Source organism: Leptosomus discolor, chromosome 3 (genome assembly GCF_034619465.1).
Source record: "Leptosomus discolor isolate bLepDis1 chromosome 3, bLepDis1.hap2, whole genome shotgun sequence".
NCBI lineage: Eukaryota > Metazoa > Chordata > Aves > Leptosomiformes > Leptosomidae > Leptosomus > Leptosomus discolor.
Genome location: NC_141393.1, coordinates 252628 through 324274, shown reverse-complemented (window position 1 = coordinate 324274; position 71647 = coordinate 252628).

Genomic DNA, 71647 nt, shown 5'->3' with positions numbered 1-71647 from the left:
GGGCATTTCAACAGAGAAGCCCCACTCGATGACCAGCATCCTTCCGTCAGCGGGAACCCAGTTCCGCCCTGTACGGCGCTGGGGGCACTGGCAGGGAAGGTGTGATGAGGCGGCAGTGCTCAGCCGTGGGGGGAAGCCCTTACGGCAGGGGAGGGATGCCCGTTTGGGAAGACTCTCACGGCAAACAAACGGCATTTGCGGGGTTTTCCCTTCCGCCCTTCCAGCCAGCCCCAAACGCAAAGGACGTGCCGTCCCCGCGTCCCCGCAGCGCCCGTCCGCAGCAGAGCGCGGGGCCGGCCCGGGCTGCGGCGCCACGGCGAGGGCTGTGCGGGGCTGAGGGCTCCGCCATCCCCGCGGCTCTTCCCAGGCAAGGGCTGCAAGGTCTCCTAGGGTGGAAACGTCTGAAAGAGTCCCGTGGGAACAAAAAAGGGGGCGCTCCCGAAGCCAGCGGTGCTCAGAACACCGTTACAGCCCGGCCTTGCGTTTTTCCTAGGCAACGGCTTGGAACAACTGGATCTCCTGTGAGCTCTGTGGACCAGATTGGAGGGGCATTTTGTGGTTTGTTCAAATAGCCCAGCAGCCCAAATTGTTACGTTCCCTGATGGTGAGAAGGCTGACACTGAACAAAATTTAAATCAAGCAGTTTGTCCGACTGCACTTTCCCAAAACCCAGCCATGAAGCGGTACTGCTCTCTTCTCTCCTTTTTGCACTCTCCCTTCATTGTATCACACGCCAGACGTTAATTTCTTCCCTGAAAAATGCTTGTAAGTGGTGATGGAAGTGGTGGCCCAGTGCCCAGGGGGGTTTATTTGGGTTGGTGGCAGGGGAGTGGAGTCAGCCTGCTGAAGCTCTGACCAGTCCGTCATGTTTGATGAAAAAATCAGTCTGGGGCAAGGGGGGGAGACCTTCTTGTGAAAAGGTGGGGAGTCATTCTTCAATGACTTTCCATTTCTACTGAAAACTCAGATCTTCACTGGTTTTGTTTCATTTTCCATTCCCTCCATTCTTTTTTTAATATCCCTTTTCCAGTCAAGATGGCTGGAAATGAACTGGGAGGCATAGTGAAGGGAGACCTGAACTGCAGGTGGAAAGGGCTTGGAACTAAAAACAGATTCTGGAAAAGAGAAAAATCTCTCCAAATGCTCAATTTTATTTGACAAGAAGGGCAGAAAAAAATGTTGAAGTATATATATTTTTGGTAGGTTGACCCTGCCTGGATGCCTGGTGCCCACCGAAGCCGCTCTGTCACTGCCCTCCTCAGCTGGACGGGGGGGGGGGGGGAATATAACGAAGGGCTGGTGGGTTGAGATAAGGGCAGGGAGATCATTCAGCAATTACCATCACGAGCAAAACAGGCCCCACTTGGGGAAATTAGCTTAAGTTATTACCAATCAAACCAGAGTAGGGTAATGAGAAATAAACCCAAATCTTAAACCACCTTCCCCCTACCCCTCCCTTCTTCTCAACTTCACTCCCGATGTCCCTCCCTCCTCCCCACAGCGGCTCAGGGGGACGTGGAATGGTGGTTGTGGTCAGTTCATCACACATTGTCTTTGCCACTCCTTCCTCCTCAGGGGAAGGACTCCTCACACTCCTCACACTCCTCACACTCCTCACACTCTTCCTCTGCTCCAGTGTAGGCTTCCCACAGGGTCACAGCCCCTTTTGGGCATCCACCTGCTCCAGCGTGGGGTCCTCCACAGGCTGCAGGTGGGTATCGGCTCCACCGTGGCCCTCCACGGGCTGCAGGGGAATCTCTGCTCCGGCGCCTGAAGCACCTCCTGCCCCTCCTTCTGCACTGACCTGGGGGTCTGCAGGGCTGTTGCTCTCACGTGTTCTCACTCTTCTCTCCAGCTGCTGTTGGACAGTTTTGGGTTTTTTCCCCTTCTTAACCACGTTACCCCAGAGGCACCACCACCATCGCTGATGGGCTCTGCCTTGGCCAGCGGCAGGTCCGTCTTGGAGCTGGTGGCGTTGGCTCCATTGGACATGGTGGGAGTCTCTCACAGGAGCCAACCCTGTAGCCCTTCTGCTACCAAAACCTTGCCACGCAAACCCAGGACAATTTAACCTTTATTTGTGTGTTTGTTTTGCAGAATTATGTATTTATCTTGCAGAAAACCAGGGTGTATTTCTGAGCAGCCATAGCGGCTTATGACTTATGTTCAAGGCAAACACAAGACGAATGAGGTACCTCCAGACAGCTGAATACCAGCCAAGCAGGGTTCACTGCCATGTGGTCCAGTGATAAATAATCACCACTATTCAGTACAGAGGGAGTAAATATATTAAAATCAGGAAAAATAAATAAATCATGAAGGGGACACCTGAACAGGCAAAACCGCGCAACATTGCGGCTCATAAACTGGACTGTGAGGTTTAGGAAAACGTGGAGGACAAGTCTGCAATAAGTAATAGTTTCTCTGATGCATGTAATATATCAGATCTCGCTTGATGTGCTGTATGATGCAAGGTATGCTTTGTATGCCATTAATTATGTCAGCAACTGAAAGCTTAAAATAACATTTGTGTCATGATAGATGCTGGTTCCTGGGAGGCGAGGCTCCTCTGCGAGAGCCGCACGTGTTCCCCTCCTCTAGCGCCTGGCATCTGGGCAGGCCCCAGCAGGACAACCCACCGTCCTGAGGGGACAAAACGGTGTCACTGGTACCACTGAGGTCAGAGGCACTAATTCCCACCCAGCGGTCCTGAATTTAGCCCCTCGCCAAGTACTCCTGCAGAGCCGTGGCAGCCCTGCCCATGCCCCGGGAGGAGGACTGCCTGCGCCACGCTGGGGCAGCGTGCCACGGGGATGTGCCACGGAGATGAGCCACAGGGTTGTGCCACAGGGATGTGCCACGGAGATGTGCCACAGAGATGCACCACAGGGATGTGCCACGGGATGTGCCATGGGGATGTGCCATGGGGATGTGCCACAGGATGTGCCATGGGGATGTGCCAGGGGCGCCGCTCCAGCTGCTGCCCACGGCCAGCTTTCTCCCCCTGCGATGCCTCACAGCCCTGACAATGCAACCTGGCCCCAGGACCGGCCAGGCAGGCCCCCGCCCGGTGAGCCCCCAGGCTGTCCCTTGCCCCCTGCAGACCTTGGCAGGTTCAGGCTCCCGCTTGCCCATCTTCCACGCCCAGCTGTGGGAGCGCAGCTCTGCAGGTCGGGATTGACGAGTTGAAGGTGACGCCTTGGAGCACCAGCCTGCACCTCCCTGCGGATTTCCAGGCACAGCTGCACCCCGTGCTCCCCATTGCCATGACTTCTGCAGTGTCCAACCCCTCTGAGCCTTCTCCTGGGGGCGGCTGGAGGGCACCTCTGTGCTGAGGGGGGCGGCAAGAGCTGCCTGTGTGTCCTCCGCGGCCGCTCTGCAGAGCTGCGTGGGCAAGGTAACAAACGATGTTCGTGTTCAGCACATCCTGTGGCAGTGCAAAACAAAATGTTGCTTCAGCAGATGTTATGAAAACCCCTGAAACGTTTTGTATTTATGGTATTTCAACTTTTTAACCTTGTTTGCAATTAAAAAGAGCTCAAAGCATATAGTTAGCCAGAGTAATCTGAATACGTGGAAGGCTCACATGCATTATTGGTGTGGCGGCGTTGTAAAAGGGGCTTCTTCCTGAATGCATTGCTATGTAAATCTCAAGGAAGGGAATACAGACATTTCTGTCTTACAGGGTATTTTTTATCAAATTTTACATTTACATGAGCAGCTTCGTGAGACTATTTTCAAAACCATTGATTGGGATTCCAAACCTGCCATGTTTTTCCTCAGAGGACAGAAGTGATGTTCTTGTCTCATATGGTACAGCACTGGGGCTGCTGTAGCCACAATGCTCTAAGGATGTAAGCAAGGGAGATTTATATCAGGAACAGGATCTTTCATCTTACCACCTGATGCAGCTGGAAGAAAGCAGACAGTATTTCACAAACAAAAGCTCTTCAGATCTGAAATTTCACCTACCGTATCGGTGGTTCTGCTAAAAAACATAAACCTCTATCTATAGATTTTACCTTACTTGTGTATGTAGATTATCAGGGCTGTAAGTTTATTATTTCTGCAACATGGAAAGATAATCACATTTTCCCCTGTGAGAGATACAGCAGAAGACACAAACAGGCACTGGGTCCAACCAAAAGTCCATGTAACCATTTATCCAGCATAAGCTATGTCAGAAAGCAATGTTCTTCCAGATTCCCAATCCTAAAAATCTGTGCACATCACTGTACTATATCATGAAAAAAAAACCAAAGCCTAACGCTGGGAATAACAGAACATAGGCCTGGAAAATGTGTGCTGACTTTGCAGACAAAATCCTGACCCCAGAAAATCTGTCAGTCTGGTTTATAAATGCAGAAAATGCACCGAAATTAGTGCAAAGTATGGGCCATGCAGGAATAAGACCTAAAAGCAAGGGTGACAGGCTTGCACGCTGGCTGACGGTACTTAACTGGGAAAGAGATTAAAGCGTGCCATTTCTTGTGCTCCCTGGTACCCTAAGGAGAGCAGTGTCCCCTCCCTCGGCAGCCGTGCGTGGGGCACATCCCCTAGCAGTGTGCGAGGCATCAGTCAGTTGTGTTTGGGTGTCAGATGGGGACAGGGGTCCCTGAGCCAACCCCCTCCCCAGCCCCGGTGAAGCCCCGAGCAGGGTGACTGGAGCAGCTCAGGCCAGTGCCCTGACGCACTGGGGGCAGAGCCCGGGGGGGTTGCAGTCAGAGACACCCGTCTTTCTCCTCTTTCAGGCAGAGCTAATACACAAAAGGGACATGGACCCCTTTCCTCTCATCAGGACTGTTTCTTCTGCTACATTATTTATGAATTGTCGGAAATAATAATAACTGCAGGATTGTTCAGTGCATTACGTGTCATGAGTAATGCACGTTTGCTGTTTCCTCGGTACCTGCATCTTGCTTCGCTGGAAAGAGCCGTTTGTTGATGGCATTTAAAAGGAAAGGACTGTTCAGAAGAGGCACATTTAAGTCCTTTTGCTCAAGCACCTCCCATTGTTAGTGCACACAGCCCCATAAAGCCCATTTATACAGCAGTAACCCTTGGGTGGGGGATCCAAAAGGACAGAGAACTTCAGGAAGTTTTCTGTGGAGAGGGCAGGTCCCCCGGGGAGAAAGGAAGGTGCAGACTGCCGGCTCCCACGGCACCCGCGGCGTGTCTGAGGGGCTCGCCTTGTACATTTGCCCGCAGCCCCCTGATGTCAGTGCCCCTTCGCCCCGGAGCCCACGGTGTTTTCCAGAGCCAGCCGCGCACCGCACAGCCGCCGCGCCCGGGGGGAGGGGGGGCACAGGGACACGGGCTGAACAGCTCTCCAGCACCAGCCCCGTGCTAGGTTTGGAAACCCCCGATTTAAGTTCTGGTCACTGGCAGTTGTCACAAGAAATCAATGAAGTGGCGGCGCTCTCCGAGGGTCAGAGCCGGGAGCGTGAGCTCCGCTCCTGCGAAGAGGCGGCTGGTGGGCACCGATCGCGCGCGTTAGGGACGTGCCCGTGGCCGTTTACTCCACACTAATTTCCAGCGCACGGTGAAGTCCACGAAAAGCAAAGATTCCTTTGTGGAGGACAGCAAGCAGCAGCAGGAGCGGGCCCTCCCCACAGCTCCCTGCGCCTGACGGACCGTGCTTGCTGCCGAGGGAGCCGCTCCGGCTGTCTCATCCCGCCCGGCTCACACAGCCATCTGCTCGCTGTCACCCTGCCGCAGCTGTCCGACGTTGTTCACTTAAAGGTCTGCAAAATGCCACTGAAATCGTATTGTAAAACCGACCAAAGGATATTCTCACAAGGCACCGCCAGCTCTGTCAAACAGGACGGAGCTGAGCAAGGCTGAGCCGGGCACAAGTCAGAGCGGGGGAGTCAGCAAAACACGGGGCTTGAAGCAGCGTCCGAGGAGCAGCACAGCCGGGGCTTTCCCTGCTGCAGAAGCTCCAGGAGGTTTCCCAGTCGCAGCCCTGTACAAACACTGATAATTTGGTGCAACATTGGATTTTTGCGTGAATATTGGATTAGACTGAATTCTGTCAGTCTTATGGCTCCACTTAAAAGTATTGCAGCTCTGCATAGAATTGGGACTTCTAGTTTGAAAACACTCCCCTAGAGGCAGCTTCTTTGAGAATAGGTGGAAATCTGGGAATGTAGCAACTCCTCCTCTCTGCAAAAAAAAAAACTTTTAGTTTTTATGGAAGGTTTTAACAGAAATTACTTTCATGGGTTTTTTTTTTCTATGAGAAATTTCCATGGGAGAAAGCATAATTTCCGATTAGCTGTAGTTATTAACCCGTTTTGCAGCGGATCTAAACCTTAGAGATTGCCAGCCTGGGTCTGACTTCACACGTGTTTGTCTCCAGTGGTTTCTTGTGCCTGCTGCGCTGCCGGCAGGTCCGATGGAGACAGGGGGTGGCCGATCTACCCCGGGGAGGGCAGAAGGCTCCTCCCGGGTGGTGGATCACAGTGCAGCCCTGCCTGGACAGAAACCCAGCATCTCCCTGGCCCTCCGCACACAGCAGAGCCCAGCTCCCTTCTGACCAGAATCCTTGACCGGAGCACCCGCGCGGTGTGCTCCGCAGGGCGTAAGAAAAGCTTCCTTTCGTTCATTGCTGCATTCGGTTATTTCTAGCTTCTAACTTACCTGATCACACAAACTCTCATGTCATGGCACAAGGAAAACAGAACTAGCTGTCTTCCCTCTCAATATTTCACGTGTTCCTGTTGCACATGTTCTTATTGCTGTTTCTTGCAACGCTGACGCTCCCCATATTCCCCCCCCCCTCCGTGTTCATATATCCGTTCAGGTGTCGCATATGCCTGCATGGAGGGAGAGGTGGCAGCACTGCACAGGGCTCTGCAGGTAAGGCCAGACTTGGTTTATATCACACTGATATCCATTATCGCCCTCTCGTTCGCCTCCCCAAAATCTGATCTCTTCCTGCCGTGCAGTTGCATGGAGATCTTTAACGAGAGGATGAGAAAGGCGTCCCAGTGGTGGTCTCGATCTGACACTTGGAGACAGGAGCGGGGCGCCGGGGGTGGCTCCCCCCTCGCGGGGCGAGCTGTGCCTTTACCCCGGCCGGCTGGCACCGGTCGCGGTGCTGCCCGCCCGCTTGCCTGCGCCCCGCGGGTTCCTTCGCAGCCCTCCTCAGCCCAGCCCGCCGGAACAGCCCGGCAGCCCCTGCTCGTCCCAGCACGACCCTCCCCTGCCGCCGACCCCTCACAGCTCCGCTAAGGCGGGCAAGGGATCGGCCCGGGCACCCCCGTCCCGCTCCGCTCCCTGCGGTCCCTGCGGAGCAGCTGGCCCCGGCGGAGGGGTGCACGCCGCTGCAGCAGGGGAGCCTTTACCGGCTCAGGGGAACCGGCACCTCCCGTTATCACTTCTTTTGTCCTTTTTTGTCTCCCGCACCTTTCTTGCTGCTGCTGCAAACGCCGGACAGTGGCCGGGAACTCAGTGTTTTCCCCTGCAGTTACAGAGCAGCGGGACGTCCCAGCCGCAGATGCTGCTTTGTGGCCCCAGTCCCCCCAGCTCCTGTCATCCACTGGGCCCCAGCGAATCTTTTAAGCTTCTTACAGGTCCTCACCCTCCAGCTCAGTGTCGCTCCCCTGGAGAGGTTGTACCCGCTGAAGCCCCCCTTTGACTAGTTTTACATTTCAGGGATTTCACAAAGACAACTGGAGACTTTTGTAACAAAGAAAGAACAGAAAAGGACATACAGCTTACAGATGGAAGTAGGAACATGTGAATATAAAGGGCTTGGGATTTAACCATCAGTGAGAGAAATTAAATTTAAATTGAGACTATATTAATGAAGTCTCAGGCCTGGAATGAGTTCTTTTGCAATCAAATTCAGTTTTCTTGAAAAAGAGAGGCAAAATCAGATATATTTTATTTGTGCAACATCACTAATACTTAAACATTACAAAAATCTAAATCAAACCATCATGTAATAATAACAGCTTTTAAATCTTGTAACAGTGCAAGAAACTCCCTGTAATGTAAGAAATGGGATATTTGACTTTGTTTCGCCATTTTCAGCAGCAGTGTGCGTTGATCGAGGTGGGACCATGGGTAACCAGAGGCCCATGGCTTGCAGACGGGCAGGCGTCAGGGAACTGCTGCGCCTTCAGCAGCCAGGGCAGCACAGCAGGATCCGCTGGAAGGAAAGACCGACAGCCTGACCCGGTGCCCACGCTGCTGGGGTCCCGCCGGCTGACCCTGCATGGCCGGGCCGGCTGGGCTGTGCCAGGAGCAGTGCCAGCAGCTTGCCCAGCGTGGGCGGGTGGTACCGCTGTCGGGGCTGTGACCCCTATTGCCGCTGCTTTTGCAGGGACTACAGCGAATTCCCATTCCCAACGTTTCAGGCTTCTGTGTTCAGCCGGTACGTCAGGCAAGGCACGCTGGTGCACACGGCTCACGTACCCAGCAGGCAGCGCTTTGAACCTGGCGCTGCCACAGCGGCTGCTCTGCACGGCTCTGCTGTCGACGCTGGGCCCCCTCCTCATCCTGAGGAGCGGTGATGTCTCACTGTATTATCTTGTCGGCACTTCAGAGGTTATTAGCTTGTTTGAAGTCACAAGGTCACCTACGCAGAGTGCAATTTGTTTTCATAAATACTGTTCATTATGCAAATTCATTATTTACAGATGCCATTAGGCTAAAGTAGATGCAAGGAACAGAGCAATAGGAACCGTGCTTTTGACATCAGGAAAAAATATTTGACAGGAGATGAATTAGGGCTTGGCCAAATGAGCAAAAAGTAATTTGGAGAATGGGAATAGAGAACCTTTCCGGGGAAGAAGCGACAGAGAGCCCACGGCAGGAGCCAAGGCTGGAAGCGGGGTGCGGGGGGGAGCTGGGCTGGGCAGGGATGCCCGCAGCACCGTGGCTGCCGCTCCGGCCGCCCGCCAAGGGACCCCTCGGGAAGGCAGGTGCAGCCTCCGGCCCCCCCACCTGCTCACGGCAGCGGCTCGGCCAGATCTGCTGGAAGGGGTGCTGCTGGTGCCAGCAGGGCCAGAGCCTGGGGCAGCCGTCCCACTCCCACCATCCCTGAGGCAGACGTGGCATCTGCATCTTGCCGAGGGGTGACAGGAGTATCTGCCAGATCTCCCTGCACTCCTCTGGAGATGCACATTTCAGTACCCACATCTCTACAGAGGAAATGTATAAACCATTAAATTAATTTAATTTGAGGAAGCCTGTAGCTTCATGGTCTAGAAACTTAACCATGGTTTCCACTCCTTAAAGCAAACATGTTTACTCTTCTGGCTGTGCTTCTTATTTGTTTTTTTTTCTTTTTTTTTTGGCTTCTTATCTGCCTTCTGTGGGGGAACCAGAGTAAAACTTATTAATTCACTCAGCACAAAATCATCAGCTGGAGTCTTGCAAACAGGCTGGCAAATAGACCGTTTTTCCTTTGACTGCGGTTGCCCCTAGACACAACTGCGGGTCCCAGCCCCAGGGCAACCCCAGGGAAGCCTTAATCTGACGCACAATTCACATTAAGTCAGGACACTGCACGGCACGGTTTGGGGTAGCTTTTGCCGGCAGCGGTTAACACAGACTTGCACACTCTTTTAGTACATTGCACCATTTCAGTGGCTGCTTTATCCTGTGAGCTCTTTGATGGGCCATGGGAATGAAATTACTAATTTCTTGGTCTGCCACTGGTGTAAGAGCCAAGGTTTCAGCTGATGATGGACTGAATGAAGATAGCACCGTTACTTGACACGATGCTTTAACGCCCTGGTCCTGTCCCTGCCACCTTTCTTGAAATGGAGACCGACCCTCGATCTCACAGTCCTTCTGTCTCCCCCTCCCTTCAGATGCTGGCTGTCAAGCGAATGCTGTCACACCTGCTGGCAGGCATATTTAGGTGGCCCAGGCTGTCTGTTTGTCTAGTTCTGGGCCCAAGACACAGGGAATTAGCTACTGACTCTGCCAGGTTGGTGTCAGCCGATACATCCTTCAGGCACGTGCAAACAGTACCAGCAAGGTGCACCAGCTGCCGGTGCCGCTGCGGGTGTGCTGCCGGGCAGGGTCCGTCTCCCTCCACCAACACAACGGGCTAGTAAAGTTGCCATTCATGAACCAGAGTGAACAGGACGGAATTGTTGATAATTGCTTGTTATTAAATCCATAACTAACTCCAGAATATTTTTGTCTTGCTGGGTGCTAATGGTATGACTAGAAGCAATCCCTTTACCTGTGCTGGCAGTGCCCATGATAGTTCACTACAGGAGACTGCAGGCTTTTAATCTCCAAGGGAAAATAAAAAACCTCTGTTTGGATCAATGTTGGTGTTATTTCTGAAAACTTAGCAAACAAAGAAAAATATCTCTTCCCCCCAAAATCCTCAGCACCCATTACAGAAACATTTTCATCTTATCTCCTTTCAGTCTTCCCATGGAAGTGTTGATGTCGACATGTGTAACAACAGTGTGTGCTCAAAATCTTATTATAATCTCTTCTTTAGAATTCACTGGAGAAAAATACGAGTTTTCTCTGTGTGTGGAGGTGTGCATGAGCACTCAGCTGAAGAGCTAGGTAGCGATTCACTTGTTCACAAGTTTCCTCTTCCCCTACAAAGCGGAACAGGGCTGCGGCAAGGCAGCACCTCAGGCAGAGACGTTCCTTCATTGCCTTCAGAGGGTACCTCTGTTTCCAGCCAAACAAGCAGTCCCTGCTGTCCCTGCCTGTCTCTCAGCCAGCTCACGGAGAGGAGCACTGGACACAGGTCTGGGACGGCAGCGAGCCAGCCTTTGGCCAGGAGCCGTGCGGGGCCATGGCCCGGGATGTGCCGCGGGCTGCCGGGCTGGAGGCACCGCTTGCTCAGAGCCCGTGGGGCCTCAGCAGTGCACTCAGCAAGAGTGACCTTGCGGTGTGACTCGTGATCAAAGCAGCACACCGAGGAAGTGATACGGCTTGTCACGGTTTGTGAGCGCTAGCACAGCAGGGGCAGGTCTTTTCCAGGGAAGCTGTGAGTCTCAGAGGGAGGACAGAAGAAATTCATCCATGCTTTTGTTTCAAAAAAAATGTGCTCCCTGGTAAAAACAACAGCACAGAAACCAGGAGGTAGAGCTCACGGGGGAGCTTGCCTGGCCTTGGGACACAAGGATGGCAGACAGCCCCAGAGTCCTTTCTGTAATGAGTGGATACGGAAGTCCGGAGGGTATTTGCAAAGTCACAGGTAACCCTTGTGGAGGATAAACACGAGCTGGGATCACAGGAAGCCATGGGTTCATGATGTCCAGGGGATCCATCACTCCTGCATCTTGTAAGCTACTGCAGTGACCGGTGGGAGGCTCTGGCAGGGTCCCTGGGGCAAAAGCCTTCTCCCGCCCAGCTGGACGGATTGCAGCACTGCAGGAAGGACCTCCTCCATAACACGTGCAGCATGTGCAGCATCCCCCCGGTGCAGAAACAACAGCGTGGGCTTTGTCTCCTCTGTCTTCTGGAAGAGGTTCCAGCTAGTCTTATTGGACTCACTGCAGGAGCTGGAGCAGGTACCGGTTGCCTTGGTTGTGTGACCCAGAGTTAACCTCCAGCACTTTCACAACTCATGCCTGGTTGCCAATCCTGTTAATTTTACCTTAGCTTCCAGTCAGGCTCTTCCTTTGTTTTTTCAACTAGATTAAAAAGTTTCCAAGTACCAGACAATATCTCCCTGAAAACATGTATTTAAGTCAGCATTTTATTGTAGTTCAGGCAGTTTATTCTTGTCAGATAAGGATTTTTTTTTTCCCACCCCTCAAATTGTTTTGGAGATTCATTTGGAATATTTTTCTTTAAAATGCAGACAGCAGAACACTGTGCATCGGTCCAGTGTTAGTCCTACCAGAAGAAAATTGCCTCCTGCTTCCTCCCACTGCTCCCCTGGCACGTCCGAAGCCCATGGCCCCTGCACTTGCCACAGCACCACACCAGCACCAGCCGCTCACACTGCCATCCCCACACCCTGGCTCGGCACCAGCATGCCCCACGCCGGGAGGAGCCACAGGCTCTGAGCCTGGCTTGGTACCTTCGCCTAGATGGGCCAGCCCAGGGGAGATCCAGATCCCTCTCCGTGGCCGCAGCGTGGGAAGCACCGCTCGCCCGCCTGTAACCAGTCGTAGCTTTCTGCACAGGTGCTGGTTTTATACCAACACCCAGGTAACTTATGAACATACTGGTAGCCAGAACTTTTTTTTCCTGCCCGTGCGGTTTCATGGATAGGTGGTGGTCAGCACAGAGTGGAGCTCCCAGGAAGCTCCCTGGTCCCACCACCCCAATAGTGGAGGGGGCTTATCCTATGCCCCTGGAGGCTTTCCCCCCGGCTTCCCAGGCCGGGCTGGCTCCTCAGCTGCAGCTCCCCTCCGGGTCTCAGCGATGCTCTCCGCTGGCAGGGGATGGCGGCTGCCGGGGGCCATGCCCAGCCCCTGCTGAGGGTCCACAGCCCCACACCCTGGGGGCTCACAGGGCTCGCACTGCTCTCACTCCAGCAGTCCAGGTGGGCTCCAGGGCCGCCCCACTTTGCTCCCCTTCAGGAAAAACGCCTGGAAACAGAGCAGCTACCCATAAATCTCACTGAGGGCTGGAGCTGTGCTGTACAATGGCCGTGAAACCTCCATGGCCTGAGAGGATCATTGCTGGGGTTTAATGTTACAAGGAAATGTGCTTTCCACGTTCACTCGGTTTTCACCTGTAATTATAACTTCAGGCTTGACAGATAAATCACTCTCTATCGCTGGAGAAGAAAACATCTCCCATTCATTTTGGTATATTGTAAGTGCAGGCAAGATACGTGTGATTTAAAAAACTCAATTTTGTCTATGAGCTTTAAAACTATAGTGGCACCATTGGGTTTTATTTAGCAACACTGCAGTCAGAACAGAGTGGAGGTAGGAGTTATCTCTTCCTCCATCAGTAAGCATGTAGACCAGGAGCATACCTCCCTTTTAACCCCACTCAGTTTTATTTTAGGCATCCAAAAATACCAAACCAGAAATGCAGCTGTATATAAAGGTGATCTGAAAACAAGAGCCGGTTATTCTTTGCCTGGTTACTGGCAGTGTTACTCAACAATTGGTGGCAATATCTGGCAAGGCTGGACCGAGAGGAATTTCCCATAACCTTCCTTGCAGATGTAGGAGGTGGCAGCATGTGAACTCTTACATCCTTTTTCTAACTTTGAAATTGCCTGGAAAGGTTTGGGTTTAATGAAACTGTTGGAAGTGGAAGTCACACCAGAAATTATGAAATGTTGCTTTTGCTCCTTCCTGGCATTACTGACCTGGCCTGAGCAACCCAGAAGAGGAACTGTGAGTTCACGACACCCACATGGTGACCAGGAGCTGCACAGCTCTCTTTCCCTGCCGGGACTGCTGGAAGGCACAGCACCAGCACCTCACTCTGCCCACGGCTTCTGGGCTGGTACAGGGTGCCGCTGGTTAACAGAGCCTAATTAACAACAGGCTCTGTTAATTACACATCTAAAGTAACACATGGTATTTCTGCCTTAACATTTGTGATGTTCAGCACTTTTCTATGAAAGATCTGGCCTATGTGGGGCACAGGTGTGGTTTCGTATGTTCAGCTGAAGCAATGTAGTAGTATCAACCTCCATCAAAATTGTTTTCAGACATGTAGTAGAAAAAATCTCCATGATGCTTAAATGCTGCAACCCAGCACATCACCCTTAGCCTGGATCATAAACAAAGCAGACCTTTTCCCGAGCGCAGATTCCAGCCTAGCAAAAGCTGCAACCACAGGCCAGAGTCTGCTCCAAGCCGTGAGCACTGGCCCTGGGCTTTAACGCCTGCCACAGGTCCAGCTCACGCATCTATCATGTTGCCAGGAGTAGCAGCAACATCAGCAGGGGCAGTGTTTTTGGCATGGAATCACCATTGCTCTTTGCAGACAGTACAAGGGTGTGAAATGACTTATGGCTCAGAAAATGTACCTGCTCATCATAAAAACCTGTCTAATAGCCACCTGTGCAGGGCATGTTTCCTTTTCCTTGGAGGTCTGTATGTAAAATCCTATTATAATAAACAGTAAAAGAGCAGAGTATGCAATCTATGAAATGCTCTAAAAATAGTCTGGTAATGATACTGCTGCTTTCTGTAGGCTTGGGGGAAAAAAGGAGTTTTCAAATCTATAATTCACTGATACAATCAAACACAATCATAAGCAAAATTATTCACACTGGCTTGATTAGTAAAAAGTGTATGCTAATGAGATATCCTGCAGCATCTTTCTCTGTGTTTGAAGGTGACACCATAGCTCTCCATACGTTTCCGAGCATGGGTTCATCAGTTGTGGGAAAACAACCCCCCCTTCCCATTCTCTCAAAATGTGATGGTTTCGGGAAGATGACTGCGTTTTTGGGTTGCTCCTCTCTGAGGCTGTGGCCAGTCTGCGCCCGCAGCCGCTGCTGCCGTGTCCCGGCTGCGCAGGGCTGCCCTCCCCGCTGGAGAGGCTCCCTTGCGTCCCCCAGTCCCGGTTTCGGGGGTGCTTGTGGACAGGAAGGCGAAGGCCACAGCGGCGTTGCTGCGGCGTGGCTGCGAGCGGGCTGTGCGGCGCTGAGCCTTCCCGGCGCAGGAAACGTCCCAGAAAGACCTTCCCTCCCAGACCGAAGGGTGGGAGGAAGCGCGAGGTTGTGCTCGGGGGCCCGGGCGAGCGATGGCCGGGCGAGCGGGTCTGGGCAGGCCGTCGCAGCTGCCACCCCGCGTGGCTCGGCAGAGCTCTCCCGCCCGCGCTCCGGCTGCACGTCACTGCCGGGGCTCCCCGCGAGGACGCTTGTGGCGACAGAGCCAGCTCCGGGCTGCACTTGCGGGAGCCAGAAATGGTGTCCCAGGGCAAACCGGCATCCGCCGCATCCTTCTGCTCCCGCCATGGCAGGGGTGAGCCCAGCTCCCCCCACCCCTCCCTGGGCTGCCCAGGGATGCCCACCCTCCCGCCCGGAGGTGAGCCGTGGCCAGGCCCTGCGGCCGCAGCACTGCGCCGTGCAGGGGTCCCCATGCTGCCGGCACTGCCACCCTCCATAGGAGCCCGTGATCTCCAGGCGGGATCCGACCAGGCTCCACCGGGGTACACATGCGGCCCCCTCAGGGGCACCAGGAGCACTCCCCGTCCTCCCAGCCCTCCCAGCAGCAGGCAAGCGATTGCCTCCATCAGCTTCTGGGCTCATCCAGCGCCACCGCAGGTACCCCGCTGTCTGCATAAACGCCTTATCTGTATTTGGAGCTGTAAGACGTTGCCAGCCTCATGGATAGCCCTGGGCACTGAAATAAAAGCATCCATACAATTAAAACGGCAGGGCCTTGAAAAGGAAGACAATTGTTGGGGTTTTCACCACGTTACACTGCAGTGCAAGCCCTGCAGGATCAGTTTGCCCTTGCAAGGCAGGAGCAGAGATCGTGCTGAATCGCGTCAATCCTCTCACCGCACCAGTGAAACCCATGCTGGCGGTCAGCTCTCCAGCAGCTGTTTGAAAGCAGAAACGATGGCTGCAAATCACAGAAATAAAGTGAATTCCCTGCCATTTTCACAGCCACTGGCACAGCAATCCAAAGGGAAGCTTGACCGAGCTTTGAAAACAGCAGGGAACCCGTTTTTGTTACAGGCCACAATGGCAAAGCAAAGTCTGATTAGCATCACAAAACCCTTTCTGTACAAAGATAAGCCGATAGTCCTCAGCACTACTGAAAGTAAAAGCCTGCTAGGCCTTTGTAATTGGTTTAATTTGCCTTATTTTACCCTGTCCGGTAGATACGAGGCATCGGACCTGCAGCCGCGCTTGTTCCGAGAGCGCTCGGTGTCCCCGCGCCCGGAGACACGGACGGTGCCGTTTCCCCAAGCCAACAGCCAGCGCCCTGAAAGGAGCCCTCGGCCGCCCGCCTCGCAGGGAAGGGGGTAACTCGGCGGTGCCGGGGGGGTTTCGGGGGGTCACTGGTGCGGAGCCAGCCGGGGCACAGGGCGAAGCGTCACCCCGGCGCAGCACCCCCCGTCTCTAGTCAGCAGACAGCGCTTTACCGAGGTGGAACGTGACGCGGGAGAGAGGCCTCGACTTCACCGCGGCACCGGCAGCTCGACAGCCGAGTCACGGCCAGCGCTGCCGAGAGCCGCCCAGGTCCCCTCTGCCCCGCGCTGGCAGCCGGTGCTCGGTCAGGGCAGCAGCCTGCTGAAAAGGGCTTTCTAAAGACAAGGGCTGCACGCAAGGCTCCGGCGGGCATCACCAGGGCCCATTGCTGCCGCCACCCCGGTTCACAATTCACTTCTGGCCTGAGTATTTCTGATTTCCCTCTTCAGCCCCTGACTCTCCACTGCTGCAGGGTTTGTTCCCCCGTGACGATGACAAGACTCTGCCCCGTGTCAGTCGCTGGTGCTCACGCTGCAGGTGAAAGTGTGCCACCAATCTGCCGCTGAACCTCTCTGTGGTGACCGGGAGGGGACCCGACAGGCCCGGTCAGCCGGTGCCGATTCCTCGCTGGGCAGCCGCTCGGCCCGGCTGCGGTGCTGCGGTGCTGCGGTGCTGGCTGAGCACCGCGCTGGCACTGCCCCCCGGCCAGGGTGGGGACAAAACCTCCTCTCACGCACACGTGCACACGCAGCGCAGAGGCACAGTGGCGCACAAAGAATGCCCAGACCCGTCCCAGGAGCGGGACCAGCCCTTCAGAGGCCCGTCGCCACAACCCAGAGGAGCACAGAGGGACAAAAGCAGGTGGGAACCCAAATGGTGGGTTCAGAGGAAAGGAGCAGCCCGTCCTCTTGGCTGCTTCCTCCTCCTTTTTTCTTAGAAACTGGTGTGAATGTCAAATATCCCTGGACCAGCGTGTGTCCCTGTAGGGCCTCCTTAAAAGCAGACTAATTTGTTGAGGATTTGAAGATAACAACAACATTTTAAAATTGTTTTATACAATCATAATGTCTAATGATGGCATATATACAGTTGTAATTGGTAAAATGACAATGACACTTTCAGGCCTCCATGTTAGCTGGCACCATAAGCTGCCAAGCCCCCAGAGTTTTAAAGGATTTTCAGTACCTGGAGATTTAAATAATTATTGAATGAGAACTGCAGGTCACCATGAAACAACAAGAGAAACAGCCCTTGAAGCACAAATCCCACACAGGACTCAGGCTCTACCTAGGTGCACTGGAAACGCTGCTGCTATTAGGGCTGTTACCGGCACCACACGGCTCGTATACGCCCACAGACAGATGTTACTGCAACAGCAGCATGAGCCGTGGACAAATGAAAGAACGACTCCGTCCATGTGTTCAGTCCAGATTTATCTCCTTAAGCATCCCTACAAAATGCCTCAGGGATTAAAAACCTGCCGTCATGGAGATCAGACAATCCTTTGCACTCTGAATTGTAAATTGTGGTGATCAACATGACTAATTAAAGGAGAAATCTGATACAGTCACTCTTCTCACTGCTTTGTCAGCTTGTCCATTTGAATTTAGGCACACAGCTGCCTTTTGAGTCAGTTGCTAGAAATGTGAAGTAACCCATATGGCTAGGTTTGAAACATCCCTCTTACTACAACTTTTCCTCAAGCTTTACTTTTCCAGGTCTATGATACAAGAGACGCCTTATTTTCTGATAGATAAAATAACAAGTATCATGTTTTGATACTTCCATTTTGCCTGACTTTGCTATCGGCCCCTTAGAGCTGTAGCTGGGCAGTCCATGTGCAGCACTGTGTGGTGCACCAAGAGAATGTGGGGTTGCAGAAGTACAGGAAAGAAGGCACTTTTATTTTCACTACACTTCTAAATTAGTATTGGCTGCAGTAGTGGATCTGTCACTCTCCATCTTAAAAGCAAGAACAAAACAAGCAATTGCAGAGAAAAAAATGATGAGAGGGAACAGAACTGTCTCGCTGAGCAGGGACTTCAGTTTTCTCCAGTATTTAATATTTTATATTCTAACTGGAGTGACACATCATGAGGGACTGGGCCTTTGTAGGAGGCTAATCTTGGTGAGCCAAAAGTCAGTTGTTTGGTGTGCTATTTGACAGAAGTTACCTTGATAAAATAAAAATGAGACCGTTCTCCCACTCTTGCATCCCTGCCAAACAGAGACACCTGTGCGGGGCAGAGCCGCCCCGACTGTGTGCAGGCAGTGGGTGAGCAGAGCCCCCATGCAGGGAGCCGATGGCTGTGCTGGGTCCTGCAACCCGCAGCGACTGCACCCCCAGGAGCTCCCCTGGGGTTTCTTCAGACTTTTCACCCCATTTAAAGGCTCGAATACTGTCAGTAAAGGTTGGTCGGCACCAGGTCTTCTCCCTCACCCTGTAGCACAGCAGCCATTCGGAAACACACCATGGAGGCGCTGGGAGACGAGGCAGTGCCTGATCCCTGGGGAGCCACCGGGCATCGCCCGCAGCAGCCCCGGCCCCACTGCCCACCCACCGTCCAGTCTCTGCCGTCGTGCCCAGGCTTCGGACTGCGCCTTGCCGACGCCGGCGGAGGTTGGTTTGCAATGTACAGTCAACCCAAAGGCTGGGGCCTGGGTTGCTCAGGATGCCTGCAGCCTCCACCCTGCGAGTCCTGTCCCTGGCCGCAACATTGCCAGGCATTTGCTTTGAGCTTCTCACCTGACCTCCAGCCAGGGAGAAATGCCTGTCCCCTGCTCCCGGCGGCACCAGGCACGGGTCCCAACTGGCGCCCAGCTTGCTCTGAAACCTGGCCCTGAATGACTGACTCTGAAACGTGTCTGGAAACGGTTCCTGGAGACTGTGACCCACGGGCTCCTGGGCCGGGTGTGCGTACTGCTGTGGGCAGCTGCAGGGCAGGGGATGCCCTCGAGCCCCCCTGCAGAACAAGTGGACTCCACTGCACGTCACCAAATGCCTGAAAAGCAAGAAGAGCTGGTGCTGGCAGCAGTGAGAGCAGCCACCCGTCCGGCCCAGCCATGGTCTCCTCTCCAGTGCTTCACAGGGATTTCCAGGGAGACCCATCGGCGCGTAGCTGCATGTGCAGCTGGGGGACTGCGTGTCCATGGAGGTGGGGGCTGGAAGCAGATGGAGAGGGAGCGGAGGAAGGAAGAGAGAAGTGAAGGCACCAGTCTCAGAGACGCCTGCTATGAGGAGGTGGGTAGACAGTCTAGCTCAGTGCATTCTGGAGAGAAATGCATTTTCTGCCTCCCAAACACAGCACAAACACTTCTAAAGGGTTCCCTGCGGCTTTAGTGCTGCATTATTCAGGGCGACAATAAGACAAAAATAACAGCATGCGCTGTATAATTTGCAGACAGCTTGACCCAGGACGTGCCTCACCTCTGGCAGGTTCAGAGATGTACAGCACAGTTACTCCTCAGGATTTTTTTTTCCTTTTTTCCCCCACCCCAGTTTCCTTGTCACAGGTTACAAGATCTGCTCTGCTACAGAGCACACTTGCCTGCATTGAGCAACCTGTCAATAGGCATGTCTGCTTCACCATCCACTCCCCACCCCTGGTGCCATTCTCCCTCAGATGCAGGGGACATCAGGGCAATTAGGGGATGATCCCTTAATTTCCATGCCAGGATGTTAATTTGTTCTTTTCTAGAAACAAGGGGAAATGTATATTCTGATGGGGAGGTATTTTGCTCTTTTGCACACAGATATGAATAGGAAGGACTGTGCAGGGCAGTGGAAATGCTCTGCATTGCTGGAGGTGAAAGGGGAGATGCGAGTCAATGAGCTGCTCCATGGCAAGGGGGATGTAGGAGCGTGCAATGCCGGCCCTGCTCCCCCAGCTCCCCTGCCTGGGTGCCTTCTGCTGCACTCCCTCTGACCACTGGTCATGCTCTGAGCAAAGGGCTCTTCAAAAATCCTAGCACTATAAATACAGCGGGGTTATGCTTTGGGAGTGTGCTACCCACATGGAATCACAGCAAGTGCAAATTGTAGCCTAAAGTCCAAATCCTCTTCCGAAAGCAATAGTACTGGTATGAGTAAAACCAGCATTTTTGGACCCAATGTGCAATATTTAAAGAGCAATTGCAGCACAGTCCGCCAGCTCCATGTCTAGTTTGCTGCGGTTATGGTTTCCCAGCTCCCCTGTCTTAGCTTTTACGGTTGTTTTACTGCCTCTTGTGCAAAGTCCCCGTTTCACCTCATCCACTCATGAGTCATCAGCGATTACTAAGAGTCAACAATTACACCGTTACTTCAGATGGTTGAGCAATTACCATACTACAGCATAATTGTTTCCCTTGCTCCTTTTTAGTTTTCGGCAACTGACGGCAACAAAGACGCTACGCTGGCAGAGCGCAGCTCTGTTCGGCCGTGTGCACGTGCACGGGCACGCAGACTGCCAGGTGAGCGTGCACACGCAGCAGCACTGGACACCAGCACCAGTCAGGGGTGATGGAACAGGAACCGGCGTGAGGAGGCCAGCGGGGATTTGGAACTAAGACTATGCTCTCTACAAAACCAAAAAGAGCAAGTTTAAGAGTAACAAAGCATTTTGACCACATCTGCTATTGCCGGGAAGAATAAAATACCTCCCACGAAGTAGCTGGAGGTGGCCCAGCCTTGAGTGTCACTGTGCCCCTGAGATGGCAGGGACCACTCAACAGATTCTGCTCAGGATTGAAAAGGAGAAAAATTTGGTGCCCTTAAGTAGAACCGAGAACCGATATCCTGCCAGATGGACAACACACCTAGACAGTAATCTACCAGATGGGTAGGTCTGATTTAACAGTATGTTAAAACCTGAGAAACATGTAAAATGTAAGCAGTTAAAATAATTGTTCTCGAGCTCATCAGTGGAGAGGAAAGCCAGGCAAGGTTTATGAAGATGGTGCATTCAAATTAAGTGGAAATACATTAACTCACCTCTAGGACAAGCTTACATTCAAGCATTTCAAACTTGTGTACAAGTGTAGTTTGTACAATGGGGTGGAAAGGGTCTCTAAAGCGGTGGGAGAGGGCAGCAACACTGCTGAAGCAGTGACGCATTAACCTACCAGCGTTGGTGCCTGCCATCATTGCCAGGTAGCCAGAGAAAAGCCAAATTTGGTACCGAGATATATCCAGCGTGGTATGAGAACAGCACAGCACAGCACAGACTAGTTCAGCTGGAAGGGACCTGCGGTGATCCCCAACTCCAACTGCCTGACCACTTCGGGGCTGACCACGAGCTAAAGCATGTTGTTAAGCACATTGTCCAAATGCCTCTTCAACACTGACACTGCCACTTGAAATTGAGATGCTTCTAAACTGTCAGGGTCTCGCTAGGAAACCTTAGGTCAGACGAGCTCAGCTGGAAGCAGTTCAAGGGGGAAAGGCTGTGATGACCGCAGGAACTCGGTACCTGTTTTGCAAGAGAAGATCAGAAGAACTTGACTTGTCTAACACGGCGAAATGAGGGCAACAAGGAGATACAACTGCTGTTTGCCAACACAGCGGAAGGACTAGAGAGTACAGGTCACAACTCATGATGACTGTAATACGAGCACAAGCCCAAACGGGTATCAGCTGCTGAGGAAACCCCTCCAGGGCCAGTCACCCTGTGCACAGGTCCCCAGGGCTCTGTTTGAAACAGACCTGTTGAAACCTCTTCAGACCTGGTTGAAACCTCTCTGCTTGGCACAGCAGTAACAACAACATGCAAGTATACAAACACATGGCCTTGAGGAAGATGCAGACACTTACGTGACGAGCATGGAGGCAGGCTTACCAGCAAACAAGTCAAGACCAAAACAAAGAGCTATCCAACAGAGGAGAACGAGGGGAAACTGAGGCAGGAAAAAAAAAAAAAAAAAAAAGACGATATCCCGTTTCTGCCTTTGGGCCCCTGTGAACTGGTAGGCTCTCCCTGGGACCTCTGCCCTGGTGCAGGACAGCACGCTGCAGCAATGTGTCCACCTGTACCTGCATCTGCCAACAGCAGGGAGGAAGGAAGACCTGCAGTCGTGGGGAGTAGAGCCTGCGGGACCGCTCCAGGGCTACAGATCAGGTCACAGCCCAGCTTGCTAAAGACATTCAGCGTTTAAAAAATAATCAACATCCACTGATAGACTGAGCAGGCTCAGGGCTTGCATGAGCAGCAAGATGAAAAGCAGCAGGAAAGAGTAAATTAATAGAAACCCCATGGGCAGCAGAGCTGATTCTGTGACCAAGCACAAGGTAAGAACAGATTGACAGTTCTCTAAGACTAATTATTAACAAAAAGAGAGAGCAGCCATGTACTAAGGAGCTTTCCTGAAATCTCTTCCAAATGAAAAGGCAAGATATTGGAGAACAGTGGAAAGGTCTGATGCTAATGAAAGTGTTATATAAAAAAAAAAAAAAAGGAGATTAAAAAATAGACTATGGGTCTCATTTATGGCCAAAGAACAGTTACAAACAGTTCAGAAGACTTCTATTGTGTGAATTTGATCAAAACATAGACTGGTTTAGTGGAAAAAAACTGTTCTTCTGCTTTATGGTGCTTTACCAGGGTGGATTTGGGACTGTCTGGAGATGCGTAAATGAGAGCGGCAGCCGGCTGTGCTGCGGGTGGCGTGGCTTCACACGCAGCGGGCTGTGATTGCACAAGTATGCCCAAAGCCCCCGGCCCCAGGCAAGGGGAGCAGCACTCAGAGCCCCGGGCACGGGCTGGGGCCTCCTTGCTGCCGGGCATCACCTCCTGCCACCGCCTGGCACGGGGCACGGGCACCAGCGGGCTCGGCTGGCCAGCCCGGCAGTGCCTGCGCCCTCCGTGGCAGAGCGGCCAGGCACAGGCCAGTCCTGCGCCCCCCTGGCGACAGCAACACGCAGAGGAGATGCGTAAGGCACAGGGCGTCTGTGTGAGGTGCCCCTCACCTTCAGGAGACCCTCGAAGGGGAGAGCGAGGGGAAGGGCGGTGTAACACTGCGACCCTGACCCACTCCTATCTTGCCGTCTGCTGCAAAAGAAACTGAATTCTGCCTTTGTAGGTGAATAGCAGGTCACCTGATATAATGGGTAGAGAAATGCTGTTGCAAGAACGGCGGGGGAAAAAAAAGCCACAACAGTATATTAAAAATAATGAATTATTTGATGAGATGTAGCAGGGTGTGATGATCAGTAATAGCTGCTAGAAATAACAGACCTGCTCATCTAGCCAAGCAAAAGAAAGAAGTGCTTGAGCCTGATGGTAATAAGGTCAGCAGGACAGAGCCCTTTTCCAAAAGCTGCCCAAGAAAGGGTTCATACTTTGTTACACCAATTCTTAGTTTCACTGAGTTGATATAGAAGGAGCCCAAAAAGCCTCTGCTCTTCTAATTCCTTAATATGCTGTTTGTGAGGTTTGGGTTTGCTACTCACAACTCCAAACCAATTACAGAGTGTTTTCCCAAGACAGCTAGTATGCAGTTCATTAACATTTAACACTCTCTCACAGGGTCCCGTGAAGCCTGAAACAAGAACGGTGCGTCTGCCCACAGCAGCACCTTACCCTCACAGATCACTCTGTGCACCGGGACAAAGCTTCCCTCTACCAGTTATGCCCATCCCTACCATTTCCAGAGTCGAGCAGTTTCCATTGCCACGTTGTACGGAGCCGCGGGAACCAGTACCTGGAAGGGCTGAAAATCCTCATGAAACCCCCACGCCTCGGGCTTGGGGCGAACAGAAGTGTGGATCCATCCACGAGCGTTTACACTGCGACGCGCAGCCTCAACACCCAGGGGCTGGCCCCAGACAAACAGCAGGAGAAGGAGAGGGGAAATGATTTGGTTACTGAGATCTCGTGGCAGGGATCAAAGTCAGCTTCCCACAGGAAAATCAGAAAAACTGGGAAAACATTCTGCAGCTGGAGCCTGAGGCACACTCCTGCGCTGTTCGCAAGGAGTGCTCGGTAAGTGGCTCTGGTTTTTCAGGGACACCGGAGAGGGGACCGTGCCCTGACTTCCCAGCACCCAGCACCAAAACCACCCCTGCAGTGCTGCCCCACCAGAGCATCCTCCTCCCGCAGGGCTGGGGGGCAGCTGCGGAGCAAATGGGGCAGCTACGGCACGGGCAGTAAGAGCAGCAGTCGTGTTCGCCGTGTTATTAGCACGAGCACAGTTGTGAGCCACCTGGTGCAAGGAAGGAATGGAGCTGGACAACATTTTTCAGGGGTTTTTCTGATTTATTCAGTTGCAGAAAAACTCCTGTTTGACTTTGTGGGTAAATACCAGATTAACTGAAAAAACAGTTTTCCTGATGTGAACTAAGATCGGTATCAAATATATGTAAATTATATCACACATGTACTTAAGACATATTTTTAATTAAATATATTATTTTAAACTAATAACATGTGTTTCTCTATATATCTGAACAAAAGTGCCTTTGTAGCGCTTTTTCTGGATTTATGCTTAACGAAGCCACGACCTATATTACAAATGAAAACCTTCAATAGAAATTTTTCATAATAGAAGCGTAGAATTGTTCAGGCTGGATAGCTGTTAACCAGGTGTGCTCACAAACCAGATGTCCCTTGATCAGGTATCCACAGACCCCTACAGCCTTGCAAAGAGCTTCCAGCCCCTGGCCCCAACCCCCGGGACCAGTGGGCCCCAGCAGGCAGCCCTGGCTGCTGAGGGGCAGCTCCCATGCACCCCCCGGCAGGACCCAGGACACCCTGGCTAGGGAGCCCCTCGGCACAGGAGCCCAGAGCCGTGCTCTGGGCAGCCCCTCGCTTGTGGCTTTCCGTGTGCGGCCGTGCTTAAGCAGCAGCGGCCTCAGCACAACGCACTTGCCGGGCCACAAATGCCACATTTGGAGGAGCTCACGGTCCCCAGCTCCTGCTAAGGGCTGTGAACATCAGCTGCTCATTGGTATCAGGCATTGCCATGGACTGATGGTATTCTTGGTTTAATGCAGAGAAGGTGGACATCATCCTGGGCATACGGACTGTTGCCCATGTGATGCTGGTTTAGGACTATGTAAATGGCACCTCAGGAAGATGATCCATCCACTCAGCACTTCGGGAGATGCATGAGCAGGGTGGCAGGGCTGGCAGCTGCCTCTGCAGCCATGATAAGAGCACCCACTCACCTCCGGGAGCCGGGGTGGGATGCCTAGACCCTCCCCAAGGCGGCCTCTGCCCTGACGCCCTCCCCGACAGCAGAGCCTGGGTGGGAAGGCTGTGGCGGGGGGTCACCCTTGCAGCTGGGAAAGGTGAATTAAAGCTAACAGTTGGGAGAGGAAAAAGTTGTGATCAGAAGCAGTGAGAATGAAACACTATAGACCAGCCTTTTGGAAGCAATGGGTAAAATCTGGATTTTCTTGGGCTCTATGAAATGTATTTTTTTTCCTGGTAGAGTGGGCAGCAGCTGTAAGCTCTGAGATAGGAAATCCCAGCCCCAGAACAGGACATGGGATTTTGTACCTGTGAAGGGAGAGAAAAGGGAGAGGGAGAGGGTAAGGGAGAGGGAGAGGGAGAGGGAGAGGGAGAGGGAGAGGGAGAGGGAGAGGGAGAGGGAGAGGGAGAGGGAGAGGAGAGGAGAGGAGAGGAGAGGAGAGGAGAGGAGAGGAGAGGAGAGGAGAGGAGAGGAGAGGAGAGGAGAGGAGAGGAGAGGAGAGGAGAGGAGAGGGCTGTGCCAGGAGCAGGGCTGTGCCTTCCCAGGAGGGCTGTCTGTGTCATCCCGTCCCTCGGCACCTGCCATCAGAGGCCACACTTTGCAGACTGGGCCAGCAGCGAAGCAGCGCGGTGCTCTCCCCTCCTGCCCACAGCCCTGTAGGACCCGTTCCCTCTCCTGGCAGCCAGCTGTGCCCTGCAGACCCCGGGACTCAGCGGTACACCCTGTGCACATCATTAAGCAGAGCAGATGTGAACAAGCTTTTCCTTTCTGGGTGGAAGCCAGCAGGAGCGGGCGATGAGTGCAGACCATGGAACAGCTTCATTAGGCAGTGATGGGGCAATGCTGCCTTACAGCGAAGTGCCAACAGGGACCAATTGTGCTCGTGCTCGTGCTCGTGAAGTTGTCACAGTGCCCTGTTGCCTTGCAAGAGGTGGGAGAAATACCGCGCAGCACAGGAAACCCTACCAGGTACAGACTGGGAACAGCCCTTCAAGGTTCCCAAACAAGGTGATTTCTGCCACCTGCTATTTCAGCGCACCGCTGTCTGGATCGCTCACGCACAGTTACACCCCGCTGCTGATCGGCCAGCTCCATGACGAGACCACATAGAGCACCCATGTCACAAGAGAAACAGAGACTTCGGGACTCATTTCATGTACAGGAGTGCGGTTTGCCTCTCTCTGACGACGTCTCCTCACATGTGTGGCGGTGCTTTCCCGTGCGTCTGCTGCCATGAGACAGGGACGACGTCCTTTCCTCGGCTCCACGGGAGAGGGGAATGTGTTTGCCCATCTGACTCCCAGACAGAGGCATCTCTCAAGAACTTACAGCTGGTTTTCTGCATACAGGAGGGCACAGCATAAACTCAAAACTGGGCTCGTGCTTTACTGTTACTCCTGAAAAACGAGTGTTACATCAGTCCAGGTGCTCCCTTGGGTCAGGCTATGAGGCATGCAGGGTGGCGCCTATGACCAAGATAGCAACTTTTGTTTGTTTTTCAGGAAAAACACGCCTGCGCACGTCAGGCTTGGGAGCCCAGCTCCAGCGCTGGAGGCGAGCCCTTCGGCAGAGCACCCCGGGCGTGCTCCTGTAGTCGGCTCTCTGCAGCCCTCACTGCCTGCTGGGTGACCAGCTCCCACCCTCCCAGTGCTTTTCCGGGCAGAGCTCCATCCCTGGGCTAATCACAATGTCTCGTCCCCAAGTGGGATGGTTTTGCTCGTCCATCCCCAAAACGCAGTTTGAGCCCGGGCAGAACACGAAGCGAGCTGCTGATATGTCTGAAGCAAGTTCCCAGACTCCGCTGGGGCTTGTGTGATTTTTTTCCTTTTCACCAGTATTCATGCAACTCTGTCTGTGCAAAGTCTTGATATCAATTGCAGATCAGACGCATCATTTTTCCTCTCTGTCAGTGTGGATTTTGCCTGGATATATAGGTCAGGACTGGTCCTTTTCATCCCATTGTCTGTCGTGTCTTTCAGTCTTCACAGAACCTAATATTTCTCCTGATTTTTCTGAAATATTCCGTTTGCCCCTCTTTTTTCCTGAAGCTGGATGTACTCTCCCGGCATTGTGGCTTCTCTCCATTTTCTGCCTGATGTTAAAGACAATGCATCGGGCAATGTTTTATACATGATCCAGAATTTCTGTAAGCCTTTGAGCCTTTTGCTCAGATATCCTTCTGGATTTGTCAGACAGATACTTCCATTACACAACTCAAATGTTCAATAATAATAGTCTGGATCTTTTCAAATATCAAAACTTACTCCCACTGGAAATCAATCATCAGACAGACAAGAGACAAGTAGGATAGTTGAGAATTGCCTGCCAACTTTCTTTCACTATAAAAGCTCATGAAAGCAGGCAAAATATAAATGACTTGTCAAAGACAGATTAAAGACAGAAACTGAGAATATAATTATGGCCACACAGAAACAAAGTGTCTGCACAGATCTGCCGTGGCGAGGGCACCTACAGAGAAAGTGGTGTCAGCGGTGCAGGGTATGTGTCCAGAGCCAGCAGGCTGTAAGTCACACTCTGAGCAGCTGTTCCAGGAGGTCACAGCAAGCACAAATCACGGGATGACAAACCTGGCAGCAGCGTGCTAAGGACGTTGTGGGCTTCAGGCTGGAGAGCAGCATTGCTTGCCTGACCCCCAGCCTCATTGGTCATACACAGTTCTGGCCCAGTCCTGGTCCCCACAATTCAAGAATGAAGCAGGCAGACTGGAGATGGTACATGAAGATGACCAAAGGGCTGGAGAACCTGCCCTACGAGGAAGGACTGAAGCAATCAGGTCCCTTCCCCCTGGAGAAGAGAAGGCTGAGGGGAGACCTCATCACAGCTTCCAGTATATAAAGAGTGGCTCCAAAGAGGACAGAGGCTCTCTCTTCACAAGGAGCCCCACGGAGAAGAGAAGGGACAACAGGTACATGTTGCACTGGGAGAGGTTTCATCTCAATATAAGTACGAAATTTTTCACAGTGAAAACAATCGTTCAGTGCAACAACCTCCCCAGGGGTGTGGTGGAGTCCCCGTCGCTGGAGATTTTCAACATGCACCAGGGCAGGGTGTTAGAAAATCTCATCTAGGCTCCCTTTCCCATGAAACACTGCACGAGATGATCTGTAGAGGTCCCTTCCAACCTGGGCCGCTCTATGATTCTATGATCTGTAGAAAATAAGGATGTAAAAATATTATGGCATTTTTCAGTTGTTACTGTACAAGAACTCTGTATTTGAAGATCAAATATTGTGGCTACCAAAACAAAAGAAGGTGCCTCATGCTTTTCTTAGCAATTTGATTTATTTTTATAAATAATAATAGTGCAAATAAACATTGGCAAGTGCAATCATTTATGACAAGAAATGAAGAACATCTGAGACATGACAAATATGATTCTATGCAAATGAGATTCTAAGGTTCTATGAAACATGAGCATAAACCCCATTGTTTTGGCGTGCATTCGCCATGGTAGTGCCACAGCATTGCAGAGGCTGCAGTTTGGCTCCACGTGCTGTCATGAGCCCTTCAGGCCACAACAGCAAAGGTAACCCCGAAACGCTGACGGAAGCGGTCTGTCTGCCCGTGCCGCCCTGCCCTGCCCATGCCCCTCGCACAAGCTGGCAGAGCCGCGCTCACTCCTCCAACAGCAGCTTCCGAGCCTGGGGGTGCTGGGGAGGTGGAGACCACGAGGGCTGCTGCAGAGCCACGGGACTGTAGCTGACCAGAGCAGGAGCCCCCCTGGATGGCGGCCCCCACCTCATGGCCATCTCTCCCTGAGCACTCACGATCCCCTCTCTCACCCCTCCAACATCGTCTGAGCTCCACAGTCATTTTCTGTGCTGAGAGTCAAAGCTCTGCTTTGCTCCTTCTCTATCCCAATGTCATGTCCACCTTACTAACGCCCAGTGTGTGTCTGTCATTAAATACCTTTTTATTTATGCACAAATAATTGAAACCTTGCATTATTAATATTTTAATTAACCTTTAGACAAGGTTTGGTTTTTTTAATTCCTGCTGCCATCTCCCTGTCTTGAGCCATTTTTATAAGGTCTTTAACTACTGACTTTCTCTCCTGTCACTTGTATGAAGTCTTTAAATCTGCAGCATGTGCACTGATCATCTTGAGAACAAGCCGCTGCTGAAAACCATGGAGTTGACTTTTCATCAGAATGCTTCACTGTTTGTGACTTCTGCCGTTGCTAAGTTCCCTCTTGAAAGGTTAGTGGGTTTTGTCCTGTATTGCTGCAGCTTCTATCACCTATTCCGACAGCCTCCTCTATTATGAGGAACCTGGATCTCTTTTTCTCATTCATAACTGGCAACACTAAGTAGTAACCACATGCTGTCCATTGGGAAAGGCAGACCGGGAGCTAGTGGATGCCCATGACTGTAGGGGGCTGAATTGCCTAGTGTTTTGTTTAATGTTTCTGCCACAAATGCAGAAATGGGCTAATGAATCTGCTGTGAAGCTGTATGTCTCTTTCCCATTCATAAGCATGGTGTTGGTCTCGCAGCACAGACCTCCCAAGCAGTGATAACCCATGGAAGATAAAGCTGAAGGACTTTGTCAGTACAGACAGACTTGTAACTAAAAAAAAAAAAGAGGCAATGCTGTTAGAAAGGTATAAAGGAGCTTCAGATACGCTTTCCTCTCCCTGAGCTGGAGCTGCTTGCAGTGCTCCCACTTTCATCACCACAATCACGAAACCTCTGACTTCATCCTTAAAAAATCACCTAGGTACACCAGCTTTGGAGAAACGGTTCGTGGGTTTGTGTGTTTCTGGTGGGAGTCCTGCCGTCCTTCACAGTGGGGAGACTTTGGCTCAGGTGGGAACAAGGCAGCTCCTGTGGGTGAAGCAGGTGAAAGTCATGAGTACTGGTGAGACAGAGGGGTATAAACACCTGCTCCAAAGCAAGCCCGGCCTCTCTGCTCACCGACCTATGGGTGCTGCTCCTGTGCAGCCCCGGGAGGCCTGCCAGGCAGTTACCAGCATTGGTGTGCTCAGCAGCTCCGTCACCCAGTGGAGCCCCGAGCCTTTGCTGCCATCTCTCACCTGCAGAGGTAAGAAGACAAACTCACCTGCTCCTCCTCAGATCTCCCACACAGCTATTTCTTTGTGCAACTAGTGGGAATTGGACTTATCTTCTCCTTACATACCAAGATCTTGTCTTTTTGTGACCACAAAACTCAGTGATGTTTGGGATCATCTGACAAGATCAACATAAAAGAGAACAAGTGTAGTCAGGAGGAGCTTCACTCTTGCTCAACTCCTCTCCTGCTGCAATTGCTCAGGCTGATATGAAGTCCTCAAACACTGACCAACAGACATGGGCCCATGATTTTTTTTTTTAATTGGAGTCCAAAAACTTAATTTCAATTTTTTGCTCGTTGTTGCCTGGAAGAGAATGAGTGTGTCTCCTGCAGCTGGCAGGGACCCCCAGCCCATGGCTTTGCCGTTGAGCTCAAGGGGGATAACCCCAGGCACTCTCTGTTATCCTGTTTGTCTGCTGTGGAGGACCTGCCCTGAACTGTGCGTGGCTCTTATTTCAAACATTTTAAAGACTGTAGAAATTACCAAGTAAATATTAGATGGCTCTGACCTGTACCAAAGTGATTTTCTTGTGTACAAATGGTTTTATTGCTAAGTGACAATGGTATGCTTGCTCCTGGACTCATAGCCTAAGTCAGGAGACTTCTGCTTAATTGTGGAAAAATAACAGGGCAGGAATTAAATAATTGGGATGAGGAAGGAATGCCATTAACTGATCATATATGCCAAGTAATTCAGCTTCAAAATTTGTCATTGTCACTTTCCAACATAAATTTAGAAAGAATGGTGCTTCATTAAATCTGTAAGGCTCCTCCAGAGTAAGCAGTGGCTGACCACTCACAATAAGTTAATTAAAACTGTTTCACACTAGAAAGAACAAATGTTGGTGGAGATTAATTGATTTCCTGTTATTCAGGACTGAGTGATGTTCTAGAGGCACTTTATCTACACGTACTTCATCTAAGTCAAGTGCAACCTTTAGTGTGCAATTAATTTCACTTTTTCATTAGTAACTACTATCAGAGTAAAGATAAATACCATAACTGTTCAAGCTATAGTTCCAGTTTTTCCTCAGTTTACCATGTGGTCTCTGGGTAACAGTTTGTTTTATAAAGAGCTATACATTTAAAAAAAAAAGGGACTGGTGGTAAATCCCAACGATTTATTCACATCTGTCCCTCCATCCTTGCCAAGTGGGTTTAATAACGCTCACAGGCTGAGCACTGCTGCTTATTGTTTGCACCTCCTGGATGATTTCTGAGGTCGGAAGATGGGGAAGGATGGAGCACAATTTTGGATGTCTTTCACTGTGCAAATTGGCACAGAAGTGCCCAGGAAACCCCTTTTCTTCTCTCTTGCCTTTAAGCCAGCCTGGCAAATATAGGGTGGTTCAGCCAACTGATGCAGAAGATGTTTTAGGTGTTAGACAGGAACATCTCTAATAAACACCATCGACCCTGCCTGAGTCCTCATTATCTTCCCTTCTTTCAGAAGGACTTGCCAGCGATGTCGGACCAGCTCCCCGCTGTGCTCAGCTCTCACCCTGCAGTGGAAACGCTGAGCAGTGTCTGATATCTGCATTGCTAATAGATCACAGTCATGTTTCTCACCCTCAAACAAAATAAATAACCTGATGGTGCATGAACACCAGAGTCTCCGTTCTGTGTAGAAATCTTCCCCACACCACCTCCAGAAAATCCTGTAACTCGGCAGTGGGTGCAAAGGTTTAATCAACAACACTCCACAAAAAAAGTTATTTTTTTTAAACCCTTCCTACACCTCCTGGTGATATCTGGTCTAAATTTTTTTATTAAATAATTAATTAATTACAGAAATACAAGTTCAGGTGCAGTGAAATTGCATGTTGATTCAGATGAAATATAGCAGTGAGTTTGGTTCGAAAAATAGGGAAAAAGTGAAAAAGATGAAGTGTTTCCTTAGGGAGTTGAAAAAGTTCCAACATTTGCTTAAAGACAAGGTTTTGAGACTGAGTTTTATAGGCAGAAAAAGTGCCCATTCTGAATGAATGAAAACTGTGGGGCTGAAGGGAAGCCTGGGGCTGCACGCTGAAAAAGAGGAGCAGCATCATCACGCAGCTCTAGCCCTGATGTGGAAGTGGCCCGCTGGGCTCGGGCTGGAGGCTGTTTGCTCGGGTCTCTGCCCCAATCCCACGCTGGCAAGGGGATGGAGCGCTGCTCCCAACACGCCTGCATGCAGTGATGCAGGGTCAGGGCCGACTCATTTCTGAGGAGGCAGGTCCAGCGCTGTCACGATATTAAGTGCACACTTATCCCCTATGAGCCCTGAGCGTGGCTGTGCTGAAAGGCTGAGCCCTCATAGGGCCCTTCTCGGTGGTTCGTGAGCTGCTGAGCCTGGCGAGGGCTCCTCCGAGCCTGGGCGCTGCCAGCAGCCGCGTGCTTGACTGGTGACTCCCCGAAATGTTAGTTCCACCGGCACGGGCAACGGCACCCTTCAGTCTCCTTTCTGTGCAGCTGAGCTCTTGTGTCACCTGCCCTTTTCCCGTCCGCTTGGGATCCTCGTGCTCCTCCACCCCGCTCTCTTTTTCAGGCCACGAAGCGTTTTGCTGTCTGTGAAGTGGGTGGTTCTGCAGTCGGATCTCGCATGAATTAGAAGAGGGGACAGCTTTAGCCTACTCCAGACTGCTCATGCCTTCAGCAAAATCTCAGCTGCATTTGGTGGGTGTGGGACACCTGCCGTGCCCTTCTGTTCTCTTTGCAGCTGGACCCAAATGTGCTGCTCACGGTTTGCATCATTTCTGCCTGCTTCAGCCTGTGTTCCCTCCCTGTGCCTGCACTTTGCGCTCTTGGGCTAACCTCCTGGTGCAAGATGGTCTTGGGGGCTGTTCTGCTCATGTCATGGGAAGAGGGGAGTGAAATTCCTTTCTCTGAGCTCAGGCAAGAGAACCAGATCTTGAGCAGCACAAATCCTGGATCCACAGCCTCATGCCCCTCTGGGAGAGGGTTTAGACAGAGCAGGCTGGTACACTCAAGTGTCCGTTTCACAGGACTCTGTCCCAGAGTCCTTTCCCCTCTGATTTCTCATCCCAAGTATTTTGCGCTGCACCACTGGGATAAACTTGCCATTTGAAACCATTCTGGTTTCAGGGACCGTCCAGTCACTGGCACTGTGTTTGGTTCTGGATTCAACCATTCGAACGAGGAAATTTCTGGTAACGCCCCAAGTACATTGCCCCTTGTAAAAGTTTTCTGTAAGCTCTGATGTCTAAAAGGCCAATTTGGAGAGGAGACAGGACTGTTTGTATCGCTCCTAAAAGCTCTAATTTTGTTTTGGTTTTTAGTGCGCAGAATTGTAAATATTATAATTGTATTAAATTCCTCCTTTAATGAAGAAGCAGATGTGTAATTACAGCAGTGTGTTCACACCTCTGTAATGGTTGTTTAAGAATTTTAATTATGCTCTCTCTTTCCAAGTGTTGGACTCCAAGAGTGCAGTCCTGGGTGACAAACAGTCTTTAAGACCTTAGTCTGGAAATTCATTTTTGCTGATTTGCCTAGGAACATTATGAAAGTCTGGGAGTGCACCCAAAGCTGTGATACCTCTTTCTGTCCTTTGATTACCTTGTCTGTACCTCCTGAACACAACTCCTCCACAAGCCCGGCAATCTCTGCAGGTCCCACAGGCAACCACCAGCCTTTGAGTTCTCCAAAGGAGGTTTTGGGTTCCAAGTTCCCTGCTCTGCCTCAGTGAGTCACATTATTTGGCTCTGTCACCACTGTCACTCTGTCTCCTGGGGCTCTCTTTCACACTTTAAAACACATCACCCCCAAGTCTGCTTCCTTGTTTCTCACCAAGTGACAGAGTAGATGAGTTCCTTCTCTTCTTTGCTCCTGCTGCCCTTTCACTGATGATCATTACACGTAACTTGCCTGGGAGGGTCTGCTCCATCCTCATTGCTGTTACACGAGCGTTCTCTGAACATGCATCCTCCCATGCCAAGAGCCTAATGCAGGTTTAGCTTTCTGTTGTCAGTTTTTCCTTAAACGCTACACACAATTTTCAGATATGATATTAGCCTAACAAATGGGTGTGACAAGAGAACGACTTATCCAGGCCTTCTCCCTACGGTAGCACATGCCTTTCACCAGCATTAACTTTCCTGGCACGAAGCACGTGGAGCTGAAGGGGCCTCCCGCTTCACAGGGGAAGTGCCTGGAGTGCTCCTGAGGTGCTCGTACAGAGGAACAAAAACGTGGGAGCTAAAGTATGATAATAATGAACCCCCCCACACATTTCAAAATGAAATGACATAAGAACTATGCCACATGGCTGAGCAAGGAAATTATTCACAACAGCTGGTTTAAGAGTGATAGTTATAATGACTCTGTCCACCAGCAGTGGCAATACAGAGCTTCAGAAATAGCTTGTGTGTCTGGCAAAAAATTTTGATTATTGGTGCTCTATCCTACTGAACACGTCGGACGTACGCTCGGGCAATTCCCTATTCTCTGAGCCTGATGTGACTCACCAGACTTTAATGGGCTGCAGCTTTTAAAGAAGTTGCTGTTTGCTGCCCGTTCAGCTGTAGTCATGGCCGCACAAAGACCCTGCTGGGCTTGCTCTGGTACTTCGTCAACCAGCAGGAAGCCTTGACCTCCTCTGCCCCAAGACACCTGGAAGGGTTTAGCAGTGACATCTTCCTGCTCACTGCCAAGGGCTCTTGTGGAGGTGAGGAGCAGACAGGGGTGTTGAAAGTGGAGGCACGAGGGAACTGGTCCCTCACCCCCTCATCGTGTGTTGGCATGTTCACTTGCGCTGTTCAGCGCCTCTGAGCCACGGCGAGTGCTGGAATAAGCAAGTGACGGGAGGCCCTTGCTGCTGGATTTTTCCCTCATAACTGCTGGCTTCATCAGACTCATTTTAGAATAACACATGTCCAGCTGAAATCAGAAACATAGGCATCAGTGATGTTCAAACAGTGACTAATACGTGTAAATTATTTTTTAAATATAAATAACAAAACTTATTCTAATAATTTGGGGTTTAGTTTCATGATCAGTACAAGGGAAGGCAGCTGGCAGATTGGGTGAGCTCAGATTCACCTGAGAACCACTTATTGGAGGTTTTACTGGGAGGAATTTTGGTGTGCATGGCCAGTGCGAGCTACCACTGAATGTATTTAGGCCCCGCTCAGCGTGGGCGTGAGAGCTGCAAGAGCCTGAGGTGTGCGTGTAAACCAGACAGGAGACACGTGGGAGCAGCTCCCTGCAGTAGCCAGCTGCGGGATGAACGTCCCCTTCAGCAGCTGGATCTGGACACATGCAGGCACCTGCACAAGTGGAGCACAGGGGCTGGGTGAGGCACGGTCAGGAGAAGAAGTAACTGTTTGATGCCATAAACAGTGCTGAGCTTGATTATTAGTAGTTATATAGAGAGAGTAGAATATGCTGGAGGGATGGGCCAGTGGAGGGTGAATAGCCTGTCTGTGCCTACACGCTGTTGCACTGGCTGCCCAAAACACAGGTGCTTCTATGAGAGGACTCTTCCTCCTGTTCTCTTTTTGGGGAACTGAACTAACTGGGAAGAGGTGGGTGATAAGTCCACAAGTGTTTGCTAACAGTCTGACATCAAATGGATGAAAGGCGGTCTGTATAGCATGTTAAATCATTTCCCAGATGAAAGCAGGATGAACTACAGCTGGAAAGGCAAATGGGATCAGGGATGGGATTATTCTTAAAAGAAGGGGGATTAAAGAGTGTTATTTTAATGCAAAAACCAGACAAGTGTGAGGAGCAAAGGGGCACGGCAAAGGAGCAGCAAAAGCAAAGCAGAGATCAGAGAAGGTATATACAGGTGTGAGTGGGCAAGTGGAGGAGAGAAGATGAGAAATTTCTCCGTGTCACAGAGGAAAAAGAGAGCTGCAGGAGAAGGGCAGCAGAGCAGATGCAGGGGAAAGGCCCCTTTCACCTTCCCCCTAGGGCAAAACGCAGGGCTCGGTGGAGGGTTGAGGCTGGTGAGGAGGGGTGCCGAGTTTCAGCTGAAAGGGAAGAAGTGCTGGGGCTGGAGCGTGGGGCGGAGGAGCCCGGCTTGGCACAGGGGCTGCAGCTCGCCATCGGGCATCGCCCCGCTGGGGGTGTCGGGAGGAAGGTGACGGGCGAGATGGAATCCCCGGAGCCGGCAAGCGGCTGCCCAGCACGGGCAGGGATGAGCTCCTGCTGCCGGGGGTGGCTCTGGGCACACCAGCAATGGGCTGCAGCTCCTCGTGGCGAGGACAGCTTGCACAGAGGCAGTGGGGAGGTTTGCCAAGAAACATGTCCCTTCTCAAGAGAGATGCAGCACAGATTTTCTGTGTTCCTCTCAGAGCAAGATATAATAAGGCAACTTGCCAAGGGGACTATCTTCTTGGACAGATGTTACCAACTAAAGTACACTGAATTTTGTGAATGGATGTTTCACTCCCTCAAGCATGTCAGAAGATGATCAGGAAAGAGAAGCTGACCTCGGTCTTGCAGACCCTGAAGCCCCCTGGGGCATCACCTCACTTCGTTGGGAGGATTGTCTCACCACTCCTGCTGTTCTTCCGTTGTTCTCACTTTGTTTTCTGTTCATTAGTAAAGACATACTCTTTTGAAAGAAATCTTTAACCTTTTATAACACTTCACTCAAATCTCCTGGCCAAAGGCAAGCACGCTGGAGTCTCGCAGCCAGAAAGCGAAGCCAGTTCAGACCCGATTGGGCAGTTCCCTGCCCACACTTCAGACATGCCCAAAAGCTGCACTGGGGAGCAGAGACCCACCAAGCCCTCCTCACCCATTGAGACCCCCAGCTCTGGGTGGTGCAGCTGCTCTGCAGGAGCCACCCAAAGCTGCCTGTGGCCAGCCCTTGCTGTATCTTCCAGCTGCAGGCTCTGCTTTTCCTTCTCCCAGCGCAGTCTCTGCAGCTTCTCCACCGCTCGGGTTCTCAGCCACGCCTTCCCAGGCACCCACTTAACTTCCTATTAGAACTTTCTGTCTTGACATTAATTGGAAGTTTGGAGTCAAATGTTACTCAGCTGGCTTTAAAATGGCATTCTTCGTTTTCTTGTGAATAACCTGTCATCTTTCATACACTGTTATTATCTTCTGCGAGAGAGAGATGTATTGATCCCTTACGCTGTGCTGCTGAATGCTGCCTGTTCTCAGGGTGATCCCTCTCGTCCCTCTTCAATGGCGTATGATTAATAAGTGCATCGAGTTCACCGGGCTATTGATTCCAGCAAATGAGAAAATGCATACTGTCATTATGTTTAGATACATTTCCAGGAGGTGGGCAGAAGGCGGCCACCCAAATTAATGGACTTTTGCTTTGATGCAGAGCCCAGCTTTGGCTTTTCCCTGTGGGTAGGGCCACAGCAGGTCGCACGCTCTCGCTGGCAGTGAGAGCTTGCACACATCCTCCCTCGGGCTGTGGGGTTCAGCTTGGCCCTGCCCCGTCCCTGCAGTGCTGCTGCAGGCAAAGCTGGCCGGGGTTGCACTGGATGGACGAGTTAGAGCTGGGGGCCCCGGGAGCTCCCCCCTGGCACCAGCACAGGACAGCACCCAGCTCCGCACCTGGGGACAGGGAGCCGAGCAGGAGCAGGGGGACAGCTGGCCTCAGCCCCTGGCCAAATAAAGGGGAATCGGAGCCAAGTCAGAGCTTCCCATCGGTGTTGTCTAATTGATTCCTGCTGCCCCAAGGGTGAGAACAAAACAAAGATATAGGGGAGACTGTGGCGTCCCACAGCGCTGCTGTGAGTCCCGTTGCTGCAAGCGGAGGTGCGGGGAGTGGGACGTCTCCACAGGGCTCCCAGGGCGGCGTGATGGCTGCGCTCATGGCAGAGAGAAAGGGTTTGGCTCAGTGTTCAGCTGACTGAACTGCTTTGATCTCGTCTGTCGCCTGTAGCCTTGCCAAACAAGACAACAATATGATTAGCCTGCAAAGACAGCTTCATCCCACTGTCAAAAGCTTCTGATTAGTGAGATCAGAGATGAAGCCCGAGATCTATATTTCAGTAAGTCTTCCCACAGCGAGGTTAGAACACCAGTACAACCCCAAACATGTGCTCTAACGCTGAGAAGGCAAGAGCTGCAATTCAGCTGAGATCCGAGAGTCCCCGTAGTTTGCCAGATTGGACATATTGTAACTCCAGACTCATTTGCAGAATTAATTATGCCACATTTGTAAATCACTGTAATGAAAACCATTTTCATCTGCAGAAAAATTATTGTGATATTTCCTCTTGCTCTCAGCTCTGCTGAAAGGAAATTTTCACATCCTCCCTCTAAACGGACTTTGCCAGAAAAATATCTTCCAAAGTGATCTGTGCAGCGCTCCCATGCTGACCTCGACTCAAACTGTACCGTGAATGCCACGAGCATCTCTGTTGTGTCGGCTTTTGGAGGTGATGACTGGGGTCAGGGACAGTGTCTTCCCACGCAGGTGTGCAATAGCAGGATCACCACAGGCTCTGTGCCCCATGACGGGTGACGGTGGAGCTCACCAGCTGCGGACAGGGCTGGCCCAGGGAGCACCGGGAGCCGTCCGCCCCAGGCAGCTCTTCATCTGCTCCGCGACACCGCGCACAGAGTGCCCCGTGAGAGCCAACAGCTCAGGCAAAAACCAGTGTTCCTATTCTTCATTTGCTTGAAGTTTAGGAAAGAGTGACCCAGGACTTCAGTCAGGGTTGTGTCTATCTGGGAGCCAACAGAGAGCTGAGGAAATAAGCAGATACCTCTTGCAACAATCTTCTCAGAACGGTGCGGGGCTAATGCACAAAACGCTTACAGGAATAATGCGTCGAAGATGCTTTTCTATCGTTACTTAATCTACATTCATATAATGCTGGGAGGCTTTTAAACAACTTAGGCTAACAGAAACCTTTATATTACACTCATTTATCTCCATATTGTTCCTTGCTCTCAAATTTCTGATTATAAGGTCAGTTCCTTTAAATATTCCTACCTTTCTTCTCCTGCTAGATAATATCTCTGTCTTCAATAACTTCTGTACTTACAGAATCTGACTTGTTTGGAGCAGATTTGTGCTATTTGTGCTATTTCTATTTTTTTTTTTTTTTTTTTTTTTTTGGTGCCTCTATGAAAGGAATACGTACCTCATCCTTCAATTTATTTTAGATCAGGTTCCAAAGGACTTTCAGGAGCAGTTCCCAGATATGAATATTCAAGATTACGAGTTCAGAATATCCCATCTCAAAAATACCCAGCAATATTAACTGAAGATTCCTTGCTTCTGTGAGCACCCTCATGTCTACGTGCATTAACTGGGCTACTCACAGAAAGCTGACACATGCAAAGCTAATTCTGTTAATTAGAGGAATGCTACCTCAAAGGAATCATTGCGCAGTGCCTCCCCAGACCTGGTGTCACCTCCTCAGTTCTCCATGCTGCTGCCTGTCTCGGGCACTGTCCCATCCCCGCCCGTGGGCAAGAGACGATGTCAAGGGAAGAAGCGCAAGTGAACGCAGCATAGCGATTCCTCAGAGGGATTCCTGAGCCTCCAGCAACTTGCAGTACCAACCTCTTCAGCCAGGGATGAAATCTTCATCTTTAAAGTGGTTTTATTCTTTAGAATAATATCACCAGAACTGCACAAACGTGGCAGCAGGGGCAGGCAGGGAAGAGGGGAAATTTACTGTTATTAGGAGAATGTAGTCCATTAGCAGAGTATTGTCAGACACTTTTGTGAAAATAGACATAATCTTTTAAGCCAAAAGAGGCTTCTAGCGCCAGACAACAGCCCATAATCAGCCTGATACCCTGAAAGGGCGTGGGCAGTCCTGCTCTGCAGCCGCCCTGCTCTCTGTATTGTGCGAGGCTGCAGCTCCCTTGCGGGAGAGTTCCTGCTTCTGCTGTGCAGGGTTTAAAGGAACATTGTCCTTGCTTCGGGTGCTCCAGCGCCGGTTCACCGCTGTCCTGGGGAATCAGAAAACGAGGAGAAGTCAGCATTTCTGGAAATTATTTATGTCGGATTGGTATTACTGGGCATTTATTGCCATATTGGTCATTTCTCTTCATCCAAAATTTTCGGTTTTTCTCTACTAGAAAGAAGACTTGAAGACTGCTTAGTGTCTGTCTGAAGATATATTGGATCAAACTTGCATAGTACTCTCTGGGTAAACTATAAGCATATAAATGTGACTTTGGTTTTCAGACTTGGGCAAACGCTTATGAGTTTGGGGGCTGTTTCCAAGTTTGAGAGAAATATTTTTATTTCAATGCATTTGATAAATTAGGGCCATGCTGAGAAAAGTTCTTGATTCTTGTGAGTTTTTAACTAAGTTTCAAACTAAACTGGCTATTTACAGTGCTTAGTGTGGCATTTGTGCATGTAGCTCCTCACATCTTTCTAAAAATCAGGCCAGTACAACCAACAGAGACATAAAGACAACTGTGAAGCATTAAGCATTTGTTGCTTATGCTTATTTGGTCTTTGCTTATGCTGATGGTCTTACTTCATCACCTGCCCTCAGAAAGAGTCATTTAGGATTGGTACAGAGCGCAGGAGCCATTCGCCCTCCAGCCCCGCTCCTCCGGCTCAGAAGAATCCGTCGTTATCAGAATTTCAGTAAAGGCATTAGAACGATGAAAAATGAGCCCACTGAGTCAGTATGTTCAAGCTCTGGCTGATAGCATTCACATAAACACCACAACCAACCTTCTCCAGCCAAGATCCTCTGACAGAGCTGAGCACTATGCACAGACTGGGGAACAGATCTTCATGCTGAGTGGTTATATTGCTCTGGCTGTGATAAAAGAAGGTATCACTGGGAAAGATAAACTCTGCTAGTCCTGGAGACCTGCGCTGACTCTGAAACGGGTGTCCTGCCTCACTGGCAACGGCTCGTGAGCAGGAGTGGGAATACTATGCAGACGGGAAAATTTCTCCAATTTATCATTTTTGATTCACCATTTATCACTGTTTTGTTTTGAGAAGGAACGAAAACAATGGAAAATCTGTCTCTAAGAAGGTCTCGGATAAAGTATTTATATGGGGGACAGTTCCCAGCCCTTGGGGACCACGCAGTGGGAAGGGCTGAGCTCACGACCCTGTGAGGCCGGGCTGGCCATGCTGACCGCAGGCATTGCCCAGCCGTAGCTCCACGTCAGCCCCAGGGACTGGCACAAGCACAGCCCTGTTGTACCCAGGCTCAGCCCCGCATGGCAGTGGGGAGCCCAGGCAGCCCCAGCACCTCCTCCTGCACCAGCCCTCGGTGGGTGCTGCCCACCCACCTCAGAAAGACCTGCCGAGAGGGGTTTAGCGTGGCAGCTCTCCCCACCACCATCCCTGGGGATCCCGGCGGTGGTCAGGGGGGTGGCTGGGCCCCCCATGACCCACTCAGGGGCTGGCAGGGGGGTGAAACCACAAACAGCTTTTTTTCTGGTCTGCGCCTCGGCTTGCCTCTTGTGCTGCTGGGCATCGCCCCACGCACACAGCGAGCCACCGGTCTTCAGCTGAGCTGGTGTCACAACGTCCCCAGATGGGGTCAGGGGCCGAGCACCAACCTGGCACCAGCTCACGGGGGACAGCGGGAAAAGGACCAGAGCTGGTGCCGCCGGTGTGCTCTGCCAGCCCCGCTGCCCCGCGCAGGGCCCTGCCGCGGTGCGGTGCTGCCTGCCTCCTGCCCACAGCCGGCTCCCCCACCGGCAGGGCTCGGACACACGACTTCAGGAAAAAAATGGTACTGGGAAGCGTAAAGGTGGAGGTTAGCCCAGTTTAGGCCATGAGCATATTGGTACGGTCTTGCTTAACTCTTCAAGAGAACAAAATGAAACCGCGCTCTTGAATGCTCTGCCAGAAACCGTTGGCGAGCGCTGGGATTCAACGTACCAGGGAAGAAACTTCTATTATCTTCAAAGCATGTTAAAATAGCGTTGGTAGACAGCAGCTAATACCAGTTTTACACGAGGTGAATGGGAAAAGGAGTGCTTGAAATTCCACACAGCACTGAAAAAATACATTTCTGGTACCTTAAAGCAAATACTGGGTCACTTCCTGCGGCGCAGCAATTCAGAAATACAATGGGTCTCTAAAAGGAACAATGGCCTCCTTTTCTCTGGAGGAAATGTTCAGCGAATCCTTTCCCATTTCCAAATGTGCAAGGGTCAAATCGGTACCTGCCCCTGCCGTGCACTTTCTGCAGGAGGCTGAGGCTGCGTGCGTGAGCTCACAGGCAGGGGATGCTTTGGAGACGGCTTTGTGCAGTGTATTCTGCCGGGAAAAGCAAACCTTTGGTATTCCTCCACACGCGGTTTTGTACAAAAGGCTTCTCAGGAAGTTGAGCTGAACCTGCACGATGAATGGTTCGAACAATTGTTATTATTCAAAAAACTTTATTACCAGAACTAAACCTGAACTGTTAATTCAGAGTTTCAAACAGAAGGAACCTCAGCCACAGCTGAGCATGAGTTTAAACTCAGCCAAAAGAATTACTGTTCATCTCCCCAGCTCTGCTTGTCTTTTTTTTTTTTTTTTTTTTTTTTTTTTTTTTAAACCAATAAAATACTTCTCAAGCTTGGGAGTATTTTAGCATCAGTCTTACTGACAGGAGCACTTCCTTCAATTATATTTCAGTCATCAAAGAAACTGTGAGCCTAGTGTAACTAGATAAAAGCCCTTCAAAATGAGAACCTTCCTCAATGGTCTCATTCCTGATCAGAAATGCTTCTTCATGGAAGCCTGCAAACCTTGCAGCTCATAACAAAGTAATAACACTTAATGCCATTTTTCACTGCAGTTCTGTTTCCCAGTGGAGGCGTGTCACTGGGGGCTCAGTCACACCACGCTGCACCGATGGGAAAGCAGGTGGGAACGGCTCGTCGTTGGTTTGCTCAGAAAAGTGCTTCTGACAACGGATCACAGAGTCTTTCACTGAACAGTCTTCTCAGAAAACAGGACTTGTTTAAGAAGCGTGAAAGAAGAACGGCATCCTTGGACAAGATAAACACTATTTTCAGGTCAGTGAAAATTTGGCATATTAATAGGCATTTCCTGATTGCCGCCTGCAGAACTGACTTGCTCTGCTTTGTCTCGCTCGAGGCAAACTGAGAAGTAAATCACGAGAGGCAACCCAGGGCACCCTCCATCCGCACGGTCCCCACCGTGCAGATTTGGTCTGGCCCCATCCCCAACAAGCTGCTAGGCACGTTGGTGTCTGGGGTGACTCCGGGAATGGCACGGAGGACACGTGGATTCAGCAGGGAGATGCAGCAAATCGGTCCTTGGCTTTTCCTATTCAGGTCTCCCTGATCACAAATCAAGATCTGTTAATTAGAAGATGCGAGGTTTGACAGAGAAATCAGTGCAAGGCACCAACACCTCCCTGGCCTGAGCCAGGGACAGTTTTCAGCATCAGGGGATGGTAGGAGATAGGTGGTGGGAGAGCTCTTCCCCCCGGGGAGCCCCACTGCCCCACCGAGGCTGTCGGCTGCTGGCGGGCGTAGGGGAGAGCCAGAGCCCGGCAGAGACACTCAGGGAGCTCCTGCAGGGCAGCAGGTACCGAAGGGGGTCATGGCCACCTGCCAGCAGTGGGACAGGTCCAGGGGCCATCCCAGCGTCCCCGCCATGAACTGGCCCTGTCCCCTCCACTGTCCCGCCCTCAGCACGAGTCCTTTGGGCACCGGAGCTGAGCACAGCGTAATTTCATTACAACTGTAAATCTTGGTGAATCTTAGATTCAGGAGTGTGACACCAGGGCACTAATTCCTGGTAAATCTAGTGTTTGCTTGCAGCTCCAGAAATAGAGTCCCCAGACAAAGACCACCGATTCCCTTTCAGCCCTGCTTCTACAGACGTGAGCGACACCTGAGCCGCAGCTCTGCACACCAGCCTACGTTCACGCTGCTTTAAGCGTTCGGTTGTGAGTGCACAGTTCGACACTTGCACACTTTACTTCTCAGATCATTAATGACACCGTATTCAGTTTAGTTGTTCACTTGCGATTGTAAAAGTAGAGCTGGTTGGAAGTTTATTGCCGAAACTCAGATTTCGTCAGAAGACACTGATGCATTGAGACAGAAATGTGGAACCACTGAAAACTGAGTGCAGGGAGATTGTGAGTGCTCGTTTGCTTGCAATGTTCCTGAGAACTGGCCGGTTCCTTCAGGAACACCGCGGGAAAGCTCAGAGTCTCTGCCAGCAGCCAGTTTCCCTTGTTTTTAGTGAGCCCTTCCTAATGCCCAACATGAATCTTCGTTGTGTGGCAGAGACTGTTGCTTGTTGCCATTTTCACCATGGGCCTGAGGAGCAGACTGTCTCTTCTCTGCAACAGAACTTTAACTATCTGCAGGCTGTCGCGTTAGCCTTCCTCAGCCACTGTCTTGTCTGGAGCAGACAACCTTGGAGCTAAGTGGCTTTGATAAATGGCTGCAGAAGCTGTCCCAGGTTTCGCGCTGAGGATGGTCAGCCAACGTAAGGAAGAGCTGCTACATGTTGAGCAGCCTCTGGTCCTTCTGTCCCTTCCTCTGTCCCCTCTGTGTGTGCCTACACGTATCAACAGGTATTGCAGTGAACTCTGGCCCTTCAAAATACCATTTCTGTGCTTAGCCAACAGCCAGTGCTCCCACAAGTACTGATACTGCTGAGTAGGCATTTTTTTCTTTTCCTTAAGAAAATTTTTGAAAAGATGTTGCTTAACACAGAGCAGAAGAAAACCACGTGTAATTAGTTGTAGAGCAAATGAGGCCATTCGATTCACAAGTGTTTTGATTTCCACTTTCAGAAGCACAGCACCTCAGCACAGGATATTCATCCCTCATAAGAAGCATTCAAACTCTGTACAGCAGAATTCTGCTGGGATTTGGCAACTGATTTCCACGAGCTGATTGTCAACAGTGGTGGAATTTACGATGGGGTTATGAACAACGTACATCTGCACATTACCGCTTGATGTGCTAGGCATGCATAAATCACACTTGCAATGAAATTAGTTACAGAATGACATGGGATTCTCATTATAAATATAACAACACATTAGGCAGTCAGGCGCTGCAGGTAGGGGCGTCCCCAGCAGGAGCGGCCATCGGGCAGCAGCGCAGCCACCCCGCGGCATCCTGTCCCCGGGCACGTCCCACCCCGCACCCGAGATGGTGTCTGGTGGCGCGGGCCGACCTTCCAGTGGGATCCACCGTTCCCTTTCGGCCTCGTTGATCGGGATCTGACGCACAGACCTGCGGCTTCCTGGCCAGTTGAGACAAAAGTTTGAATTTGAACAGAAGTGCCCGAGCCTGTGGCGAGGGAGCTGCTCCGGGCACACTGCGGAGCCCCATGGCAGCCGAGCGCTGCAGCCCCGTCCCACCACCTTCCGGAGACATCTCTCCAGGACAGCACGCCACGCTCCACGCCGCTCAACCGGGTGGCACACGCAGCGCCAGCAGCAAGCGGAGGGACCCGCACCCCACACCCAGCCAGACCCCGGCATGGCACAGCGCCAGGGCACCCCACGGCCTGGAAGGGTCCCTGCTTCCCCCACGCGCCCTGGGAGCCAGCAAGGGTCTGGGCGGTCAGGGGTGGCCGTGCAGATGTGGGGAGAGCAGCAGGGGGGAGCTCGGTGCTGTTGTGAACAGCTGGGATGAAAATCGCTCACAGCACGACAACAAAGCAAAAATGGGCCGATAGCTTTGACCAAGAAAAGGCACAAACCAGTTTCCACACGGATTTGAGGTCTGGCGTGGTTTGGATCTGCGCTTGCTGTAGTCAGGAAGAAGGCTAAAATAACGAGAGCATCCAAAGCGTGGTGAGCAGGGGAGTATTCCTTCTCATGTTAACATTTCCTGGCGCAGGTCTGAGCCGTACCATGAGCCGAGCCACGCAAACCAGCAGGCCGAAGGCAGGGCGGGGTGCCCGGCGCGGGTGGCACCGCCGGCAGAGCCGTGTGCCGCGGCGGCAAGCAGCCCTGCCCTCATCGCCCCGCAGACGGGCGGCTCCGAGGCACCGGGTCAGCAGCCATAGCGCCGTGTCCTGCACGTGCACCCTCGGGAGCAGCTGTAATTCTGGGGAGGCCTCCTCCGGGTTGGCACACAGCACCCTTTTAAACGTCTCGCTCCCCGGTGCCTTTTCAGCCTTAAATTATGCTGAACAACAACAACAAAAATTAACTTGCATGTAGAATTTTCATGATCGATGTTACAGCCCTACCAGGCTGCAAGTGTGCCCTTACCTGACAGGATCATTATCTCCTTCACGACAGCCCATCTCCTCTGTTCAGGTATATGTATTTTATGCTTCCATAACTCAACACAACCGTCTGTTTGGGAGACAAACTGCACACTCTCTTTGTCGGCAATGTTTGGCCGTGCTGCCGGCTGAGGGAAAGCCCCTACATCCAAAAGCTGATACCACAGAATAAAAACACATACTGGGTGGCTTCTTTACACAGTGTCAGTTATTGACTGAGTTATCAGACAAGAGCGAGCGTTTCCATGAAGCCCGTCCGTGCGGGACATGGACACCTGCGGATCTCCACCTAACGCTGGGCTTACCAAGAGGGGTGGAACTGCTACACCTCTTCTTACCAGTGCCCCGCCACAAAGCTCTCCTGCTAACCCTGAACAAGCCCCAGCTTGAGCTCCTCCGATCTGAAAGCTACTTGAGGATAATCGGGGCTGTTTAATTTCTGAGCAGCAGCTTTGCTGCAGTAATTGATTCGTTCCCAAACCGCAGTTTCAGGGAAATGCTCCTCGCTGTTTCCTTGGCCGATGTGTGCTGTTGTGCCAAATTGCGGCTGTCACACCGCATTGTATCACAGTATGATTTTCAGCGGAAATGTATCACCAGCTCCAAGTGATTGATGAAGGAGAGGCTAAAAGAAAGGCACGGAGAATGAGAGCCGTGGAACACTGTTTTCTGTGAAAAGCTACAGAAAATTTCATGGCAGAATACCCTGACGTTCCACTGAGTTCTTTTTATTTTACCTGGAGACCTGGTACCCTAACTGAAACTTCAAGAAGTTTCTTTTCTGAAGAACAACGTAATGCACACAGGATGTCAACAGCTCCTCCTCTAGATAACACTGTCAAAGACACGTGAAGCAGCCAGAGATCTGTATGGCGTGAGCTTCGGCTGCCAGGAAACGATTAGAGCAGCGCTGACCAAGCTGTCCTGTGTGGCTCCAGATAACCTATGTGTCACAGAAACGGATGAGGCTTAACTGGAGTGCTGACAGCCGAGTGACGGGACCTATTTCCAACACATGTACAAGTACCTATTTTCAAAAAACTCCCGTTCTGGAGCACTTAGCAGCACAACGGACCCCGGGTGGGGGGAAGCCACGCCGCGCAGGTGGGATGGCAGGAGATGAGCCATCTCACTGCTCTCTCCAGCTGCCGCCCCGATCCGCAGGGTGGGCAGGGGCAGGACAGCGGCTGAAGCGGAGCAAGGTGTGATCGGGCACTGGGAAACGCTTCTGACCGTGGGGGGGGGTGAGATGCTGGAGCAGAGCCCGGAGGTGCCGCAGGAGCTCCATCCCTGGGGATATTCAGAGCTGGGCTGGAGCAACCCGGCCGGATTTGGACGCTGAATCTGACCTCCAAGCTGGCCATATTTGAGCGGAGGATTGGACGGGCTGTATTCCAGACATATATACACATATTGTGCAATACGTGCATTGCATAGGCATATACAATCACTACATGTTTGTGTGCTTGATATATACATAAATACATTTACTGTATTTCCAAAACCACAGTATTTTCATCAACATAAATCATCAAATATTCCAGCCTGTGGCATCATGCTGACAGCTTCAATCCTCAAAGCCATCTTTTGAGATTGTCCCAAGCCTTCTCTGTGCTGGGAAGATCTCAGAAGCTTTTGCTATTGAAAAATTTAGTTAGCACAGCCAGAACATTTTACTGGTATCTTTCACAAAAGTGTAAAAAAAATATACCAGGGCCCAACATCCTTCCTTACAATGCTCCCCACTAAACCCCCTTTCTCTGCTAAGGCTTGACTTTCCTACGATGTGGGCTGTCATTCAAGGAACCTCCTTCTTAGCACTGGTAACTAAGCCACCTTCTCCAAGAGAGGCTGAGAGACAGCCTTACCCCGTGCCCTGTGCTATGATGGGTACAGGGGCATTTTTTTAAATTAAAAAGACAGAAGGAGTGAACATCCTGTGTGTGAGCTGCAGCTTCATTTTGCTCGACAGCATCGCAGGTCTGCGTAACTTGCTCCGTGGGGGTGGACAGAGAGCCCAGGAGAGCTGTGAGCTTCTGCCCTGTCCCAGCTGCCCATTAACCTGCAAAGTGGAAACGCTAATTACTAGTACCTGGTCTGACAAGGCGAAGAACCCACAAACGCCAGGCAAAACGAAAATCGCAGTTAGAAACGCCTGCTGCCTTTCGGACTAGGCTCCCGCCGGCGACGATCTGTGCGATCTCGACATCTCTGGCAGCGCTGTCGGAGGCCCGGGAAGCAGCAAAAGCACTGCCGTGCCACTCACTTTGCATGCCTTAAATGAGGTGTAGGATAATTTGAGCATAATGTATGCAAAATATCTACCAGCTTTCAGTGGAGATGAGCAGCAGAACAACGTGCTACTGGCATAAATGTAAAGTGAAATTTTCTCACTGGAGAGGGAGAGAAAGATCTCTCCCAGTGTTTAAGTCCGTGTTGTTCTTCCAGGTGGTATTTGTGTATTGAAAGAGGATTTGCACATGGCAGCCCGAACCTAGAGAGAGATGCTGTTAACCCCAGGACAGAGCGGCAGCCAGAGAAGATCTTCCCTCGGATTTACACGCGGCGAACAGGAGAGCTGCTGCGGGTCTTGTTGGAGCCAGCACAGAATCTGCCGGGCCGGTGACTTGACCCTGGCCCCTCCATTCAGTTACGGCTGTGTAAGCACCTCCTCATAGTAGTCAGTCCTGCTGCAGGTCGTCAGGAACGGTTTTAGCAATTAAACTTGCACTGAAATACCAAACACTGTGGAGTCTTGGAAAGAAAACGGGCGCACAGCCCCTTTCCAGCCAGGGAGACTGAGTTTGAAGGCCACGAGCTAAAAGCTTCATTCTCTCGACTGGCTAGATCTTTAAATCCTAGAGTGTTAAATGCCCCGAGAAAGGAAAGCAAAGCTACTATTAATAATTCTAATGGCTAAAGAGCGTATTATTTTCAAGTGGCTTGTTAGTCAGCATGGGGTCTGCCTACAGCTATTGCAATCAGTCATCTTTCACCAGCAGTAGCTAGTGTCTTAATAAGAAACAACAAGGCATTCAAGGGAGCTAATTGTTCAGGCTGAGAGGAAGTTAACAGAAGTGATTAACCAACCTGGCCACAAGCCATGGCACAAGCCGGGAATGCTACTGAAAGGGCAGAGCACAAAGCCTCGTCACAAACAGATAAAGCCAGGGAAGGAGCTGGTGCGAACGGCTGTCGCAAAGCTGCTCACCTCTGGCGAAATTCTTACCAGGAGTTCAAAAGGGGAGGAAGGACTTTCTTTAACAACGCATCTGGTGATCGCTGAACAAGAATGGCGCATTTTTGCACTTTGCTGGCCAGACCAAACTCCAGGCCGGCTGTCCACAAGCCAGCGGGACCAGACCCAGACCACCCACCACTCGTGTCAGTGACCGACGCTCGTTCCTTTCTCACGGAAGCGCTTCGCACCGTCCCGAGGCGAGAGCAGCGGGAGGCGCGTGCCGGTGTCGGCGGGCCCAGGGTCCTGGGCGCAGGGGACCCAGGGGAGCGGGGCCCGGGGAGCGGGGCCCAGGCTCTGCCCCGGCTGGGCGCGGGGTCCTCCTTTGCTCCCCTCGGCGCTGGTCACGCCCGGTGCCGCGGCAGGGCGCACCGCGGCCGCCCCGGCGGCAGGAAGGCTCCGGCGCGGGCCCCGCAGCGGGAGACACGGAGCGGAGGAGGCGAACCCGGGACAGCGCTGCCGGGCCGGGCCCGAGCGCGGCGGCGGCGGGAGGAACCGGGGCGGCCGGTGCCGGTTGATGAACAGAAATAACCCTTTCGGCCGTGCTCACCGCGCTCCTGCTCCGCCCCGGGCCCCCGGCGGCTCTCCCCGCCCCGCCCGGTCCCGGAGCCGGAGAGCTCAGCCCCGCACCGCCCCCACCCCCCGCACTGCCCACACCGCCCCGCACCCCCTCGCACCGCATCCCCAATTCTCAGCACCAAAACACGCACATGCTCACACACACACGTGTGCTCACTCATACATGCGTGCTCACACACATGCGTGCTCACTCACACACACATGTAATCTCACATACACGCATGCTCACACACACGTGCTTACAAACACATGCGTGCTCACACACGTGCTCACTCACACGCACATGTGTGCTCACTCACACACACATATGCGCTCACTCACACACACACACGCTTGCTCTCACACACACGCGTGCTCACACACACATGTAATCTCACATACACGCGTGCTCACACACACGTGCTTACTCACAAACACACGCGTGCTCACACACATGCTCACACACACACGCTCGCTCTCACACACACGCGTGCTCACTCATACACATTCGCACGCGTGTCCCCCTGCACCACGTGCATGTGCCCACACAGCACCTTTCTGCCCTGGCCTTGCCCGTGCGGGTCCTGCCCCGGGGTGGGGGGGGGAAGGTCCCCTCCGCTCTCCCGTGCCCCCCGGCTGCCCCACGCCTCCCGTGGCAGCAGGGACGGGCAGGGGGCCCTGGCGTGGGGCGGGCAGGGGCTCGCTGGTACCCAGCCGCGGGGGCTGGAGGAGCACCTACCTGCCACCCCACCAGCACCCACAGCCACGGGGCTGGCTTTGTGCCCGAAAGGGTTCCCCAAAATCAGCAGAGCCTCATGACAAAGCATGGGCAGGTTTTCTAAGATTCATTTTTTCCCCCCACTTCAGAATTGTTTCTTTAATTTCTAATCTTTTTATAGCCAGTAAGGAACAACTACATCACCATTTTAGTTTTATTTACTGTTTTTTTATTAAGTTGGTTTTGTTACACTCCCAGACTACTTTCTACAGCATAACAACAACAAAAAAAAACCAACAAAAGCTTTGATTAAAAATCAGCTCCTCACCATTTATTATCATCATCATCACTGTATTATGAGGACAATTGTGATTACATTGGCCTGACTAGGGTGAAAAGCACCTGAATGCCATCAGGTGACAAAGGCAGATGTTGCAGCTGCTGAAAGACGTACATTGACACATCTGCAGGGAAAAGCACCACCGGGCTTTAGCAACCAAGCGAAGGAAGTGGAAACCGATGGGAGAAAAAAGAACCAGCATTGTTTCACAGCACTTGAGAGGGGTTTTGCCAGTTTCAGACATTTCAGGGTCATATATTTCTGTTACACCCATACGGCAGGTGGCTCGTCTGTACTGTAACATGAAGAGTTTTCTCCCCAGATTCGTGGCCATTTATTCAAACACAGTTTCCTGCAGATTTCCCTGGAATCTGTGCTCACCTGCTCCCCTGTGTGCCGAGAGCAAATACCTTGGTGCTAGAGCACTGCACGCCCGTGGAGCCACGCAGGCACACCCAACTGCTCCCTGTCTGCTGAAGTCATAAACCAACTTGATTTTCTTCTGCGTGTTGGGGGAGAAAAATGTCCCTGTCACACAGCATTTGCAGGACTGGCTTTCAATTTACCAGTCCCTCCTTCTTCTTTGTTCTCTATTCTGCTTCCATTCTTTGTCTTGTTCATACAACGCTTCGTCTTTTCTTTCTGTAGCCATGGCGAGAAGGCCTTGGGGGTGCTGGTGGAGGAAAAGCTGGACATGACCCAGCAGTGTGCGCTTGCAGCCCAGAAAGCCAGTCACACCCTGGGCTGCATCACCAGCAGCGTGGCCAGCGAGGGAGGGGATTCTGCCCCTCTGCTCTGGTGAGACCCCACCTGTAGTACTGCGTCCAGCTCTGGGGCCCCAGCAGAAGACAGACACAGACCTGCTTGAGTGGGTCCAGAGGAGGCCACGAAGCTGCTCAGGGGGCTGGAGCAGCTCCCTGTGAGGAAAGGCTGAGAGAGTTGAGGTTGTTCAGCCTGGAGAAAAGAAGGCTCCGGGGAGACCTTACAGTGACCTTCCAGTGCTGAAAGGGGGCTTACAAGAAAGACGGGGACAAACATTTTAGCAGAGCCTGTTGCGATAGGATAGGGGGGTGATGGTTTTAAACTGAAGGAGGGCAGATTTAGACTAGATATAAGGAAGACATTTTTTATGATGAGCATGGTGAAACACTGGCACAGGCTGCCCAGAGAGGTGGTAGATGCCCCATCCCTGGGAACACTCCAGGTCAGGCTGGACGGGGCTCTGAGCAGCCTGACCCAGCTAAAGCTGTCCCTGCTCGCTGCAGGGGGTTGGAGCAGACGGCCCGTGAAGGTCCCTGCGAGCCCAAACCGTTCTCTGACTCTGTGATTCAACAAATGCTGCAGCCACCAAGAGCTCCCACACCACACTGCGAAAGCAGACACTGGGAACCCAGCCGTTGCCGTGGACCCAGCTGCTGCGCACCCCGACCCCCCAGTTACTGAGCCCTCGGCAGCAGCCGGCGCACCCAGCCCCTGCCTGGCGGTGCAGGGTGGGCTCTCACCCTGCTGCCCGGCTCAGGCACAACTGGGGTCCTGTCCCAGCAGGGCACCGCATGTGTTCAGGTGGCCAGTAGTCGCCAACCTACCAAGGCAGCCTCCTAGGGGGTGCGGTGGAAAACACAAATGGAGCAAACGCGGCCACACAGCAGCTCCATCCCAGCACCTCTCTGAGCAGATGTGCCAGGCGAAATTTGGTGCTGATAAACATTAAAGTGATGGACGTGCAGGAGAGAGTCTGAACTGTACAGAGACCCTGATGAGCTGTGAAAACTGATCACTGCCATTCAGGAATGACAACTTGGAGTTATAATAGAAGTAAGAAAATGTCAGCTCGGTGCTCATAAGCTGCTGAAAAGGAAGTTCCCTGCCAGAAATCGTTAAAAGTAGCACCATGCTATTATGCATCTGACAAGTTGAATCCAAAGGTGCCAGTGTCACTGCAATGCTGCTCTCCAGCTTCACCGAAAGGTCCTGGCAGCCGGGGCAGCGCTCAGCGGCTGCAGCGAGGGCAAGCATCGCCCCTGAGTGGGGCAGGGGGATGCCCAGGGACCACAACCTGGGCAGAGCCCCTCAGACCCCTGTGAGGTGACAGAACAAACCCTGCTGGCAGCCCGGCCCAGAGTGCTGGAGGCTTGGGGACAGCCAGCACGGGTTTGCCAAAGGCAGATTATGGCTAGGCAGCCTGGCAGCTCCCTGTGGTGAGATGGCTGGCTCTGCAGGGGAGGGAAACCGGTGAGCAGGCAGCATCCCCTATCCTGACTTCAGCAATGCCTCCAGCACAGGCTGCACAGCACCCTGCAAGCCAGAGCAGGGGCACACAAACTGGAGGGGTGGAATACGAGGTAGGTAAAACCAGGCTGTTGAGCAACCAGATCTGATTTTGACGTTAGCCCTGCTTTGAGCAGGCAATTGGCCCAGAGGCCTCCAGAGGTCCACTTCAGCCTCAAGTAATCCGTGATTCAAATTGGGGAATGGAGAATAGAACTAAATAATGAGTAAATAGAACAGGACTCCTCAAACTCTGAAAGAGAGAAACGAGTGCAAGGCAGTGCTAGCAGTCTGGAAGAAGTAACCGGCATGCAGAAAGCAAATAATCTCCTTGATCTTTCTTTTGTGCAAGAACTAGGAAGATCAAATAAAAATACCAGATGAGAGTTCTGAAGCAACAAAAGTAATGTGTAAATAAATGGTGCTTTTTGCTGAGATGGGCTGTTACAGAGACCAAAAGTATAGATAACTGAGAAATCAATAAGACAAATTCTCGGAAGAAAATTCCACTGAGAGCCTTTAACCTCAAACGCAAAGAGCATTTACCCTCAGCGCGGAGCAGTGGAAAGCATGAGATGACACTGAGGAAAACAGCCGCTCGCCACCCGCCCTGCCCACGGAGGGAGACGGGCCGTGGGGCCGGCAAGCCCCTCGGCGTGAGGCCGCGCAGACCCGCTCGCCACCCAACGCCGCCTCCCGCGCATCGCCAGCTCACAGCCCTGCAGACGCCCCGGGCCCCTCGCCCGCCGGGCTCAGCCTCCCACCGCCAGGGCTGCGGTGGCTCTACCCCAGGGAACCGCTGCCAGCTCGCTCGCTTGCCCCTGGCAGGGATGCTGCTGGACCCAGGGGCGCAGTTTTCGAGCTGCACTGGGAACCCGCTGCAGCTGCCAGTCTGTTTGTGGTTCACCCGACATGTTGGCGTCTCAAAAACGCGCCATGTTCCACCCTCCCTGGCATTTCAGGCTGCACATTTTGGGGAGCAATAGCCCACCTCCGTCAGAGCTGCCCGGGGCGGCGGGTGAACTGCAGACAGCAGCAGGCAGCCCTCTGTTCTTGAAACGGAGATGGGAAAACAGGCACAAAGTCAAAACGCGGGGGCGGGGGGTGGATAGTTCTTAAATAATGTGAAAATTCTCCTTTTTTCTCTGCATCCTCTCTCTACATGGATGTTTTATAATTAATTTGCACTCACTAAAATTTGGGGATTTTTTTAGATGACTGGCATCAGTGAAAATGAGGTTTCTTCACTAAACTTCCTTTAATGAAACCACAATAAGCGAGGGACTGTTTCAATGCACTGATGTGCACAGTTGGCTTTCAAGCAAAGTGGCCAGCACTTGCACTTCTGCAGGGTGATTGAAGAGCTCAGGTGCACAGGTACAGTGCTGATTATTTGCCAATTAACTAATACTCCAGGCAACACATTTCTTTTAATTATGCCACATACAACAGCTGTTGCCAGCAGCCAAAGGATTTCATGATATTGAGCACTCTTAGCACTTGGCCTTATTTAGTCACATTCTGAGCCCAAGAACTACAGGAAATCTCTGTGAGTGGCCGTGAGGAGTCACACTGGGGGTTTGCACCGTGCGTGGGGTGTGCCATGACTTAAAAGAGGGGATCCAGGAGAGGCACCTGACTTGCCGATGAAATATTGTGAGCTGATGGGAAGATCCTTCTACCGGGTGCCGAGGGACAGAAACCGTCCCAGGTCCCCGGGTGGAGGCTGACCAGTCCAAGGCAGGCGCTGTTTCTGGCAGGGAAGGAGGCACTGCACTCGTGTCCAAAAGGCTGATTTAAAATAGCTGAAAACTGACAGTGGGCCTTGTTTTGTTTCTGCAGTTTTACACGCATACAAGCCTCTGACACATCAGAGATTTTCAAGACCACATGCACACACAAGGAAATCCTGTCACTAATCACAATGTAAAGGGCAGCTCTGCTGCTAAAAAATGAATAGCTATTAGTGGCCTTGTCTTCCCTCTCCATTTATCACAGCACTTCTGTGATCTCACATCAGGATATACTTTTTTGGTTGGCTGGTTGTGCAGGTTTTGCCTGGTGGTAAGATTCTGGGACAGCATCCAAACGGTCCCACGCTGAGACCTCTGCTCCCGGGTTTCCAAGGGAACTGATGCTCAGATCACATTCCCCGTAAAAGTCAGCAAGTTTGGGGAGGAGAGACCTGCCACCAGCAAGAGGAGCTGGACACCTCTGGCTTACGGCATCATCACAGCTACAGCAGGGTCTCCATGACTGTTTCCAAAGCCTGGAAGGGGGAGAAGGGAGGTTATACATCACCTCCTCTCCACCAGCTCCTCCTGGGTCTGCACGAGCCCAGTACAAGCCACATCTTTGGAGGCTCGAGCTCCCCCCTGCAGTGGCACCCACCCTGCATGGGTGCTTTGGGGCCTCTCTGCCCTCTCTGATACAGCTGCAGGCTCCCTAAAGTCCAAGGCCACTCTGTGGAGAAAGGAGACAGCCCTGGGAGGCTGAGACACCCAGAGCACCACCAACAGAGGCTGACGAGGGAAGGAAGACATTGCTCTTCGCACGCTTCCTTTACTGGAGATGTCTTTTCACCATAAACGCTCAGTGTGCCCCTTTTTCAAAAAACAGTGGCCAAATTCTTCAAATACAGGGCTCCATGGAAAGGCAAGGAGGTCCGAACCCTCCTGGACCCGTCCTCCCCACTTCAGGCGCCAGCTACTTGGGTAATCACACACAGACAGGACATTTGGGGCTGTTTCTGCAGGTACATCCTAGGAGACCACAGCACTAGGCTGCAGAACCGCAACCAAGCTACTGGACGAAGTGCAGACACATTTGATCTTCCTGGAGGAAAAAGCAGCCCTTGGTGCTGCAGCTCCCTGCCAGCAAAGCCCCTGCAAGCCAGGGCTGGGAGCACGGCTGCGGACGGCGGCTGCAAGCATCTGCCTGAGGCACTGCACTTCTGCAGGCAGAATTTAAATGGCGCACTATGCGAGACACCCGTGGAGAGGCAACCGTTACGGCAGTCACTGTTGCACACCGAGTGCCGGGAGAGAACGGGACTGCGCTGGTGGCTGTAAATCCGTCGTGCTGCACAAACGGCAGCTGAGAGCCCCTCGGCGGCACGGCTGACTCGGAACTGCCCACTGCCTTCATACAAAGGCTGCCATGGCTCTTCAGCCTGAATTATTACTTTAAATGAAACAGAATAACAGAACATTATTATTTGTTTCCAATAGGCAAAATCTCTGGCCAAGAGCACTGTGTATCTCTCTTCTGAATGTGAAAATTCAACGTTTTCCTCCCCAGCGAAACAGGCTGACTGGAGGCAGGTCTGACAGTGGTGACTGAAAGCCTGCTGCTCCCCCACGCCGCTCCCTACAAAAGCACCGCTGCAGTAATTCCCTGACCCTGACCCCACTCCACCCCAAAGTCTTGTGCACCACAGACACCATGGCTGGTGCTCTCCAAGCTGCCGGAGGTCCTGACGTGCTCTACCTCAGAACGCCCGAGGGAAGCTTTCCCCTCCGAGGACAGGCAGCTTCCCCCCCGCCCGAGACCGCAGGACAGCCCTCAGCTCCAGGGCAGGGTGGCCAGTCAGTCCAGAAGGACCCCAGAGCAGCTGGGCAGCAGCAGCGTCCCCACCGTGCCAAGGCACCAGTGCTGAAGTCGTCGTCCGGGGAGGGGTCAGACACACCCCACTGCTCCTCCTGGTAGCACAGGGCTGCGGGAACCTGCCTCGTCCAAAAGAGACCCACCACAGCAGACGGAAGATGAGGCCAACTCCTCTTTTTGTCTGAAAGCACGACATGAGGCGCAGGGCTGATGTGAGCGAGAGCTTCACGCTGGCTGCTCCTCGCTGGGCTGCGAGCAGTCTCCTGGCAGGATGTGAAAAGCATCGCCAAAGTGACAGGGCACACGAGCTGGTTTTGCATAGAAATAAATGTATAATGTTCTGAGGCAGTAATGTGATAGCAGCATCTGTTGTGCTCAGCACCTGCAGCTGCAGTGAAGGACACCACAGCAAGGCATCTCTCCAGAAGACGCTGACACAGCCTGGAGGAGCTCCCATCTCTTGTCTTGCTCTGGACTGGACAGGCTGCTGAGACGCTGACTGGAGCTGGCACCACAGCAGCTCACACCGAAGTTTGCCTTTGTACATCAAGCAGTGTGCCAAGAACAGTCATTATTTCACGATTAGGAGTCTCATTTAGTTTTGGAAATGCCTCTCCACACCTGCAAAATAAAAGTAACCCTAGAATTGCAGAGATGAATATGATGCAATATGACATTTGGCACAACCTGCTGCAAAGCTCATGCCAGCCTTCAGAAAACAAGCTCACTGTGCCATCTCTTCCTGGGCTATTCTGAACAGCTCTGCATGGCATAACCATTCTTAAAACTACCTTTCCTTCCAGTTAGACAAAGTACTTGGCTGATGTTCTTAGCAGTAGTTGGGAAAAGGGAGTAAATAGCTTTCTGAGCTGTCTTGTTAGTCCAGTGTGCCTCTGTATGAAGACATTAAAGAACTGGTTAGGATGAAAAGACGTCTCTGATGTGAGCAAGAGAGAGGCGCAGTCCTGCCTCTGCCCCCCTCAACAGACTCCCATACGCTCTGCAAGGCCCTGGCAGGATCCCAAAGCAGAGGCAGGCAATGCAGCACAGATGAAAGCTCATCTCTGCTGCGGGTATGACATTTGCTTCCTTGGGTTCACTAGGTTTGTTCCAGTTGCTCCTGCTTATCAGCAGAGTAGAAGTCCAGCCTTTGCTTCTGTTTATTTTAAACCAGGCTTCCTCCCCTTGGTGCTGTAAGACATCACCGGACTGTGAACGTCACTGTGGGTCTCAGAAAATTACTTGTCCACCCTACAAATCCACACCTCCTGAATGCAGGAGCGAGGAAGAGGCTTGCAACGTGAAACACCCAGGGCAGTGCGAGGGGTGCAATGGTATGGTGAGCTCTGGTGCAGCATGGCCAGGGTGGTGGCGGGTGTCTGCCAAGCCACCTGCGACCCCAGAGCGATTAGGCCACAGGCAGTGAGCTGGGACCAGCACCTCGAGGCCAACGTGTTCAGAGTGAGAAGGACGGTGGTCCTGTGCCAGTCATCAAATGGCATGACTATCTCCTGACAGTACTCCACTAACAGCAGCTAATTAAAACAGGTATGGATTATCCATAAATGAAGCAGAATGCCCTCTATGCAGAAAACCAGTATGAGTAACATCTCCATCACCTCCTGTCCGGCAGCCGGGAGAGCTTACACAGGCCGCTCTGGGGCCAGACAGCAGCTCCCGGCCCATTCCTGGGCATCGCACCCCAGCTGGAGATCAGCGCCTCCGCAGCGGAGACACCAGTGCCAAGATCACCGCTGGGCTGTGTGTCCCCCTGCACAACGAGACACTGGAGCACAAGCCACTGCCCTGAGCAGAGGGAGAAACAGCCTCCAGCTGCCAGGGAGCAGGTCTGCTGGAGCAGCAACGCCCCCAAAGCAGGGACACAACTGTGCACAGTGGCAGCGTGCGTTTGCCTACACGGCAATGAGCAGTGCCCCCACGGGCTGACGAGAACGTGGGGATGAAGATTTAACATATGAGCAAACAAACAGACCCCAAGAGTAAGAATCCATCAGTAGCCATAGAGATGCAGTTTGCTGCATGGATACATTTTGTGATTTTAAAACAGCATTTGTTTCATCTTGTTTCTCATCACCATTAGTACATAATGGGACACCTCAGTTTAAATGAATTCATAATGAGCACTAGCAAGTCTATTGAACAGGAGATAAATAGGTGATTACTGTGACGCTGCCCTGATGGATGGGGTTGCTCAGGGAGTTACGTGCCATTTCCATAACCTTTTATGGAGATACCATAAATCACAGCAGACAGAGTGACCCAAAAGAAGCTCTAACCAAAAGAGAAGATGACTAACTTTAAGGGATAAAACTCGAAGGGCTGACAATGCCAGATGCCTGCTGGCACAGATCACGGAAGACTGACGCAGTGTGAAGATGTGATGTGAAGGCTTGCGCCATGCTAGGGAAGCAATGTGAAGATGCCACAAGATAAGGGAGAGAAGTAAAGGGCTCAGGATTGGTGCTACAGGGCGTGTTTGGGGAGGATAATGGAGGATAATGGACACATTCTGAGGAAGGTGCATCCTTCAGTCCTTTTTTCCAGGGCCTGAACGTGGCAAAAAGAAATGAAAGTAATAGTAAGGAAAGAAAGGGAAAGAGCAGGGAGACATTGTCTACTCTTACTCAAAGGTAAGGAAAGAGGTTGAGTGAGAATTTAGCAACGGGAACTGGAACATGAGAAGGCAAAAGGATAGGAAGTGGCCAGAAATGAATGATTAATTCCCAAGAACAGCAACTGAGTCGATGATAGGGTCAGTTGGACAGGGCAGTTGCCTAACAAGCAGGGGAGGGAGTACAGGCAGGCAGGGACACGGAAAGGATTGTGTCCTTCTGCAAAGAGCTCAGGGGCATCAGGCTGCAGGGACCTGTAATTCTGGAGTAGCATATGAGAGCTGGTACTTTGGGTAGAAGCAACACAATAGAAAAGTTATGATGGCTGGGACACAGTCTGACCTATTAGCATGAAAAAAGGTGGTACGAGTAGGAGTTGCTGGGGACAAGCTACTTCAAATCAATGTCAGCCATCTGTAACTTTTTTTTAAAAATCATTTGTGGTATCTTAAGACAGGAGTACATTGCAAAGCAGGAGTCTACAGGAACTACTGTAATTAATATGTGCAATACGTATTGTGTAGGGCAATAGTTCCCAGAAAAGCACTCCACAATGGGTACATCACGTTTCAAGGCATCAGAGGAGTCTGGTAAAGCTGTCATTCAACTATGTACTAAGCAGGACAAAGATAAAATAAAGAAAAACATTCCAAAGTACCCTCTAAATACAAAAAACCTTCAATTTCAGACAGCTTAACAGTGTTTCATTGCGATTTCAAAGACACTAAAACATAATCAAAACCGCAATTCAACTGTGTTAAGAAGTAAGAGGAAAGAAGGGGAGTTCCTGGAAAGAGCTTGGCTGACTCATTTGCACTTTAATACCAGCTGGAGAGCTGATATCAAATGCTGGTAGCAATGAACACTGGGACAATACCCAGGGAAGCAGAAACATCAGCTCAGCCGTGATGGCAGGGACGTGCCTCGGGGAACTGTCCTGTGCCGGGGAGGGAAGGGACTCACACCAGGCAGAAGGCCACATCATACAATCACAGAACTACGGAACGGTTTGGGCTGGAAGGGACCTTTAAAAACCATCAACCCCCTGCAGCGAGCAGGGACAGCTTTAGCTGGGTCAGGCTGCTCAGAGCCCCATCCAGCCTGACCTGGAGTGTTCCCAGGGATGGGGCATCGACCACCTCTCTGGGCAGCCTCTGCTGGCGCTTCACCACCCTCATCGTAAAAGATTTCTTCCTTCTGTCTAGTCTACATCTAGATGATCTCATCCTACTGGGGGAGATTTGTTTCTCATTCAAGATCTTGTAATAAAAACACTGAATCATTTGCTGTGTTGTAGTGCTCTTCCACTGTCCGTCCCCCTGAGGCGCTGAGGTGTTGCTCACGCAGCTCTGACAGGGAGGGGTGCGATTTCTCTGGATATGAGGAATCCCAACAAGGTGGCATGGATGCTCTCCTGCCTCCAGCAAAGAGCAGCACTGGAAACCAGTCAGAGGGGTTTTGGGTAGGTAATGGTGTGACTTTGTTACAGAGCAGGGATGGTGTGTGTGAAGAGAGACCTCTCTAACAGTGGGCACGGTATCATTGTGGGAAACGTCAGAGATGGGGAACGACTGGCACAAATGATAGTGCGGGCTGGCTGCAGGAGATGCGGCGTTGTCACCGGCCCAAGGAGTATGAACCACGTTATTCTGGAAAATAGCAGGGGCAGCACGGAAAACTTGAGATCATGAAAAGTAACTGGATTGAGTGACCATGACTTGAATCAGTGTGCCTAAGGCATGGCTCATAAAGATACTCTGAGAAATCCTAAGTGTCGTTGTACAGGCCTTATCGACACCTGGAATTTTGTATGTAATGCTAAAATTTCATGTCTGAGAAAGACAGACTCGCACCAGAATGAAAGCGGAGTTATTGTAGTCAGTGAATGACTGGACCTAATTGGCCAGAGTGTACGGGAGGAAGCGCTTGTGCCCAGTCTCCTGCGAGGAGCAGTGGGGTGAGCTCCCTGGCCAGGCTCAGCGGGGTCCTGACCTGCATCTCAAAGGCACTGGGTAATGCACCTTCCCTGAGCCACTGATTCCTGCAGCGCTTTTGGCCACCATTCCCATCCTGTGGTAGGTGCTGCATAAATACATCTCTAACGAACACACGGTGCCTGACTGGAAGAGCAGGGTGATGGGGCGGTACAGTCTGACTGCAAGCCACGTGCCCAAGCACTTGGAGGTTCAAGGGAACAATGGGACACGGTGGCGCAGTGCAGCAGCCTGCGAACCATCATAACTCCATGAGGCAGAAAAGGCATTCGAGCAGACACAGAGACAGATAATGAAGTTGCCTCTCAGAGCCTTACTGTATAATGTCCCAAGCTGAGGGATAGCACAAGAGAATCACAAGAGAGATTGCTTGAAAAGCTGGCAATGTGGTGCTGAAGACTGCTATCATGAGCCATTTGAGATGGGAGCTCGCATCTCACTAGCGAGGGAGTGACAGACAGAGAGGGGACTGGGTGCCAGGAGCCCTCTATGTGATGACAAGCAGCTTATGCTTCATATGACAGAGAAACGGATTCCAGTGCAGCAATTTAAAGAGAGAGATGACGCAGAGTAACGCAAAACGAGATGTTTGCAGCAGCTTTCTGACCAGACTCTACTGGGCCAGGACTGCACATGCCAAGGCAAGAGAAAGGGATGTTGCAAACATGTGTGATAGGGAAGGAAAGCTTCAGCTAGAACCTCAGCTGCATGGATGACCGCTGTCTGCTAGAGGTGTGACAGAAGAACGCCACATGTTTGGGTGTGGAAAGGTGAGAGGGCAGAGCCGTTCAGCAAGAGGCAGGTCTGGATCAGAGGGTGCATCTGTGAGCCACCAACCAGCACGGATGGATTTGCCAAGCCAAAGCTTCACAGGGCTGAGGCTCATGGAAAAAAGGTGGACTGAAGGTTGATGAGGAGAGGAAAAGTGTTCGCCAGCAGACCTGTGGAGGACACAGACCTCTTAAAGCAGAGCTGTAGAAGATGAAGTATCAGAAAAACTGACATAAAAGAGACTGCCTGACAGTCTTCAAGGTGGTTGAATAGTAAAGGGGGAAACAAACAGGAAAGGATTGAAAGGATTGAAATGTTACGGTGGGCTGTGGGGTCCTGTCAGCAAAGTCTGCCTTGACTTTTGTCACCAAATACAAATGCTCCCCTACAGACAGCTGGTGCCTTACACATGCCGAGCGTTCAAACAGGTCACCCCGCCACTGTTTCATGCTCTGGTCTCGTGGAGCAGTTTAAGAATATCCCTCTCTATTCTTTAGAGAATAATTCTGTATCCTTTACAGATGGCCAGGAAAGCCATGTGTAATGTGTGCTTTAAGTATTTGTTTATTCTTATTTGAGTGGAGCTTTTGATGTGGGTCTATCCATTACTTAAAAGCCAGTAAGTTGGAAAAGGATGAAAGAAAGTGAAATGGTCTGTATCATATCATTCTGTACAGTATTTGTGTATGCTGAATATTTCATTTATTCTGTAATCTGCAGACGGTTTGAAATTGAAAAGCTGGGCTATTCCAGTGGCAGCCCTTTTGTTCTTGGAATGAGTTTGGCTTATTCAAGCAAAGCAAGCAAACACCTGATTAATGGCAACATCTATCTTTAAGGAAAAAGGTTGTCATTAGACTGAGCTATTGTGCAATTCTAAAATGTTTTAACACTGTGCTTTACATGGCAGGAGCTTGAGTGTGTTTCTTTCTTATGGCAAGATCAAATCATGTCTGGGGGATCTTTGCTAGCCTCTTGGTGAGGTGGGGGGAGCCCAGGAGCAGCGGCGGTAGGGAGCAGGGAATAGCTGTGAGTGCAGACCTTCTCACGGCTATGTACCAGGGCACCATCCAGGCCCCACGAGGGCCCCATCTTGAAGACTGTCCCCTTGGTGGATGAAGGGCTGGACCAGGGCACCTGTCTAGGGAAAACCCAGGGTGCAGCTTTCCTAGAGAAACACCTACAAGGGCAGATGGGTGCGAAGCTTGGCCTCAAATGAGTAATCCTCCGGGCTGGAAATGAGAGAGCCTGGTCAGTTAACGAGGGAAGAACCAAGGCAAAGAGGAAATACACCAAGGAGAGGGATAATGGACTGGGCCAGGATGTAAGAGCACGGGGCCACAGACAGCCCCAGCCCCAGTCCGTGACTGCAGCTGGAGCAACGCAGCGCTGCCATTTCCAGGGGCAAATCCAGAGCAGCCCCTGCTGTTCGGAGCTGCAATTAGAGAAGCAGGGCTGTCTCGCCCCCCTGCCTGGCCCCAGGGGTGCAGCTCAGCAGATGCCTGGGGCAGAAGCGGCAGAGCCTGGCTCCCACTGCACACACAGCACAGCCCATTGCAAACCCTTCCGGAAGGGCTCGGCTTCTCCAGCCCTCCCCTCTAGCCAACCGAACAACTACAACCTGCCCAGGGCAGAGCTGCCAACCTTTTTCATACCACAGCACAGCTGGACCGTTGTTTCTAAAAAGGCCACTTCTCAGCAGTGGATTTCCTAAGCCTGAGCTCCTCCCAGCATGGCTGCAACAGGGGAGCATCCGTGGGGAAGCAGGTAACTTGCCACCCACCCTCATCGGGGTATGTGCCCAGGCAGGGGTGTTCTCGGGTGCCAGGTCCCCGCAGACAGCCTGGAGCTTGGCAGGGCCCTGCCTGCAGCACCCCGAGGGGCGCTGGGGCTTCGGACGGCTGGGCTCCATCCAGCACAGCACTCTCTCTGATGTGAGTGCACAGCCTTCGGACTCTGCTTTGGTAAGAAAGTCTTTACTCACTGGAATATTCCTGGAAATCTGCTGTTGTTTCCAAAACACACAGCTTGCCTGAGATTTCCCAGAAAGGCAGGAGGAGAGTGTAGGCTTAGAGAACAAGATGTACTTTCCTCTATCCATATGCAAAATGGTTGGTTGAGAAAAACAATTGAACAATGGACATTGAAGAAGATATTTTAAAACCTTTTAATTCTAGTGGAAGAAGGTACATCACAGAGAATGAACAAATGGGATTTTTTTCCACAAGTGTTTTTTTTCTTTTTTGGGGTTTAAACAAGAAACTTTTTGCTTTCTTATTTTAAGACAGCATGCAGAACTTGGCCTTTTTTATTACAGTGATCAGAAACGGAGTTAAAATCCAGAATGAAAGGGCTGAAGATTAATTTTTCACTGAGAGAAATTTCCACATCCCAACGCACCGGCAGAGGCTCGCTAACACTCCCAAGAACAGCATAGCAGTGCAGCACTGACTCCTTGTCCTCTGATGCAGGCACTGCTGCGGCTCTCCAGCACTGCTGGATGCTGGGGCACGAGCTGTCAGAGTGGAACACAACGAAGAGCACGGTTACCCACCTCCCGCGGGGGTCTCTGGGAAGGGCGGGTATCGGTACCTCCACCTGTGCTGCAGGACATGGCCTCCTCTCTAGCTGGGCCCTGGCACTCCGTGGCGGCTCCTGGGGCTGCTCTCCCCAGCAGCTCATCCCTCCCGGCGCAGCGCCAGGGACCAGGCAGAGGCACAGCGAGCCCGACCGTGTGGGCTGGGACCGACAGCCACATCCCTTCAACCTGCACACGCCTGCACTGCGCCAGTCTGGATCCAGCTCTCAGCAGGGCGAAGGCAGAGCTGCAGGGAAAGTCCCTCCTTGGGCAAGGGGCAGTCATGGAACCCTCCTCCACCGGCACTGCTCCTCCGGGCACTGCGCAGAAGCAGACAGCACTGCCACTTCTGCGGGCCCTTCTCCTGGTGCCACAAACCAACCCAGCGGTCAGCACAGCGTCGTTTATCCCTGCCCAGCCGCGGAATCCCAGCTTCCAGGAGGCACGTCTGTCATTAGGCCTAAACCACAGGATTTCGCAGTTAGATGACGAAAGAGAGCAGCGGCACCACTTCAGTTGCCAGGTTTGTGGCATCTTCATACCAGAGATGATGTTTCAGGTTGTGAAATGTGCGTTTCCTTTCTAAGCAAGAACTTTCATTCTGTCTGTCCTGAAAACTGGTGTTACTCCCAAGGCACTCCATGTGAGGGGCTGTGGACAGATGTGACAAAGTGAGAGGCCAACATTCACAAAGATTTGCAGTCCAAATAGACCATAATCAGGAGAACACAGAAAAGAAAGATACAAAAAGAAGGATGAAGGGATGGCTTGGGAAAACGACCATTTGTCTGTCAAAACCTGTCCATTTTGCCTTTCTCACAGCAGTGCACTTAGGCTCTTTGGAAGCAGCAAGTCATAAAGAGCATACAGGATTAGTGCAAGGCAGGAACCTGAACAGAAGAGACAGAGTCAGGGCTGCTGGAGTCCACACGAGAAGAACTCGAACTGGCAAAGACAGACCTGGTACGTCCATTCTGATAAGGTTATGACAGAGGGAAAAGGGGCTGCAGAAGCTGCATTTTCCACCTCACAGGTTTTACAGGATTTTACGCAATGTCCGTTGGAGTTTACTGAGTGGAAAGGACTTGTACATCTTTGATTGCTGCAGTTTCTGAGGGCTGGCTGCTCAAATCTCTTCAGACTCCCGTGTTCCAAAGTCTGTTCATAATTTTTCATGCAAGTTGATGAAATTCAGCTAAGGTGAAAGTACACATAAGGGGAAAGAAAAGCGTCAGCTAGTGGGAGACGGAGTCAGTAGCCTCAGCAGCAATCAGAGAAAAGTGCAGTGGGCAGTGTAGGAAGTGGCATAACCCTCTCAATACTATAGCTCAGCTTTTGCTGGACCAGGTAAAGCTGAGAGCTAAGGAAAAGCCAGAAACCAGCTGGTTTTTCCCACTGGTTTTAACCACTGATTTTTGCAGAGCTAGCACTACTTTAAGGGAAAAGGCACCTTTAAGTAGAGGTTAAATGCAGTCCACACGGAAGCGTAACTCCAATGGGAAGAGCTAACCACTCACTGCCTTGGCGGCAGAGACCGGCTGCAAAGCGCCTGCCCTTCGGTCTCTGCGCCATGGGCTCAGAGATGTCTCCCTGCTCATTCACCGACTGGTGCAGCGCTGAACTCGGCCAAAGCGGTGCCAACAGACCTCGCTAACGGAAGGCTAAGCTGCCCGTTAAATCTTACCTGTTGCACTATAGATACAGAAAAATAAACGTGCAAAATAAAATCACTATAAACCAATTTCCCACGGATTTTTTTTATCTGTATGGAGAGGAAACTAAACTATCTCTAGAGAAGAGACAAAGAGTGTTTAAGGGTTGATTTTAACATGGAGAAAAATGGGACGGTAATTCATTTTCAGAAAAACCCTTGGTGAAAGACTCCATCAGTCAAACAACACTGACACCAAACAGCCGGGCAGTCCAATGCCACACACGCGTCACACGCACGCTTGTCTCCGTCCCGAGGGTACAAGCACACGGAGCAGGCAGAAGAACAAGAACTGCTCGGTAACCCCACGGCCAGACTATGCGTCCGAGGGGCACACACTCCTCACGCCCCTGCAGACCCCGAGGGGCTGGGAGCCCCTCACCAGGCAGCGGGGCTGGTTCCCGCAAGCCCCCGCACCGGGAGTGGGCTATGGGCCCAGCTGGGCTGCGCCCGGCCTGTGGATCCTGCGTTCGCTGTTCCTGAGCTGCGCAGCGGTTCATTCCCTTTCACACCGTATCATTCAGTCCCCTTTCTGTAGGACATCGGGCACTTTAAAACGTTTTCACGATTCCATCCCTCCCTTTTGGAGTAACAGACCGGAACGGAGGTATCTGCTCCGGCTGCACCCGCCAGGCGCACGTCCCGCCCCGAGGCACCTCACCCCAACGCCCCCCGGCACACCGCCCCTCCCCGGGCGAGGAGGCAGCCGCCGCCGCCGGCTCCGGTCCCGTCTCAGCACCGCTCTCCAGACCGGCCGGGGGTACCCGCGGGCGCCCGGGCATCCCCCGAGCTCTGATACGTGCGGGCGCAGCCCGGCTTCGGGCAAGCGGTTTGGTGGAAACGGAGCCGCTTATTTGCCCGGCGGCAGCGACGTGACCCGCGGCGAGCGCCGGGGAGCCGCCAGCCGCGGCGGGCGGGAGTCCAGAGCAGCCGCGCCCCGGCCGCGGGGCGCCCGCCGCGGGCTCTCAGCTGCGGCCGATACCCCAGGGCCGCTCCCAGCCCCACGGCGGGCCGACCCCCGCGGCGGGGGCCTACGGGGAGCCCCGTTCCCGCCGGCTGCTGCTGCCGCTGCCGCCCTGCTTACAGCCCCCGCAGGCCCCCCCCGCCGCCGGGCATGGGGCTGGCGGAGCCCCCGCACCCCCCGGAGCCCGCCGGGCCGGGCAGCCCCGCCCCTCCCGCGGCCGCGGGGCCTGCAGCGCCACCTGGCGGGGCGGGGGTCCGGCGGCCGGGCGGGCCGCGGCGGCGGGCGAGGTGCGGCGGGGGGGCCGGTCCCGCAGCCCGGGCGGGGCGGGGGGGTCCCGCCGCTGGCCGGGGCCGCCGGCGGGGCCGAGTCCCCCATGGGCAGTGCCCGGTAAAGCCGCGCCGAGCGAAATGGCTGCGGCGGGAGGAGCGGGGGCCGCCCTCGGGGAAATGTTCCGTGAGGGGGGCACACGGGAAATGGCGGGGGAACGCCGGCGCCCGGCCTGGGGAAGGTGGAGCAGCGCGAGGCCCGCGGAGGCACCGAACCGGGGACCACCGTGCGGGCCCCTGCCCGAGGGGGTGCGGGGGCGGCCGTGAGGGGCGGCGCCAGACCAGGCCGGAGCGGCGCTGTCGGGCCCTCTCCCGCGGCGGGACGGGGCCGGGCACGCACCGGAGCTGGAGCAGCCTGGGCTGGGCGTGGGGGGAGACCGTTTGTCCCGGGGAGTGGCGCAGGACCTGGAGAGGCCGTGGGGTCTCTGTCCGTGGAGGTCTTTGAGAGCCCGTGGGGCCGGCCTGGCACTGAGCGGGGGCTGGGGCAGAGACCCCCGAGGTGCTTTCCCAGCCCTTGATTGCCTGATCCTGCGATCCAAGATGCTTTTCCATTGTTCGATATTGATACGCCCCATACGGAAAATGATTCAAGAAGCTTTTGCTCACAGAGAGAACACTGCAGCTCCGGAAAATCAGTGCTTCTGCAAGGCCAGCGCTAAGCGCCTCCGAGCCGCGGATCTGATTATACAGAGAACAGCACCCGTGCGAAAAGGGTAGAAGCGAAGGTCTGATGCTGCTTAGTCTTGCTGCAAGAGAGCAGAATGTGTGCCTTCATATAACTCAGAAATCATAACTTTTTTCTTTACAAGACTCAGAAGGATTGTTCCTCAGGGTTTAATTAGTGAATCCTTGAGGTTGGAGCGGTCTTGGCACCGTTATGTGGGCAGGCAGTTGTGCAGCCCGGCTGGCAACCCCTGCCAGAGTCAGGGGTCAGAGCAGTGCTGTTGCAGCCCACTACTGCAGCAAGGGGCCGTGTCTCCTGGGCCACTGGGCTGGTCCCCAGCAGCACTGCCTGGCCCCTGCGTGCTCACCAATTCCCATTGCCCTCTTCATGCTGCGTGACGTTCCACCAGCCGTGACCCACAGCTCAGGAGCCATCTGACCCAGCTCCATCCTGCCTTGCTGGGGCTGTGAAAAAGCCTCCCTCCCCTGAGGAGTTTTCATTCGCTGTGGGGAGCTGAGGACTGGGGAGGGCTATCAAGTATTTTTGGAGGAAATCAATGTTCTTTTGCTACCTCTTGCTGCATACCACCAGCAGAGAGATGCTGACAGAGACCGAAGCTACACAGACCCTTAGCTTCTCACTTTATAGACCATTAACTTTAAAGATGCTGTTCAGACTGCCTGCTCCAGTTGAAGAGTCTCTCTGATTATCTTTCCAGGTAAATTAATGCCTGGCATATTTCTTTATTAGATTTTGAAGGGACTAATAAATTAATTTACTAGGCAATTTCTTCATTTAATACTGCAGTTTAAACTAACAGACAACAGCACAAAACTGGTTTATTGAAACTTGCTGATTGCCATACAGCCGGTTTCATGGTGCCGGTACCCGTAAATCCTCACTGAACAAGGCCGAGTGATGCTTCTCAGCTGGAGCCCACCAAGTTTGTAAATACACCTCCCAGAAAACCAACGCAGCCTTTGCACACTGCTGCTTTTCTGCACAAGCGGCTGCAGCCTCCGAAGCGCCGGGCAAGGGCTCAGAGCTCGCCGCCTGCAGCAGCCCTGCTCTTTGGGGCGCAGGCCAGGCGCCGCCACCCCTCCCCGGGCGCTGCAGAGACCCTGGCCCCTCGGGCTGGGCTGCTGCGCTGCGAGCTGGTGGCGTGTGGGGTGTCACCCTTCCTAGACCTCTCCTCTGGGCGAAGGGACCAGCAGGACGGTGGTATTGCAAGTCAAACCAGAGGTTCCCATTAGGTGTTAAAAACTGTTTAACAGTTCCTAAAATACTTCTTCTGAGTTCAAAAGTAGACAAAGTAGGTATTTTATATGTCAGGAAAGACATTTCCTTTTTCCCAGTGGAGATGTTATGTGTACCTTCTAAACACCAAAGCCGTTACCAATAAACAAGGCAATGCAGACAGGAGGTATTTATAAGCAGAGAGGCACTCAGGGGAATGAAATTATGAACACAGAGAGTCTCTTATTTCTACTCTTAAAATAGTCTCGATTTTATGCACATTAGAAATTCTTACTAAAACTATTTCTGACAGTGTTACCATTCCTGGTACAGACGGAGCAGGAAGGAGCCTCCAGGCTCTGCGGTGCAGCACGGCCTCCCACCCACGCGCCGCGTCTGGTGGCTGCCAGCGCACCCAGCACCCCGCGGGAGCGGGAGAGCACCCTGCCCTGTGCAGCCGGCGCCAAACCGCCTCCTGGCACAGCCCCGCCGGTCGTGCGGCCGGCTGCACCGGGCTGCCGGGCCTCGGCCCTCCAGCTTCTCCAGGGCTGCACCTGAACCAGCCGTCTCTGGCGTGCCTGCCATGCTCACGCCGGCCAACATGGCTCGAGAAGCTGGTGAGCACGGTTGTTCTCATCTAGTTTCGTGGATATTTCGTGTGTCTCCGATTATAACAGCAGTAGGTTATTCCGTTATCTTCCTTTCAGTGGCATCGGATATGGGACAGCACCTCTGCTGCTCCGTGAGGTGTCTGTTGCGATACTCCATGAGTGCCAGAATCTACAAGATCTGTTACTATCCTCATGCATCTGTGAGAAGGATGCCAAAAGACCAACACACAGAGCCATTTTTAACCTATAAGCTGTGATTTCAAAATGCTCATTTCATACCAAGGAAATGAGTTTTAAGATACCATTGAAACTTACTGACAAAATTGAATCCTTACAGATAAACCATTAAAATGCACCAGAAAGAAATGCTTCCAGGCAAGGATTTCATTTGATTTCTTTGAATTGGGTTCTGGATGATTTTTGGAGGAAGGAACAGGCAAAAAGAGGAAAATGGGTATTCTGATGAAATACCTTGATTACCCACCAGTGTTTGGAAGAAAAACCAAACCAACACCAATTTGAAAGAATCACCTTTCAGTACAGTTGCTAGTGACAGCGATATTTCCCAGGCGACAAGCACTACACTCCCCCGCCTCGGCCCTGGGCACATTTGGGTTCGGCAGCCTCGCTGCCGGGCATCGGGGTGCCCACAGGCCGGGCAGGCAGAGGGGGAGCTGGACCCTGGCCACGGGACATCTGCATTGGTGGCCAGACTCCTGACCAAGGGTGCTCTTCCAGCCCCTCGAGAGAATCTTCAGTCAGGCACCTGTATCGGCACTGCAGAACTTGTGCTCCGCTGTGACGGGGGTCCAGTGGAAGAGAGCGACTTTTTCTACAGCACAGCTGGAGCCTGCAAACAAGAACATGCAGTAACCACATGATCCTTTTCTTTCACTGTTTTATTTACAAATTTATCAACAAATAAAGGCATGGGTGACAATGTCAGACTCCCAAATGGAAATAGACCCTGAATACAAACAGAAATCCAGGGACACAAACAGAGCTGGACAGGGAAGGACATTTGCTGGACAGCAGAACAGCTGCTTTCCTGGGACACGCCGTGAAATTGCCATTGCGAGTCAGCCACCACTTTGTATTCATGGACAGGGAGATGCTGGACACTGCACCTCATCACGTCAGAGCAGGCGAGCTGCTCTCCCCCACTGTACACTCCGGA